Source organism: Uloborus diversus, chromosome 3, assembly GCF_026930045.1.
Source record: "Uloborus diversus isolate 005 chromosome 3, Udiv.v.3.1, whole genome shotgun sequence".
Classification (NCBI taxonomy): domain Eukaryota; kingdom Metazoa; phylum Arthropoda; class Arachnida; order Araneae; family Uloboridae; genus Uloborus; species Uloborus diversus.
The window spans coordinates 157,105,134-157,177,222 of NC_072733.1; the positions used below are offsets into that span (position 1 = coordinate 157,105,134).

General features: G+C 33.6%; 1 protein-coding gene and 1 long non-coding RNA gene across 5 annotated transcripts in view; both read right to left on the reverse strand.

Moving 5' to 3' along the window:
• LOC129219215 (uncharacterized) overlaps positions 1–8,696 on the reverse strand; it is an 11,268-nt gene extending 2,572 nt beyond the window's left edge. The window contains exons 1-3 of the mRNA XM_054853538.1: positions 8,628–8,696; positions 7,023–7,062; positions 1,678–1,836 (exon numbers count right to left, since the gene is read on the reverse strand). Coding sequence (XP_054709513.1) covers positions 1,678–1,809 — 132 coding nt within the window. The 5' untranslated portion in view covers positions 1,810–1,836; positions 7,023–7,062; positions 8,628–8,696. The remainder of the gene's footprint in view (positions 1–1,677; positions 1,837–7,022; positions 7,063–8,627) is intronic.
• Positions 8,697–22,908: 14,212 nt separating this feature from the next.
• Positions 22,909–49,071, reverse strand: LOC129219190 (uncharacterized). 4 transcript variants are annotated; one of them, XR_008580373.1, is made up of 5 exons: positions 48,891–49,071; positions 48,529–48,615; positions 37,654–37,719; positions 35,981–36,133; positions 22,909–23,113 (listed from the first exon to the last, which is right to left on the reverse strand). It is a non-coding gene; the product is annotated as an uncharacterized LOC129219190 (long non-coding RNA). The 4 variants fall into 4 exon arrangements; XR_008580371.1 differs by having other exon boundaries at positions 48,886–49,071; XR_008580372.1 differs by lacking the exon at positions 48,529–48,615 and having other exon boundaries at positions 48,891–49,066.
• Between the last annotated feature and the right edge of the window lie 23,018 nt (positions 49,072–72,089).

Genomic DNA, 72,089 nt, shown 5'->3' on the forward strand with positions numbered 1-72,089 from the left:
TTAAAGCAGAGGCTATGACTTTGTTCGACGTTTGTGCCTGCAAATGCGCAGATTTATATTCGTGTAATTGCAGAAAAAAAGCAAAAGTCACTGATAGAGAAAAACAATTTCTAATTGATCAAAGGACAGTAAGAAAAATGGCTATTGGAAAAGTGGATAAGGTAACAAATAATGCATATTTCGCTCATCCTGAACAGCTACTGTTGACAATGTTGTTTGACTCAAGAAAATACATTCGGGAATTAGCTGTTAGGTGCATTCTGAACTCTAGAAATAAGAAGACGAAGAGCTCGGATGGTTACGATTTTTTTAAGCGTCCTAAACTCAATTTTGAAGTCATTGATTATATTGATTTAGTTCATTGGGAAAACTGTGTTGCAACAGAGCCACCTCTTACAATGCATCTAAAAGACCAACAATTGAAAGAAATGTGCAAAGAACAGCCTACAGCTGTTTTGAGAAATTTCCCTGTCACACGGAAGTGTGAAACGTTGTGTGAAACTAATAACCGAAGCTGCAATATAAGTTCGTGGTGAAACTGCACAAGATGGATACGTTCGTGGCAAACTTCAAGCTAGGAAAGAACTTCCATCATTTGATAACAAGGGACAATATTATTCCAAAAAATAATATTCATTATGCATGAGGTATTATAAATCAAATTTGAAGATTTCTTTTTCAAAATTTTATTATCTTTATATGTAATTCTAGAAAATGTATGATATTATTGCGTGATAATAATTACTATGATTAATAGCGCTATTTAATTAATTGGTCTATGATTCACATGGATTTGGCTCTATTGATTCACAATGGTTTTTAAAAAAATTCAATATTTTTTCATTTTTCTCCAATTTTTTGATGTCCGAAAGGAGCGGTTAAATGCTCATTAAAATCAATGAAACATTTTATGGGCTCGAACTGGCTCATTATATAACATTTTCGGTGCATTCCAGCAAAATATTTGGAATTTAGTTTTTTAAAAAAAAATTTGACAAAAATTCATTTTTCTCATTTTTTTCGGTTTTTTAGTGTCAAATAGCGTCGGCTAGATATTTTTTAATATCCAAGAAATTTTTTGTGAGTGCTAATTAGCTCATTTACGCAACTTTTGCGCGCTATCCAAAAATTGATTTCGAAAAAAAAAAATTTTTCGGCTTATTTCGGCCCACCCTAATCCTCATGTTTTCCATTGTTTAATCTTCATGAAATTAATCATGTACTTAGTATGAAACTTAATCGCTAAAACTAAATGAAAAAGATAGTCTTGTTAATGATTTTTAATTTATATTTCTTCTAATTATAGCAGAGATGAAATCAAGTAAAATGCATTTCTAAAGTTCTTTTGCAAAGATTTTTTTTTTTTTTGATGTTTTTAATAGTGACTCCCAGCGCCGGTCGTTTGTCAGAACATAGTCGGACACATCAACAAACGTTTGTTTTCTCTTCGATCTTAATTGCGTTGAGTAGACTGTTTTTATTTAGATTAGTTAGATTGTAATGTATTAAAGAAAATATGAAACATGGATTCGCTTTTTTTTTGTTTAGCCATTAGTATAATAAATTGTTTTATGATTATTATTGAAAAAAAAAGTTCATTTGTTTCAATTTTTCTTTATTTAGCATAAAAACACAAATAACTTTTGAAGGAGGTATTTATTTAGAACGTAAACTTACTTGGCATCTCGCTTCTACATCGGCGTATAAGCCACCTTCATAAACTTGCTCACTGCAACGGAAGCTAGTAGTAGGAATAGTGTTTAAATCTGGATAATCTACTCCAGCAGTTCCGCGAAACATGTTGCTCATGTCTCCATTATTATCCCATCTTTTGTTCTGAAATACACATATACGTATATGTTTTGTATTAGTATGCTGTGCAAAGTTCCAAAGCTTACTAGTCATACATGCAGTATACCGACAGCCCGGTTATCTTACTCAGAGACGGTAGTTTCTTTTTGTTATGGACTCATTAGTCTAGAACAGGGAATAACCAAGCTGTGGTCGTTTATGGTATGAGCTGTACTTAAAAGCACATGGGGGATAATTTGACTAGACTTGTGAAACAAAAATAAAGTGTCTTATTTCGTACCGTCGCCGAAACAATCATAATATCATAAAAATATTTAAGATGAAATAGAAAACTTGTGTCAGAATCAAAGAAAAAAGGGGAAAATTAAAAAGTAAAATTTTTACAAGCAAATTACACTTCAAGGCTGTTTGAATCAAGCAATTGAAGAGAGGACTCCGTAGGCCCCGAAATAGTTGCTTGCTTTCATGCAAAACTTTATTACCACTTCACCCGCGTTGGTTTTCCAATGTATTTTCTGACAATAAAACTGTATTAAAATTTTTAAATTATTTTTCAAAGCATACTTCAGATGTAGAGTTTTTCTCTTGCTCAATTGGCATTTTGTTCATCAATAACTATGAACGGTCATTTGGTATTTTTTTCTTTTATTCCATGGATCAAAAGGGTGAAAAATAAATGAGAACCAAAAATTCATTGATCGGGATTTTGAGATTTCGGTACAAAAATTTTATTTTCAACTCGTATCGGTTTTTTGGACAAAAAGTTTGGAATTTCATCCGTAGTCACTATTGCTAACTATTTCTGAACCTTTTTGAAAATGTAATCTTTTAAATTATCCAACCAAAAAATCCAATTTTTGCCCCTACACATGTCAAACATAAATTTTTCTTTTAAAGTTGATCGAAAATCGTCTTATCTGATCTCAGGAGTGATGGGGGATTGACTGTTCTTCACAAAGCATGGTGTTACTTTTTTTTTCTTCTTGAAAACGGAACTTAAGGTAACTCAAATCAAAAATGAAACATGGGAATAAGGTGCTCTGGCAAAATATCTTGTAAAATAAATAATAATGATAGTAGTGCCTTTAGAGATAAATTCCGCCACAGCTGTTTGTAAGAAAGGAAAATTATTATTTTAAGGATTAAAAGACACACTCATTTTTCTTTTAACTTATCACACGAAGAGCAAAACTTTTGTAAATGCCCAGTGGCCACATGCCGTGTGGTTTCTAAACATTTTGTACCTGCGCAACCCTTTTTCACAAAGAAACTCTTATGCCCTCTCTTCAATTTTCGTAATAATCCAATTTCATAAATGTTTCCCTGAAAATACAATTGATTTAATGGGTTAGAAAACCAGTACCATATTTTATATAAAACAGTTTTTTTGTACCGAAACATATTTTATATCGTTATATTTTAATATGAGTATTGATAGTTTTACTACTCAAACAACTCGAACAAAATTACAGAAAAAGAGATGTTTAAAATACGACATTAGAGAAACGTTATTTCAATATTAATGTGTGATGGGTAGATATGTTTTGAGCACAAATTTTCTCAAAACGTAATTAAAAATTTATTGATGTTTTCTTAGTGTGGCTGCTCTAACTCGAATGCTATAGCGATGACATTTTGCAGATTTTCATTTTCTGACATCGATTTCACTTTCTTTTTTTTGTATTAAAAAGAGTATATGTTGGTTACAGCTCCAAACTTCCTTACAATTGAGGAGGTACTAATCAAAATCACACATGTCCGTTCTAAACGATTTTTGGGAGTTCACAAAAAACAAGTTTCAAAATAACTTTTTATGGAAAAATATATTTATGTACACTCTATAACAAAAAGATCGATGCACCAAGAAGGAATGATCCGATTGAGACGAAAACTGGTGGATTGGAAGACAATGCACAGAATAGGAAATGATTAAATTATCAGAACAATTGATGTGAGTTACAGTAACAAGTTCAATAAGGTAATAACCCGCCTCTAGCCTGGATATCAAGCTGAAGCACGGCGTGAGAAACGCCGATAAAGCTCCCGGAGGGTGTCCTGCGGTATTTTTGGCCAAATTCGCTCCAATTGTCGGACGAAGTTTTCAACATTCCTTGCCAGATGCAATCGCCATCCCATCATATCCCAGACATTCTCGATGGGAGAGAGATCTGACAGGACACGGAGGAGTTTGACAAGCTTGCAGACAGTTCATAGCAACACATGCCGTATGTTATCTGGCATTGTCCTGTTCAAAACCAGCCGAGGTTACTGCAAAAGGAACGGCAACGAAACAGGTCTTCGGATGTCGTCGACGTACCACTGTACAGTAAGTGTACCTCTAATTACGACCAAAGGGGTCCAGTTATCAAAGGAAATGGCACCCCAGACCGTAATGCCTTGCTGAGGGCCAGTGTGGCGTGCAAAAGTGAAACCAGGATCCCTGTTCAGACCTGGGTGTCTCCAAACACGTCTTCGATGATCGTCATGACACAGTTGGAAGCGGGATTCGTCGATAAAGACTATACATCTCCAGTCGGCACCATTCCAATCTGATTGAGTCATGCACCACTAATCTGGCTCGGCAATGTGTAGGCGTCAGCGGCAGGTGGCGTAACGGTCGGCACGAGCGTAGATTTCTTTGTCCCAACCGTCTGTAAATGGTCATGATGGACACTGGTGTTTAGTTTGAACGTCTGATGGTTCATAGAGATGAAGAAAGCGCTGTGACAGCTGATCGGACAATCACTCTGTCATCACGATCTGTTGTGACCCTAGTCGACCGCTACCATCCTGACGCTGAACTCTGCCATTTTCCACCCATCCTTGCCAGCATCTTCAAATCGCCGCATCGCTTCGGCTCGAATGACGAGCGATTCTCCGATTTGACCAACCGGCCTCTTTCAGTCCAATGATATGACCTCTTTTAAACTCTGACAGTTGCTCGTAATGAGCACGAACCATGCGGCGAGGCATTTTTAAATTGTTGAAAGGTAATCTGAATCGCAATCAAACTGAAAGTTTTAACAGCTGTTGAAGAACTGCTTTTTATATACATCTGCTGGATGCGCAGTTTCGATGCGCTGGAGATCAAACTATTCATTCATTTTACACCAAATTTTAATCATTTGCATATCTGGTCAAAACACTCATGCATACAAAATTTTCAAAACAATCGGATGATTTTGCTTCTTGGTGCGTCGATTTTTACTTCCTTTTACAAAAGGAAGTATTGTATTCGCGAAAAAATTTTCACTCAAAAATCGCCCTTAATTTCCATTTTGCTCACCCCAAATGAATGTTGAGTTTTTTTTTCGATTCGACCACATGCGGAAAAGTGCCTAAGAATGTATAGACACGCGAAATATCCATTTTGACCATCACCGAGGTAATTACAACGACTTTTCTCGTGACGTCTGTATGTGCGTATGTGCGTATGTATCTCGCATAACTCAAAAATGGTATGTCCTAGAAAGTTGAAATTTGGTACATAGACTCGTAGTGTGGTCTAGTTGTGCACCTCCTATTTTGGTTGCATTCGGGTGTTTCTAAAGGGGTCTTTTGCACCTTTTTGGGGGGAAATCATTGTTAATTTCGATGCAAACTCAAGTGGTGTTATAATTTGGCGGTCACTTGGCGATATATCGCCAGTCTTTTGGTTGCCAAGTTTTGTCGCCAACTTGGCGAAAAATTTGATTTTTTTTTTTAAATCTGCTTTCAATGTGGCCATTGCTAGTGATATTTAAAGAGTTAGAGAGAGAATCCCATTAAAATTGCAATAATAGGGAAATAGCATTAAATTGGTGTAAAGGAAGTCATGTGATGCACACATCAGCTCGTTTATTTATTTTTTGTTATAGAGTGTATTTATACATTATTGATTTAGTTTCGTTAATAATAATCTTAAGAGAAAGCTTTAAAATATAGGAATAGCAATAAACTTGTAATTAAATTTTTAAACTAGGACTTCTCATTTGATTGGATCTAATGGATATATTTTCCTGTTATTAAAATACAATGGAAATGTTTGTTTTTGAACGAATTAAGAACGTAAAAACATTCACAGACGTCCATCATAACCTCAACAGCAAGTAGCACAAAGCTTGAGAGCATAGATCAACTCCCGGTCACGTGACCAAACTGGGGGCCTCCTATTAGCTGCATAGACATATTGCTTTTTGATCGCAACAGGCCTATAGACACCTTCCTGTTTAATTTACGACTCTAAGTTTTAAAACAGAACTTAAATATGAAATGGTTTTTTGTTACTGAAACTAAAAATACAGTGTTGTAGGAACCATTCTGTATTATTTTGAATCAGCTACTAAAACTCAATTTTTGTCAATTTGTGTGTTTTTGATTGGCCCCTCCTCAGTTATTAAATGCCTTCCAAGGGAGACGCTCCCTTTGCAGATTTTCTACTAGATCATTAGTTCATTGCCTTTGATTAGTGTAAAAACTGAGACATACCTTTATCGTTAATATGATGAGATACACAGCTTTACTTGCAGTAATAATTATTATATGATTTAGAAGTACATAGCGTCCATAAAAAATAAGGTTATATATATAAATAAAAATCTAGTTAATTATGCAAGTTAGGTGGGGTCAGTTAATATTGAAAAAATTAACTGCTCATCAAATTTTATGAACATCAGTTTCAGTTTTATGTAATATTAGAATAATCACTTGTGTGGCAAATATTTCTCCTGACATGCTGGACAGGACATGAGGAGAGGTTGAATACTGTTTGAATGTGTGCCGTGCCACGATGTAGACACATTTTGAAAGCAACAAAATGGTAAAAATCTTGATAAATTTACCTGTAAATACCATGTATAGTATAACATTAACCTAATTTTATAATTGCATTCAAAATTTTGCTTTAAAATGTTTGTGTTCTTTTATATACTCTCTCTATATACACTCATACACCCGTTAGAAACATTTCGTCTTTGACGGCGATTCCTTCTGGGCTGGATCAGAAACTCATGCGCAAATTACACGAAATATTGGTCAGTTTAACGAAAAATTTATTTAATTAGACGAAAAGTTTCATTGCAGCATTTTTCACAATGCCATTTTGTCGAATACGATGAAAATTTCGGGAAGTTTGAAGATGCGTTTCTGAGAGCCGTAATACTATAACACGATTTAGTTTGACGAGTTAACAAAGTTATTTTAGTTATAATTATAAAAGAAGAAATACTCACTCTAATAAGTAGCGCATTTGTTCTTTACAAAAAAGACCATCTATAAAGGAAATAAAAAAAAACCAATTAACAATGCGAAAATCAAATCGTAATTTCATATTCATCACAGTGCCAGATTTCCAATGTAACAAATGCCGCAATTGCGAGGGACTCCATGAACATTTGAGCCTTAAGGGGTTACAAAAATTTAAAGGATTAAATTACATAGTTTTGTGATTAGACAAAAGGGTCCTCAAAAGTGCATTGCGACGGGCCCTCTAAACCTGCGTAACTTATTCTTTTGTAAAAAAAAAAAAAAAATAAGAAATAAAGGAAAAATTCGTATTCAATTTCTAGATAATATATTGTTTTTGAACGCGGCCGTTAAATTTGATAATAAAAAACGTTTGTAATCCTGATTAAGTCATAATATTCAAATTTATTATTCAAAAAAAAAATTACAGTATAAAATCAAAACTTGATGTGCAACAAAACATTTTGATACACTTTCCCGGAAGAAAATATTTATCAGCTATATGGTATAAAATTAATAAAAGCTTTGTTCAACATCTTATAATTGTAATTATACATCCAATCAGTCGTCTTATTTATGTTCAGCAGAGACTTAGGTTTCGTTTTTGTAACCCGCTGATTTGCTTCTTTACTTTTTCCTTAAAGTATGTCGTTATACAAAAAAATTCAGTTACACCCAAGTTGGTATTAAGGGACATCAACCTCCAAATTTTAAAATATTTCAAGTAACCGTTAGTAGAGTGTTAAAGTCATTTATTGCGATTACAGATCTAACGCTTAAGATTCGGTACCATATATCGTTGTTGTGCAAAAAATCCCTCGACCTTAATTAGAATTTTCAAGTTTTGCTTCAAAATTTTCTAATTTTTAGGTGTTATTGTTTAAGGTTAAAAGAGTCTAGGTACTACTACATTGACATGGATCAAATCATAGAGTGAATACTACTGTACTATGCGCGGATAAATGTCCACTGAGGCTTTCTAAAAAGCGATTTTGCGTCATTTTGACATTAGTGTCCATCCCCTAAGAGTAATGGATAACCCTCCCCCCCCAAATACCACGAAGCTCCTCAAGATTGAGAGCCACCACAAAAAGATATAAATGTCAATGAAAACACCCCTATAAATATCAGTGGCGCAAGCTGCGCCTTGACCCCCCACCTTCTCCTCAGTTGATGGGCACCCCTGATTTTGATATTAATTGCATAAGTAAGAAACTTTTAAAAGTTTAGCTTTAGTTTAAAGTGACGTATAACGTGCTGCATACGAGAAATTTTTTACGAAAAATATTGCTAACACTAAAGTTAACAGCTTCAGTTGTCACTAGATTTTTCATAAATCGCTTCGAAAATAGAGATTTAAATTCAAATGCTGTCAAAGTTAGATAGCAGTTAACGTTCATAAGGAATTTAAGAACAAAATAAATTTTTTTGATACTTTACAACAGATACTTTCATATAACTATAAACTAATTGATAGTTTTTTTAATAAATTGACTAATTGTGAACCTAAAGAATGTTATTCAGAAAATACTTCTTGTAAAATTCATACGATTAAATAAAATGAAAGAACAAAAAATTCAATCTTTACTCACTGAAAAAGACGAAGAAAGTAACGAATCTGAATTCTTTTTTTTCGCACCACATCGTAACTTTTTTGGTATCTAAAAAAGTAGAAAATTATGAAATTAGTTTTTTGAATGTTTATGGAATGTATTAAAAGAACGAGAAAAAATTTTATTGTATTCAGCTTTTTAAAAAGCAACTTTTAGAAATAAATAAACACTTTTGTGCTAAAAAGTAAAATAAGAAATAGGCAACGTCAAAAGCACCAAATTGCAGATTACTGTAGACACGTGTTTGTTCTTTGTAACGCCGAAACACGTGTCTGCAGTAATCTGCAATTTGTGCTTTTTGGCGTTGTTATTTCTTAATCAACTTTTAGAGGGTTTAGTGAAGCTGTTTTCCTGAAAGAATAAATAAATTGCAGCAATATAGTAACAAATGAAGCAGAATTAACTTATTTAGTACACTGAATTTACTTCACACAGTAATAAAATTTTAGTAAAATGATTTTATTCAATAGGTTTAATCTGAATGCAAGAGGACCATTTAAACTATAATAAACAAAGTAAAAGTAAAACTATAATGAGTAAAGTAAAGGTTCTCGTCACTTACTTGTCTCACAATGCAATAGTAATTCATCGTAGTTTTACATTCGATTCCTTTAGGTTGATGGAAGATTTCAGAATCCGGTCGTTTCTTGGGTTTTCTCTAAAGGTCACGGTCTTGACCATGACATGACCGCAAATCGTCATCACTCTTCTTAAGTATGAGTAAGGAAATGAAAGGGAAAGTTCAAATCCAAGGGAACGTAATTCACAATCTAAGCTATTTTCTCATCTAGTTCCACGACAAAACGGAAATTTTATTGATTTGATTGATTGATGTTTTTTTTTTTGTCCGTAAATAAGAAACAGAAAATACGGTAGAACCTCGATTATCCGAGTTAACTGGGAACGCTAGTGCATCGGATGTTGGAAATCTCGGTTAATAGAAACTTTCTATAAAAACTTGTCACGATTGTAAAACTTTTTAAAATGTGTTAATTAAAAATGCAATAGAATAATTTTACAAGATAAAACTGAACATATAAAAAATATTTTTAACAGTTAAAAACTAAAATGGGAAAATAATTGGAAGAAAATTTTGAAAAGTCAAGTGATTTTTTTTACAATGCCAAAGATCAATATTGAAAGATGTATTTAAAAAAGAAAACAAATTTCACAAATTTTTTTTATTTTCAAATTGAAAATTCATTTTTTAATATAATTTACAGTTAAATGAATCAATTAACCAACGTTTTGAAGCACAAAAATTGCAAATTACTGCAGATAAGTGTCTGCAGTAATTTGCAATTTTTGTGCTTCAAAACGTTGGTTAATTGATTCATTTAATTTTCAGCACAAAAGTATTTATTCGTTATTAATTTACAGTATTTTTGTTTTAAGTTTCAACCTTTCTTTGTAAAAGTCCCGAATTTCTGCCAGTACAATAGCTGTCTGATCACGCAAATTTTTAGGCAACACAATTAGTAATCACAGAGGAATCTGCCGCTGTCTGTGCAGCATATAGAAGAGACGGGGTTTATAAGAAACCCCCTGAAATCAGGGAAGCCTCCTCCCTCATGCCAGTTATCAAAGCAAAGCCAGTTTTCAAAACAAAGAAAACAAATGCCTTCTTAACTTTCACAAATCACTGAGGTTCTTACCTTCAAAAGGCTGAGTTAACTAAATTTAAACCGCCTTACGGCAAAAGCTGCAAAATTATTATTTTTTTTAAAATCACCTTTCATATTGTAGTTCAAGATCCAACTTAGGTTGACCTACCCTCTCTCCTAATTAGCTACGTATAAAAATGTAAATAAAAATAATTACAAACACGCGGGTATACGGTTGTCTAACTACCAAACGGGCCATGAACTTGAGGGTCACAGATCTGGACGAAATCCGGATTTAGAGTGATCCCACTAGATATGAACCTGGTAAAGCGGTTTGACTGCAGTGGCCCTAGTTCGGCTGCAACTAGGGTCCAAAGTTGTTATTTGAGTCCAGAAAACAATGGTTTTTCCTTTGAAATTAAACTTTCTTTTTACTCTTTTCTTGCATTTGCATTGCAGTATGAGTCAATTAAATGGATTCACAACACAAAGTAAATGCCCCTTCTCCTTTGTACTGACAAGAGACACCGAATGTCTTGGAAGAGTAGATATTGTCCCAAAGTTTCTAATTCCAGTGAAAACGCCATTGCAATCTGAAGTCCTGCATATCAGTGTAGTTCAGACGGCAAAAACTTGAAGATCACGAATCTGGATAAACTTCCGGATTTAGGTCAATTCGTATTAGATATGAGCCCAGGTAAAATAGATTGATTGCATAGATTCTAGTTCGGCACCAAGGAGGGTCTAAATTTGCTTGTTTGGCTTCGAAATTGCTATATAGCTTTTTTTTGGGGGGGGGGGGGATTGAAAACTTCGGCACAGTATTTCCTCTCCTAACTTCTGTCGCGTCTCTTATTAGTACAACGTAGGTGCAGTGAAATTTATTCTATACTCTGAATGCATTTAGTTGGCTGATACTGCAATGCAATATCAAGAAAAGAGTGAAAAAAGGTTTATTTCAAAGGAAAAACCATTGCATTCTGGAGCCAAACCAGAAACTTTGAACCCCCATTACGACCGAACTAGGGCCTATGCAGTCAAACCTCTTAACCTGGGCTCATATCTACTGGGAGGAATTCTCCTAAATTCAGGAATTTCGTCTGGATCCGTGACCCTCAAGGTCGGGGATCCAGACGAAAGGGGGGGGGGGGGGGGTGCCGTTTGGTAGTAAGCAAAAAAGGTCAAATCATATATAGGGTTGTCACGGTTTAAAATTTCAATAATTGAGCACTTCTGCAGATATCTTCAAATTAAAGAAGACATTTTTACAGAAATCTGCAAAATCTCTGTAGATTTCTTGCAGCATTTTTTTAAAGGCATAACATAATCTTTTTCTTGCAAGTGTCGAGTTTTGAGTCGAATAAGTGACTAATATAAATAGATAGATTGATAGGTCATATTTTACATGCTTAAATGCATGTGTGTATGAATGTACGATTGTAAAATTTTGATGCAGTAGAACGTCGGTTAATCGAGTTCTGATTAAGTCCCATTGAGCATTGAACGAGATTTATGTTTACCGAGCCGATGGTAGTTCGGAAAGTAATTTTGTTTCTTCTCCGACAGGATTTCATTGTATTTTTTGCACCAAACTTCACACTTACGCCGTATAATCGTTACCTATTTTGAAAGCTTATGCTGCAAGTCTTACTTGTGAAAAGTCCATTTGAATCTACGCAGTACTTTTTGATTGGTGACTTTTCAAATAGGAAGAATGAAAGCAGAATTTTCAGCGTATTTTACTTTTTGCTATCGAAAACTTCTGTTCAAGAAATAAAAAGAAAAAAAATCACCGATGTGCATGGAGAAGATATACTGACAGTACTTCAATACCAAATTTGCTTCGCAAAATTTTGATTCGGCAATTTTGATGTTGAAAAGACACCTCGTTCTGAAGGGCCAGTTGAAGCCGGTAAAGAAATGATTGTGATAAAATGGTGAAAAACAACGCCAGTGCTCGTTAAAAGATTAAATTTTACAATATGAACTGTTTATAACCATTTGAAAGGCCTAGGTTTAAAGTACTGTCGGGAAAGAAAAAAAGAAATTACATTCCGTGCAGCGCAATTCAAGCAGTCGATCCTTCATCAGACGCTAGTGATGTTGAGAATCAGACGCTGGTGATTCTCAACTGAGGATTCAAAGAATATAAGTTTCACCGAAGGAGTTCAGGCTTTAACAACTGCTCTCTGAAATATTTAGAGCAGAGAAGAGATACTACGCCAGTAGCAATTGACTTATGTTATTCTTTTTGCAGTTTGAATGTGACGGAAAATTCTAGACAGTTGGTTGAACTGTCATAATGATTGGCTAGGTTTACTATTGCTTCTAAGGTCATGGATTCACTAAAGCTCTCAGTCAGTGGATGCTGGGTAACATTTTCCATTTAAACAAAGTCGCATAATGTGAAGAATGGAAGTCAAAATCTGGTAAATTGTAAATGAGGATATTCACCTCATTGGTTGGAGTACAAGCAGAACGTTTGTCTTGACGCCCTTTCAGAATTCTTCGAAGTGTCTATTACGTTACGTAGTATCTGTCGACAGCTATAACATTGATATCAGGAAATTTATGAATGGCCAAAGATATCTATCTTTTAACTAACAGCGTCAATACCTTCCTTCAAATCATTTCAGAAATAACGGAATCAAATGATTGTTTGATGTAAATGCTGCGCACCCGAACATTTACGGACGGTTATGCTTTGATCTTGAACCTCATATGAGCATATATTTTAACGAAGCTCTATATGAGCGTAGTGTATCGTTAAGTCATTTAAGTCTCGAATGAATTTTCGTAAGCTGGTATTAAGTGAGAAGTCTGTTCGCGGTTATAAGCCATCCTTAGTACAGAACATTACCAGGAGGATTTCTCTTTCATGGACTTTCCACGGCTCAAATGTAGTTTGTTAGTCACTTCACATACTGTGCCTTCAATTGGCACGAATGTAACTATAGCAGGGGCGCCGTTATGATAGTTTGTTGGAGAGTCTAAGACCTAGGAGGATTTTTAATAGTTTGTAATTTATTCAACATACTGACCCCTGTATTTCGTATTTTGTTTCAAACGAAATTTCAAAAGCCATTTTTAACACAATTTCAATCTACCTTTAGATTTGCCGGATTGATAAAATTTTTCCGAGCCGAGTCAAATCTCAAAACTGCCGCCTTTACCCATCATTTTTCAATTTTGACATCAAATTTCCAACGAAGAAACACAGAAACAGGGCGAATTTGTCGCCCCTCAGAAGTTGCCGTCCGGGGCAAGGGCCCTGACTTGCTCCCCCTTCCAGCACTGACCTTTGAGAGTAATATTAGGGAGAGAGTGGGGGCTTGCGGACCTTTCTTTGAAAATTTTCGAAAATAAGATCATAAAACGCATTTGGGGTTGTTTCCAGAAATTTTTTGACATTGAAATCTTTAAAACACAATTTTATGCTACACGTTTGAAACTGGTCTTCGGATGTCGTCGACGTACCACTGTACAGTAAGTGTACCTCTAATTACGACCAAAGGGGTCCAGTATCAAAGGAAATGGCACCCCAGACCGTAATGCCTTGCTGAGGGCCAGTGTGGCGTGCAAAAGTGAAACCAGGATCCCTGTTCAGACCTGGGTGTCTCCAAACACGTCTTCGATAATCGTCATGACACAGTTGGAAGCGGGATTCGTCGATAAAGACTATACATCTCCAGTCGGCACCATTCCAATCTGATTGAGTCATGCACCACTAATCTGGCTCGGCAATGTGGTAGGCGTCAGTGGCAGGTGGCGTAACGGTCGGCACGAGCGTAGATTTCTTTGTCCCACCGTCTGTAAATGGTCATGATGGACACTGGTGTTTAGTTTGAACGTCCTGATGGTTCATAGAGATGAGAAAGCGCTGTGACAGCTGATCGGACAATCACTCTGTCATCACGATCTGTTGTGACCCTAGTCGACCGCTACCATCCTGACGCTGAACTCTGCCATTTTCCACCCATCCTTGCCAGCATCTTCGAATCGCCGCATCGCTTCGGCTCGAATGACGAGCGATTCTCCGATTTGACCAACCGGCCTCTTTCAGTCCAATGATATGACCTCTTTAAACTCTGACAGTTGCTCGTAATGAGCACGAACCATGCGGCGAGGCATTTTTAAATTGTTGAAAGGTATCTGAATCGCAATCAAACTGAAAGTTTTAACAGCTGTTGAAGAACTGCTTTTTATATACATCTGCTGGATGCGCAGTTTCGATGCGCTGGAGATCAAACTATTCATTCATTTTACACCAAATTTTAATCATTTGCATAATCTGGTCAAAACACTCATGCATACAAAATTTTCAAAACAATCGGATGATTTTGCTTCTTGGTGCGTCGATTTTTTTATTTATTTTTTGTTATAGAGTGTATTTATACATTATTGATTAGTTTCGTTAATAATAATCTTAAGAGAAAGCTTTAAAATATAGGAATAGCAATAAACTTGTAATTAAATTTTTAAACTAGGACTTCTCATTTGATTGGATCTAATGGATATATTTTCCTGTTATTAAAATACAATGGAAATGTTTGTTTTTGAACGAATTAAGAACGTAAAAACATTCACAGACGTCCATCATAACCTCAACAGCAAGTAGCACCAAAGCTTGAGAGCATAGATCAACTCCCGGTCACGTGACCAAACTGGGGGCCTCCTATTAGCTGCATAGACATATTGCTTTTTGATCGCAACAGGCCTATAGACACCTTCCTGTTTAATTTACGACTCTAAGTTTTAAAACAGAACTTAAATATGAAATGGTTTTTTTGTTACTGAAACTAAAATACAGTGTTGTAGGAACCATTCTGTATTATTTTGAATCAGCTACTAAAACTCAATTTTTGTGAAAAACAACGCCAGTGCTCGTTAAAAGATTAAATTTTCAATATGAACTGTTTATAACCATTTGAAAGGCCTAGGTTTTAAAGTACTGTCGGGGAAAGAAAAAAAGAAATTACATTCCGTGCAGCGCAATTCAAGCAGTCGATCCTTCATCAGACGCTAGTGATGTTGAGAATCAGACGCTGGTGATTCTCAACTGAGGATTCAAAGAATATAAGTTTCACCGAAGGAGTCCAAGCTTTAACAACTGCTCTCTGAAATATTTAGAGCAGAGAAGAGATACTACGCCAGTAGCAATTGACTTATGTTATTCTTTTTGCAGTTTGAATGTGACGGAAAATTCTAGACAGTTGGTTGAACTGTCATAATGATTGCTAGGTTTACTATTGCTTCTAAGGTCATGGATTCACTAAAGCTCTCAGTCAGTGGATGCTGGGTAACATTTTCCATTTAAACAAAGTCGCATAATGTGAAGAATGGAAGTCAAAATCTGGTAAATTGTAAATGAGGATATTCACCTCATTGGTTGGAGTACAAGCAGAACGTTTGTCTTGACGCCCTTTCAGAATTCTTCGAAGTGTCTATTACGTTACGTAGTATCTGTCGACAGCTATAACATTGATATCAGGAAATTTATGAATGGCCAAAAGATACCTATCTTTTAACTAACAGCGTCAATACCTTCCTTCAAATCATTTCAGAAATAACGGAATCAAATGATTGTTTGATGTAAATGCTGCGCACCGAACATTACGGACGGTTATGCTTTGATCTTGAACCTCATATGAGCATATATTTTTACGAAGCTCTATATGAGCATAGTGTATCGTTAAGTCATTTAAGTCTCGAATGAATTTTCGTAAACTGTATTAAGTGAGAAGTCTGTTCGCGGTTATAAGCCATCCTTAGTACAGAACATTACCAGGATTTCTCTTTCATGGACTTTCCACGGCTCAAATGTAGTTTGTTAGTCACTTCACATACTGTGCTTCCAATTGGCACGAATGTAACTATAGCAGGGGCGCCGTTATGATAGTTTGTTGGGAGGGTCTAAGACCTAGGAGGATTTTTAATAGTTTGTAATTTATCAACATACTGACCCTGTATTTCGTATTTTGTTTCAAACGAAATTTCAAAAGCCATTTTTAAACACAATTTCAATCTACCTTTAGATTTGCCGGATTGATAAAAATTTTCCGAGCCGAGTCAAATCTCAAAACTGCCGCCTTTACCCATCATTTTTCAAATTTTGACATCAAATTTCAACGAAGAAAACACAGAAACAGGGCGAATTTGTCGCCCCTCAGAAGTTGCCGTCCGGGGCAAGGGCCCTGACTTGCTCCCCCTTCCAGCACTGACCTTTGAGAGTAATATTAGGGAGAGAGTGGGGGCTTGCGGACCTTTCTTAGAAAATTTTCGAAAATAAGGTCATAAAACGCATTTGGGGTTGTTTCCAGAAATTTTTTGACATTGAAATCTTTAAAACACAATTTTATGCTACACGTTGAAACTGTCTCATAGTATCTGGTCTTGAGTCAGCGAATTATACCATAACTCATTGGAAGTGTTTTTTTTAAATTAAAAACGCTGCATAAAAATGTTTGGGAGTTTTTTTTAACCCATTTTAAATAATTTTCTAGAAAAAACCTGACTACACTATATATTTTTTCTTTCCTAGAGAGCTAGAGGGGGGCAGTGACCACCTTGCTCATAGGTTTTGGGCAGGAATTTGAACTTACAGGTAGCTTCTCGCAAGCGGCCAACAATTTTCTATTTCGCCCATGGAGCTACTATGCCCAGTCGTAGTTCCACCCTAATGAGTGAAAAGATGGCGAAGTGGAAAATCATTGACCGGTAACTGGCACACAAACCACAGTAGTAGACTTTTCCGAATTAATTCTATAATTCGACATTTGACACCTGTCTCTGTTGAACAATGGCGTATAAAAAGGGTTCTTTTTTTGGGAGGGGAGGGGGTATATATCACCCTCCGAGACTCAGAATGTCCCCTTTGTTTATTCTAGGAAAAGACCAAAACTACAACCCCTTCTGAAACCTAATTTCTGGCTGCACCACTTGAAAGATGTTTCGTCACAACATATTGCAACAAACTTTGCTACATTTCATTATTAACTTGGAAGACAAAAAAATAAAATGAAATAATATATGTTTTCCAATAGTTTGCACTTTTCCGAAATTGAAACTTACAGCCAGTGTGTCTTTTGAGCGTCTTTCTGCAGTGGCGTTCGGGCAAAATCTAGTTAACACCCGGAGTAAAGTTTTGTAGACAAATATAGTGTAGAAAAAAATGCGTTTGAAATTTAAATTATTAAAAAAACAATGTTTAAATTTTAGTTTTTGAATATAGTGTACGTTTTTACTTCATATATCGAAGTTATTTCGTGTTCAGTAGCTCATCTGATATGTTTATGCGTTTTGGAAAAAAATTCTAATATTAAAGTTAACGCCGCTCTAAATATCGCTCTAATCTATATTTGATGAATAATTAATCAAACTTTATGCCTGTCAAACCACGACAAAAGGTTACTAATTACCTTTCCAAATTGAAGCATAATAATATAGAGGATATTCCGCATTAAAACTGAAATTAAATTATTTTTTCCGAAAAATAAGTTATTCTGAAGTACGGAATCATTAAAAAGGCATTGAACTTAATACCTAAAGCAATTACCTTGTCCAAAGTTCTTTTTTTGATTTGATGCACAAATAGTTGAAGAAAAGGGCGGACGAGGGGGAGTGATACGAGTAATTATGGTCAAGTCGTTACCTTACAGAACTAAAAAGTTAACCCAAGTTATTGTCTACTATATATAAATATTACTCACTAGTAAATAATATGCAAATGTGCTTACCATATTTTTATGTATGGTAACATGAAGCAGTCGAATTACCATTAACAATAGTTAAAAATCACAAAAATACATTTTTTACAAATTATAATACAACGTATTCACCACAAGCAGTGGTGTGGTCAAGGGTGGATCCTGGAGTCGGAATCCTCCCTGAAATGAGTAAGAAACTTCAAAAATAGATAACATCTATTTTTTGCAAGTTTTCCTATATATTACTATATTTTTCTTATATATTTTTAAAGTTTTCTTATGTGATTTCCAGATGAGCAATTCTTCAGAATTTGTACTTTATTTACGTTGTTTTTTCACTTTAAACATATTGTAGCACAAAGCCTATATGATAATTTTTCATTTGTATTTATGATTATTGTAACGAAACAAGCCAAACTTCTTGGGCGTATACAGTAGCCTATGAGATTTTGATTTCTGAAATGGAAAAAGAAAAAAAAGTTGTGGGCGGGCGGGGGGGGGGGGGGGGGGGAGCGGGAATCAAAACGATCGCCAGGGGAATTTTCATTGAAAACTGGGGGAATCGTTGAAAACGTGTACTACTGTGAATATTAAAAAAATAAATGCCAACTGTGTGATAAAAATATGCATCAATTTTGTTTATAAGTTGATTTTTGTTCATAAATGATGGTCAGTGTGACCCACCGTGATGTTGCAAGAACTGCGTACGATACCCATTTCCCCCATATTCAAAATAATTTGCTCTAATTGTAAAGTTATTCGAGTTTTGAAATCATGGTTGCAATATCGAGAACATGTCCTTGATACGCAACACCTTTCAGAAATTCTCACCGACAAAAATCAGCAGGTGGAAGATTGGGTGACCACGGTGGCCATATCGCAAAAAAAAAAAAAAAAAAGAAAAAAAGAAAAAACAACGCGATCAATGACTCCTATTAAAGAAATGTTGCCACTATAAATTCTGTACCTAAATTCTAATGTGGTGTGGTGCAGCTTTCTGCATGGATATGGTCGAAAAAAACATTCTCGCTGCCGCGTCGAAATTTCTTCGTGGCAGTTGTGTGTATTCTTCTATTTTCGAAATTGAAATTCAATGGCGGTGTTATTGAACCTCTTTTGTAAGCAACAATCATTTGTAGTTAATAAAATTGATCTGTAGGTACTGCATTATTTGGCATCTAATTGTTCAACATTTACAGTAATACACTTTTTTAGCTCCAAAACTTCTCCTTGTGGTGACTTGTAGTAGGGTCATTCCATACGAAATGAGCAAAATTCGCAAAAAAGTGGTGACCACATGGTAACAGATTTTTATGAAATTTGGTATACAGGTTCCTTTTATGCCTATATAAAAATATCTAAAATATTTTTGCTTAAAATTTTTTATTTGAATAGTTATATGCGATTGAAAATTGGTCAAATTGAACAGCATTCTCATAAATGCTAAATGTTGCATTTTTGAAGGCTTTTATTTTATCAACTATTTAATGAAAACATAAAAGTTATATGTTGTTGCAGTCTATGAAGTAGGGTAATTAATCTGATGTCAGTCAAATTTTCAAAGTTATTATAGTTAACTTTTAACCGAGTTTCAAAACTGAAAATATTTCAATTTTCTCATAATTAAGCATTTTATTTTTTAATCTCAATCTTTAAGGAACGCATTAGCTTTGATGAAATTAATACCCAATAATGTGCTAAATATCATAAAAGAAATACCTTACTTTTGAAGTTGTGTTTTAACTCCTTTGTCTTCAAAATCAGTTTTAAACTTAGTGTCATTTTGTAAAATGCTGAATTTCCCCTTCACATAGACAGAAAAATTCAAATGAGGGAAAATTCAGACAACTTCAAAATTTTACAAGAATATAGAGCTGTGTTTCTACTATTTGCTTGAAGAAACTCGAAATTGGTTTTTGATTTCCAAACGTAAAATAAAATTCAGAAAAATAGCATTTTCTTTGTGTTTTATGGGTCAATCCATACAGGTTCGATGGATGGGTGCGCTCGACCATTTTTAATTTTTTTGAAATCCCTAAAAGCTGGATATGAAAGATGTTTAAAACCACTTTTATTTTTTCTCTCAACTGGACCTTTGATTTTTTAGAGGTCATCAAAAGTGATTTTCGTTGTCAAAAATGGTACTTTTAGATCTTTGCATTTTGGCCAAAATCTATTTGAATTACATTTATGACAATTACTTTAACTCTTTGATAATAAAGTACATAAATTGATAGTCTTACATGCTGAGTTACGTAGCTGTAAGTTAATAATTAAAATAACGGCAACAAGTTAAAGTTCAGGTTCAAATGTAAAAATTTTACTCATTTCAAAGTGGGATAACTCGCGTTAGAGGACGGAAACACAAGATGAAATACGGCAAAAACTAATCACTAGAACTATGCTAAAAAAAAAGTGCAACTGTTGCTGTGTGTTTGTGCACCCTTTATAGATTACAGCCCCTGAAAAATGACATTTTTAGACCCCTGTAAACCAAAAGGGGATGGAATTAAAAATAAAATTTCTTGGCCAATTGAATAGTCCATTCAAGTACTATACATGTTATACATATTGTTTATTGTATTTGGTTTGTAAAAAAGATACAGGTCTTTGAAATTGAGCAATTTTGCTAGTCAATTCACACACTAAAACAGAAATAAAAAGTGAAAACTTCCTCGCACCTTCTTAAATTTCGTATATTGTGCCCTATATAATACATTATACTGAAAAAAACATATTGTAATTTTCAAAATAATTATTTTAATTTTATAAATTAGAAATATTTGAACATGAATGAGTAGTTTATACTGTATGGAACCTGTATGGATTGACTCTTATGTGAAATTACGAGAATTCAAAACACTAGATAAACGACTCAATGATGCAAAAGCAAGTATATCTAACATTAATTTCGGTTTTTAAAAAACGTACATTTTACAAGTACTTCATAAACATGCTTTTGAGAAAATGAAATACGAAAGAAATGGTTAGTTTTGCTAAACTTACAATAAAAAGAACTAACTAATGAAATTTTGCCTAAGTTCAAGTTACTCTAGTAACAAAAATACGCTGATACCAATGATTAAAATTTAATAGCATCTAAAAGATACTTCAATATATTACGTAAATAAACTTGAGTAAATTTAGAGCATTCCCTCATTTTCAGAAAAACATCTGAAATAGAGGAAAAAATGAAATTTTCGGAAATTTTCGATTTTTTAAAGTACGATTTCGTCATCAAGAAATTCATAAAGAATAACTAAATTAGAGCAGATAGTTAGTTATAGATGGTTTTTCAATCTTAATCATTGTTACTCTTATATTTTAATTAAAAGAGCTAGAAGAGTGATTTGAAATCTGAAGTAAATTGGCAAAATTTTAATATTTGTTAATATCTCAGATTCAAAAAAAGATCCGAATAAATTTTACTTTGCTTTTTCCAAATAGAGATTTGTTTATAGAATGCGGAAATATTTATTTTTTAAGTGTACGTTTAAAACTTATGGAGTTATTGAGTCTTAAACAGGCAGCAATGAACTCTGAAAATTTAGAACTCTGAAAATTTAGGGTTAGCGTAAGCATCAACTTCTAATGTCAATAACAAAGCAACACACAGTTTTTAAACTTCCATACTTTGCATTCCCTCATAGATATGCATGGTTTACCTAAATAAAAATTTTCATTGAAATCTGTGAGATGTCAGCCACAGCTGATTTGCTCATTTCAAATGGAATGACCCAGTACTATTTTTTATTGCAGAAATCGAAATTCCATGGTCTGCTGTGTAAACCAATGAAATTTGGTAATGTTTCGTACAATACTTTATTCATTAGAGGGCTTTGAAAACCGCAAGTTATTTTAAAAGATTTTGTATGTTAACCGTTACAAGCCTGTATTCGTAAACAGTAAATTTAAATAATTTATTAGGATTAAAATGCTCAAATTTCACTTTTCATAAAAAAAATCAAATAATAAATTTTGCTATAGTAAAAATCTGCCAAGTGCAAGTATTTAACGTCAACGTAAGCATACAATTCACCTAAGTATCATCGATAACTTTTTGTGACAAGTAAATTACGTAGTATAATAAAAAAAATAAATATTTGTAATGATTTCTCTTTCAAATTATCTCCAAAGCTAAAAGTTCTAAAATTCATGAATTGATTTCCTTGTGCTCATTAGAGAGTTAAGTTTCAGGTTTTTAATGAGTGTCTGAAATCTTTTCTGCATTTACGTGTCACACATGTGACGCGCGAATAACTATTTCTGTCTGGGAAAACGATAATTTCTAAGACGTGAAGAAAAAAATCTAAAAAAAAAAAAAGAAAAAAGATCAATTGAAGGGCTCGGGGCAGAAATGTGACAAGCTACAAGAAGTGACTTTTCGATCAAACGTTTTGTTTCTCATAACTAAAATTGAAATAAACATGACAATGGGGATTATGTCATTTGGAGAAACACATATCTGGTTTTAGTATTGCAGAATATAGAATGTATAATACACATTTGAAAAATTCTTCAAATATATTTTATAAGTTGGAAATCGGTCTACTGAAAAATTCACATAATGTGGCATATCACATACTTGCCCCGAGCCCTTCAATTAAAAGAGCTAAGTTAGCAACATATTTCTGGATGGTAGAAATATCCAAGGAAGTCAAATCAAATGACAAGCTAATTATTTTTCTTCTGTAATCAATTAATTCTTAATTCATTTTAAAACAAGCTTCAGTAGAATCGTGGATTTCAAGATGGTGCTAAATTAAAGGAAAAAAGTTATTTTACCATCAAATCTTCGCAATTTTCTATTTATCTTTTGTTACAACAACATTTTGTTTGCTTTCCGTTCATGAGCAAAGAAAAAGTGTATACAGTGCATTCGAATTTTATAAACAAGTAAAACTTCTTAGGAATGATCCAAAAATAGGCACATTTTACAATTTCCAAATACTTTTTATTGAAGATGATGTGACAAATGACGACATTAAAATGCTTATGTTATATTTTTCATGGTTGATGCGGAAAGAAATACATGGTAAAAATGCTTATCAGAAGTATAATGTTAAAAATGCTTGGCTGAGAATACAATTCCAAATGCTTTCATAAAAAAATTCCATTCTTTTTCTTGGCAGAATGTTAGCTTTGATTACAGCAGCTGAAAAAGAAAAGCAACCTTTTATAAAGTATTATGCATCTTCAAAATATTTTCCCTACGTTCTAGGTGCATGTAAAATTTAAGGTCGATTAGGTTTAGGAGTATGTATCAAAACATTTGTGAAAAGGTCTCGTTGAAGCGTAGCATAACGAATTTATATTTGCTCCATCGGTAAAGTATCGCTTATAAAAATTCTGTTGATACGCCATTACAGGTTACTGTTGGAATTAGGCGAGCAGGAATATAATGAAGGTGAAGCATTACGGGATTAGAAATGAAGCATATAGCTGCAAAGGTAGGTATCTCCAATCCCAATATTTACGCAAATATGTTTTTATAAAAAAAAATTCTGTGAATTACTTAGGCATGCCAACAACATGAAACAGTTAGAAATTTGAAATGGTCCCATAAATGGCCTTAACAAAACAAGAAAAATTTTTGTAACTATTTCGTTTTCTTAGATAATATATGAATTTTTCCTTTTTTAAAAATTATTTTTATTTTTTAGCGATACTTACTTTTTCAACTATACGCTTCAAACGAAACCTGAAGTGTGTTGCCTCAGTAAATGAGCGGAAGACTTTCTTAGTCACTGTTACTACAAACGGATTTTTTGCATTAGAAAGGTGTTTTAGCCTGCTAGGATTTTTTCTCACCTTTTCACTGTAGTTTTTATTCTCGTTTAGACACTTAAAATTTTTTTTTGTTGTTGTTCACTTATTCTACCTAGCTTAGTCGCAGGCTAGACCACGAGCATAAGAATCCTCAAGAAATCATTAATTTAAAAAAAATGTTGGTAAAAAGACTTATGGATATCCTTTAGAGGGGATGGAAACCATGATTCTGTTTTATTATTATTTAGTTTTTGTGAAGTTTATTGCTCGGACAATGAATTTTATATTTAAGACCAGATAAAAAAAACTGCGCGTTATGAAAAAAAAAAAAAAAAAAAAACCCCTCAGAATTGAAGAGCTACGGAAGTTAGTTTGAAAGTAAACATTCAAATAATTTTGGGGCCTCTGAAGCTATGTATAAGAAACTTCGTGTCGTATGCAGGAGGTCGTGGGCTAGATTCTCACCTGTGCCCTGGGTGTTGATTCCCGTTTCATGGTCCCTCAAGTATGTGAAGCTGATTAGCTTCTGTATAAATAAGTTAAAAAAAATGAAGGAATCACCATGAATACTTAATATTGCGAGAAGTAATGAGGAGGGGAGGACGTTTTTCTACATTGAGAGAAAAAATGGCAGTGGAAGAAAAGCTAGTTCAGTACATCTTAATCTACATGAAAAGCTGGTTTAGACAAATCCGCAAAAATTGGGATATGTTACAAAGAGATCCAGAAAAAAATGTAACAAGCAACTGCCGGATTAAAAAAGCAATGTAGTGTGCAGGATTGAAGAGTAAAAACAAGAAAAAACTGCTATGAGTTTCGGAAAAGCAGGATGGAACAATCAAGACACGAGCTCTTGAAAACTATACCTCAGCAAAAACAACCCTGTTGTAAAAATTTCCCCGCCAAGAAAACCTTTAACTCTTCCCCACAAAAAAGAAAACCTTCATCCTAAACATAAAAACCCTCAGCCTTAAAAAGTCATGATATCTAGTTTGCCCACCAAGTATTTGCAAAACTATCATCCTCCCTGTTCTCCTCTTTCATCACACCTACTTCCGTTAGAACGTCCTCCCACCTTCAACTCCTCAGAAATATGGATAGATCCTTCAAATTGTTTATCTTGTTTGGCGGGAAGCTTTTCTAATTGAGGTGGTTGCTTGGTGAGCAAAAAGCTTCCCGCCAAACTAGATAACCAATTTTAAGGATCTATCCATTTTTCTGAGGAGTTGAAGGTGGGAGGAGGTTCTAACGGAAGTAGGTGTGATGAAAGAAGAGAACAGGAAGGATGATAGTTTGTCAGATATTTGGCGGGCAAACTAGATATCATGACGTTTTAAGGCTGAGAGTTTTTATGTTTAGGATGAAGGCATTCTTTTTTGTGGGGAAGAGTTAAAGGTTTTCTTGGCGGGGAAATTTTTACAACAGGGTTGTTTTTGCTGAGGTACGGTTTTCAAGAGCTCGTGTCTTGATGGTTCCATCCTACTTTTCCGAAACTCACGGCAGTTTTTTATTGTTTTTGCTCTTCAATCCTGCACACTACATTGCATTTTTAATCCGTCAGTTCCTTGTTACATTTTTTTCTGGATCTCTTTGTAACATATCCCAATTTTTGCATATTTGTCTAAACCAGCTTTTCGTGTAGATTAGGATGTACTGAACTAGCTTTTCTTCCACTGCCATTTTTTCTCTCAATATAGAAAAACGTCCTCCCCTCCTCATTACTTCTCGCAATATTAAGTATTCATGGTGATTCCTTCATTTTTTTAAACTTATTTATACAGAAGCTAATCAGCTTCACATACTTGAGGGACCATGAAACGGGAATCAACACTCAGGGCACAGGTGAGAATCTAGCCCACGACCTCCGGCATACGACACGAAGTTTCTTATACATAGCTTCAGAGGCCCCAAAATTATTTGAATGTTTAATTTCAAACTAACTTCCGTAGATCTTCAATTCTGAGGGTTTTTTTTTACAACAGGGTTGTTTTTGATGAGATTATCACATCTTTTTGCATTAATATTATTACTTTGTCTGTATTTTTAGAATTGAAAATTTCAAGTATAAATATTCAATTGAAACAATGTTGTTTTGTGTTTTTAAGGAACAATAATGGCAAGCTTAATTTTATGTCATGTTATTTTCTGACCAGTAAGATTCTATGTTCGTTTAGTGAGAATTGGGTCGTTAAAATTTTATTGCAATCCTTGTATCCTCTCTGTTGCAAAGAAAAGTGCTTGGATAATAAAATACAATCTTTTAAATCATATTGTTTTCAAGTATTTTACAACTTCGCAATAAATTCTATTACAGCTTCTTTATTTGACGGATTATTATTCAACATTTTCATGAAGTTATTTTTTTTTTAATGTTTTACAACTTGGGAGCCATTCATTAATTACGTAAGGGTCCCGATGGGGAGGGGGTTGGAAAAATCTCTACATACCCTTACTTTGGGGGGGGGGGGTCAACTATATTCTTACGTAATATTTTCCAAGTCGATATTTTATATTAGAAATTGTGCGGTCTAGTGGTTTCGCTGTGACCATATTTCATTTGCGTCTGAAAGGTAAAAAACGTATTAAGATGAGCTGATTTTTCTTTGTTTTACAAAGAATGATTAGTGTAAAATATAATAAAAGAATCGCGCTGGCATGTTTTATTCTTAATTAGTATCGCATCATAAACAAAAAATGTCGAAAAAACATTCAGTCTAGATTTCAACGTCTTAGTAAATTTTTCTGTACACGAAAAGGTTTAATTTAAAAATAGTGAATTTAATAACAATTCCAGTGATGTAAGATTCGTTATTTTATTATTTTGAAAAATGAAATGGAATCTTTCGTAAGAATGGGGGGGGGGGGGGGTGAAAAATCTTGCGTACCCTTACATGGGGGAGGGAGGTCAAAAATTGCCAAAATCATCCTTACGTTATTAATGAATGGTCCCTTGCGGGCTATATTAATCCAGCTTTTCAGTTTTTTTTTAATGACTTCTTTTCTTAAATCGTGGATTATTTTACGTTTTATGGGATAATTTTCATTGTTGGGTGATTTACCTTTCTTTTGATGGAACTCTTTGTCTTGCTTAATACCTAGTTTTGTTTAAAAGTTCACTAAAAAGACAAACTAACATATGTTATGACCAAAAAAAAAAAAAAAAGAAAAAAAAAAAAACGAGTCTTTATATATTTTAAATTTGAATGTGTCAGAAGATGTATGCAACTGCACTCTTCGTCAAATCGCGGATATCACAAATTTGCCACAGGGACTGCGTATGAGCGTGGACTTAGCTCATTTCAAATGTCTTGCTTAAATTAATTGCAAAAATTTTGTCTGTTAACAAATTACTGCAAAACACGGATATCCACACATATATTTCATATATTTCAATTTATTATGTGTTATGTTTGTGGAAAATGCATTGATTTAGAAAAAAGGCAAACCAATAAATAAGTGCTATTTTTCGCTTTCAATTATAAAGTTAGATGTATCATATTCATATGCGTATAGTTACATATAATATGTCACGCAAAATATTTTCATAGTTTAACCCCAGTTTCGCCGACATTTAAAATTTCTTCCCCCTTAAATATATCAAAACTGAAAAACAGGAAGGAAAGAAAATTCGTATAGGTGATACTGGGGGGGGGGGGGGGGCGACTGTATTCTAATCTCATTCATTAATGTTTCTCTGCTTAAATATAAACAAACAACATAGCTCATTGGGCTTTCTGTTTTATGATTCCAAGTCTGCGCGCATGCGCAGTCGCTGTGCCAAATTTGTGATATCCGCGATTTAACGTCTACTTGCAACTGTTGGATCTGTTTTATTAGTCTTGATTGGGTGTGGTGGGAATTTCATTTCCAAAGACAACTTTTCAATAATTGTTAGATCTTAGATCTGTTCTAGCCTCGCAATTGCAGTCAGAGATTAACAAACCCTATAAGCTGAGAGTACGTACACATGAATTTAGGGGAAATTAGTGATTTTCAAACTTTAATTAATCCGGCCAATGATGTCCCTGGGGTTTGAATTTTTGTATATGTGTTCAATGCCCCCCCCCTAGAATATGTATACAAAAAATCATTACCATTGCCGCTCGGGGAGCTACTGCAGAACCCCAGGAAGGTACGATTTGGGGGGTAAAAACAAGGGGGAGGGGGAGGGGTATCAAATGGCACAAAAGGCACATCAGTAGAGCACAAGGAATGTGTGTGCGAAATTTCAGCTTGATTCGTCTTTTCGTCTGAGCTATAGCCCTGTCAAAGAAAGCGAAAACGTTTTTGAAAAGCGATTTTATAACTTAAATTCCTCCTACCCCTGATGGTCCTGGGGATTGTATTTTGGTTTACGTCGTCAGGGGCCACTAGAGATTGAGTATACCAAAAATCAACACTAGGATTCTTCATGGGGCTGAGATACAGAGGGGTGAAAAACCCAGAAAACCTCAACTTGTTCTGTCGTGTAAACTGTTCTTGATCGCTTTTATTTTCTTTCGTCTTTCTTGGCGTTGGATTTGCTTTTGTTGGCTGCTGACGTTTGGTTTTCTTGATAACTTTCTTGTAAATGAAAAAGAGCACCTGATAATATACTCGATGACGAAACCTATCTCAAGACTGACTTTCAGACCCTTTTGGGCAGGACATTGATGTAAGGTGGGGCACTTGACTTACGCGCAGTAGCGTAACTAGGGGTTGGCAGGAGTGGTTCTTGCCAGGGGCGCAGCAGCTAGGGAGGCAGCATTTCGACTGATTTCAAAATAAATAAATAAATAAATAAAATGATCATATAAGTAGAAAAGATTTAAAAAAAATAAAATAAAAATATAACTAAAAAAAAGTCCCGCAATTAAAAGAGCTCAGAGGGGAAAATAAAACAGTCCTTTATTCTCAAAAAAAAAAAGGGGACGGGGGATTTTAACCGAGGTGTGAAATTCTATTCCGATTCAGTTCGCTAAAGACTTATATACACAATTTGCATACCAAGTAGCGGTGGTGGAAGACGTTCTATGCCGGATGATTCCAAGTGTATAGTTGTTCTTATGCTAATTATTTATTCTCATAATAATAAATAATGTAGGCATTAAAAGTCGTATTTGAACAAATTATTGGGATGCCTTAAATTAGCGAATATAGAGTAAGGGAATGTGGGGCAAAGTGAAATGGTTAAGATTACTTACTTTTTTCAAAATGAACAAATTGGAAATTTGTTTTGAAAATTACGGTACATAAAGAAAGAACACTATAGTTTATAATAAAACTTGCACTGAAACGTTTTCTTTTAAATTTTCAACAGTAAATTTGTACCTTTAAAAAAGGGGGAAAATCCCCCCCTTTTTTCATGGGGGGGGCAAAGTGAAAATTTAAATATTTTCCAATTGAAATAATTTCTGTTTGATTGTTAAAGGATATTATTGATCGAATAAATGAGTAAATAAAAGAATGAATGAAGAAATGAAAATAAAATGAAGCAATAAACGAATAAATACAGATATAAATATTGGGTGAGTGCAAAAGTTCGTGCGGAGTTGCAATAAATGGCGTTAGAACGGGCGTAACGTGTTGTCATTAATACCACTATCTACGTAAGTCAGATCGTTGGAACGGTGACGTGTGCAGCTTTCATTCCAATCAAAATAATTTGTGCAGATACAAACTGCTTCCAGAAAGATTACTTTTAAAATGAGTGTTGATAAAGTGCATTTACGGCATGTTATGCTTTACGAGTTTCGGAAAAGAATAAACGTTGCAGCAGCCGTAAAAAACATTCAAGACGTTTATCAAGATCAAGCACCAGCTAAACGAACTGTGGAAAAATGGTTTGCAAAATTTCGTTGCGGAGATTTTAAGCTGAAAGACGAGCCACGCTCAGGTCGACCTTTCGACATCGATGACGACGTTTTGCGTTCTTTAGTTCAGAATACTCCGCGAATTTCAACAGAGGAAGTTGCTACAGCACTCAACGTTGACCGATCAACCGCTTTTCGGCGTTTAAAAAAAATCGGATTTAATTTAAAGCTCGATATATGGGTGCCCCATTTGTTGACAGAGAGCAACAAAATCCAGCGAATTTCTGCTGCCGTACCTTTACTCGGGCGGCTCAAAAACGGGCCGTTTTTGGATCGATTAGTGACGGGCGATGAAAAATGGGTCCTGTACAACAACGTTCAGTGCAAACGCACATGGAAACAGGCAGGTGAACATGGTGACGCATTGGCAAAGGCCAGTTTGCACCCGATGAAGGTGATGCTCTGTGTTTGGTGGGATTGCAAGGGTATAATGTATTTTGAGTTTCTCCCCGCCGACCAAACGATTGATTCGAACAAGTACTGTCGTCAATTAACTAATCTGAACCGAGAAATCAAACAGAAACGTCCAAGTTTGTCAAATCGTAAAGGCGTAGTCTTTCACAGACCATACGTTTCAAGACAGACGCTACGCAAACTGAACAGCCTGAAATGGGATGTCCTAACTCATGCACCATATTCTCCTGATATCGCACCATCGGATTATCACTTATTCCGGTCATTGCAAAATCATTTAAATGGAAAAAAACTTGACTCTTTGAATGCCTTACAAAACGTCGTGTCTTCGTTCTTCGAATCTAAACCACGCAGTTTTTACGTTCGGGGCATCCGTATGCTGCCAGAACGTTGATTATAGACAACAATGGAGAATATATCATTGATTGAATAAAGAGTTTTACTTGCCTAATCACTGTATGACTTTCTTTCACAAACTCCGCACGAACTTTTGCACTCACCCGATAAGTTAATACATGAGAAAAATTAAATGAATGAATAAAATAGCCAATGAAGAAGAAAATAAGTGAATGAATGAACAAATAAAGGAATTTTTAAATGTAAGAATGTGAATGGAACAACTAATTAATTTATACGTAAATGATTTTATAAAAGATTGAATAAGTAAATGAAATGTACTATATTTCACTCTGCCCCATCCTCTTTGCCCCGCATGCACTTGACTAACTCTACGAAGCATTTGAAATACAATTAAGCTTAATATTAAGAAAATGAATACTGCACCATATATACTAGTAGGTCTCAATTAATATTTCAAATATTAATAGCAATAACTTTATCATTTAATAATAACAAAAATAATTTTTGACTTACAACAAAATATTACAATATGAGTCCATTTTTGAAAATTGCTTGTATTATCATATTCTTTGATTTTCAGAGGTATTTTTCTCTTGAATAGACTTCACGTGTTACTACATAGTTAAATTATTACTAGGCAGGTGGAGCAAAATGAGAGTAAATATTTGAACATTTCACGTTGCCCATTTTCCCCTACTTTTATTTTGCCTGTATGTAAACAGTCTTGCTTTTTAGTCAATTTCAGATTAGCAATGTTTTTTGCATTTGCTTTGCTTTCCTAACTATAATAGAATTTTTTAAACGCTTCAATTTTTATTTAAAAAAAAAGTTTATAGTTAGTTTGAATTCTGAAATTTTGAATTCAAATTATGTTTTTCGCAATCACGAGTTGCGTCAGAACCCTACTTATTGGTTACTACTATGCTCATTTGTTTCTAGAAACGGCTCCTGTTCACCTCTTGGGCGGTTACGTGTGTACAATTGTGTATGTGTATGTGTAGACCTGTGTGTACACACGTTGGCGTATGTGTATGTGTGTAAAGGTGCGTGTGTGTATGTGTGTGAGTGTGTATGTGCATGAGCGTGCGTGTGCCACCGACCAGGAGAAGCGGCTACCGTGAGGAGTCGCGTCTGCAGAGGACGGTGGGATTGAAAAAGGAACCAAACATCAAGGACGGTCAAGTAAGAACGATTAGCAATCGTGATTGCTCAAAAAAAAAAAAAAGGTTTTTTTTCTTTCTTTTAGTAAATATGTAAATTATGTTTATTGCATATTCTCCAAGTGGTTTGAAACAAATTCTATTAAAAGTTGAAGCTGTTTCAAAAAAAAAAAAAAAAAAAAACTTGTAATATATACATTGCTATAAAGAGAACTGAAAAATGTTTATTCTCATTTGGTTCACGAAAGTACATTATTGATATTTTTAAACGAATTGCAAATATTATTGGTTTTATTGAATTTATGTGAAATGGTGGGGGTAAACTGAAATTTTTGGGAAGTGGAAAATTTTCAATTTACCAAATGAAATCCCAATTTTACCGAATGATAAAATTCGAGCATACACACATATAATAACATCTACTGCGAAAGAAAATTGAGCATCATTGAAAATAATTTACAAATAGAAAATAAGAACATTAAAGTTGCGATACTGTCTTCTAATTTGTTGAATCAATTAGTCAAATGCTCCCCCAAAAAAACTTTTCGAGAGGTCACAGTGACCTCCGGTGACGACCCATCGGGACGACGCTGTGTGTGTGTGTGGGGGGGGGGGAGTCGCAATTTCTAAAGTCCGCCAGGGGCGCTAGAACCCCTAATTACGCTACTGCTTACGCGGCAGGGCAAAACACATACACACACAAAGAGAGAGAGAGAGAGAAAGGGGGAGGGGAGTGAGAATTTCATGCATCTTCTTCATGGCACAGGGTAACATGTGTGACTTTGACAACCCCTTCTTTTTTTCTTTTGTTTTTTCAAACGTATATATACAGAGAGAAAGAAGATAGTAGATTTTCCTTCTAATTTGGGATGAAGTTCTTCGTAGAATACGAGCACACAAATCAGGAGAATTGAATCCTATGTTTACGGACAAAGAGATTTAGCAATATAAACTTAGACGTAAAGTAATATTCGCGCAAAAACAGGGATATGGGGACTCTCCCTGCTAAAATTAACGAAATTGTAGCTCTACAAACCAATCTTTAGACTATCTTTGGTGATGTTTGAGGGAGGGGAAATTTAGAGGCCGTTCATAGTGAATATTTCGAAACTAAATTCTTAAACACGCGGTTGTAGACCATCTTTGCTAACGTTAGAGAAAACGTTGGGATTAAAAGAATCTGAAGAATCTGTATTAGAAAGTTTTAGAGAAAACGCAATTTAATATCATGTTATGGTTCATCCATGTCTGGTCTCATCATCTGTTTTAGACATCGTTGCAACATCTTTGTCAGAATGAATAAAACTGATACATGCATGCGATCTCTTAAGAAAATTTATCGAAAATTCATCTGCATGGCTCTTATTGACAACCAAATCTTTGTTTCTTTTTTTTTTGACCTTTTCCTTAATATTTTGTAATTTTTTAAAAATCTTTTCCATATTGTGTAGCTTTTCGATACTACCTTTAACAGGGGTACTATCAAAATATTTGATTTGTGACGTTTTTTACTACGCTTGCCTTTTCTAGGTACGTTTTATTATGCATATAAAATCAAAGGTACTTCAGTAACAATAAAATAAAGACTAGTCAATAATTTGAGGAAAGTAAAAGATGGGTCTTTATCAGTTTGCTAACGAACTAGAAAAACAAATTTCAGTTGTATTTAGTTTGGCCAGAATAATGCAAAAACAGGAATATTAAGTGACGTTGATTGCGAGTTAAGAGAAAAAACATTTCGCTTATTTAGATTGAAAATATATCTATTAAAAATTAAACAAATATTATACACTAATTAAAAAATTAACACCATCAAATGCAATTAAAATAGGAGGTTTGACCACGGCCGAAACTCCCAAACTTGATACTTGATGTTGGCAAAATCTCCCTCAGTATGGAGTCTTTTAGTATATTATTCTTCATACAAAAATAATTCAATTTTTTCTGTGTATGATGATGACAAATAGCACAAGACAAAAATAATTTGCAGCAAAAAAAAAAAAAAAAACCTCTTTGTTTCTACTTGAACATAACTAAAAAAAACAAATTAAAAAAAAAACGAAACAGATTTTGATTCTGTTTGATACCATGCCGTTACCTGCTGCGTATTCATTACATAAATGCTTACATATGAAAAAGATAGGGTTATACTCTCTTATGGTCAAACCACCCTTGTTTCTCCATTTATTTATTTATTTTTTACTCTGACCCACTTTGGTATTTCCCGATCAAAAGTGTATAATTTCACCGGAAACTTTTCGATTTTTATAATTTAACATTTATAATCTATATTAAACTATCTTTGATCATCTACTTTACAGTGCTTGCAGAATTCCTTTTCTAGCATAAATAATTCGGGTGCATAAGCTTCGAATTTGTTGAAACATTTCAAATATAAATATTTGCATTAAGTCAACCATATAGCAATTGATTTTATTTGTATGAGATGAACCACGATTTGTATGAGATACTCCAAGTCATATCAAATTTTTGTTCATTTTTATAATAACATGTTATGACAACATATAAAAATGTTTATAACATAAATTAATTAATTAAGACAAATGGCATGTAACGTATTCAACGTAGGGTTTCCAATCCCGAGCCGACTTCAGTCCCGCGGGATTGACTTTATTCTTCTAAAAAATTATTTTTTTATGTCAAATAGAAAAAATTGTGCTTTTTAGGAAGGATTGCTATTGTGACTTGTGTGTGTGTGAATTAATAGTCTTTTTGAATTCTGTACAGCAATTGTAAAGCACTACAAAATCAGATCCTAAATAGCAATTATGGTTTGATAAGCAAAAATGTCCTTCTCGTATGGGATGGTAAAGGATTTTTGCTCTAAAAATGATGATGAAAACTCGCTTGATGAAAACATGAGCTATGGCTCTACTGCAATTGGTTTTACTAAAAGTAAATAATTGTAAAATTTAGAAAAAGATCGGCATTAACTTCATTACCTTTTAAAATAGATTTTTATTTCTTCTACAGGGTTTTTCCTCAAGAACTGCAAATTTCGAACAAAAACGATGTCTGTTGAATATGTGTTTTGCTGTATACAGTTTAACTTGCATTGATAATACTCCCTTGTTGCTTCATTAACGTTGGTCACAGTATCAGTGAATTTGATTCATTACAGCAAGGGGTGAATACAGCATGAATTCAGCATTTCACCAAGTCCCAGTCTCAGTAAAAGTGTTTGAATAACTTCGCTAACTGTATCTGTCACTTTAAAGAGACAATAAAAAACTTGAGCAGCTTAACTTACTGCCCTGTCATGCAAGTCATCCTGTGTTTCATACAAGTTTCTGTAGCCCCTTTTAAAGTCATGCCGAAGGTATAAATAATGTCAGATTTTTCATTGCTTTCTTCTTTGGAGTGCACTTTTTGTAACTTAAAGGTTTTGAGTGTATTACTATATCTTACAGAAGTGCTCCAACATTGTATTTAGGCTACTCCAGCAGGTTTGGGAACATATAATACACTTTCTCTATTTTTTCTAAAGCGCAATTTACTGGATTTTAAATTTTGGTGATGGTTTTCGAAAGTGCTAATAAGTTTTACGCTTTTTCTCGATTGCTGAAAGTAGGAAAACTGAAACCTCCGAGGGAGAATAGCAATTCATTCTCAGAAAAATACATGAGACACAGTTTTTCTTACGCTTCTTGCAGATTTATTTTCTGCAGACAAGAAAGAAGATTCAAACTACAAATGGTGCTTGTGAAAACAGTCGTTTTATGAGCAGCAAAAGCTGGATAACGCTTGAATGGAAAAAAAAATTGCGGGATTGGGAATCCCGCAGGATTTAGAGAAAAATCCCGCGGGATCAATCCCGCTAAATATCTTGCGGGATCCCGGGGGTTTCGGGATCAGGATTTCGGGATTGGAAACCCTAATTCAACTGTTCTCTTTTGTTTGGCTCATAAAATCTATTACAACGAGTGTAATGGTTCCAGTCCCCCTCTGAAACAGAACGCAAGAAGTATAATGTTAAAAATTTAAAACTTCGAATAAAAGCAAAACTTTCATTGAAACATTTTAATATTGCAATGGTGTTTCACTATTGGATTATTTCAACAACTATTGTACGATTTTTCGGATCTCGCTCTAACCATTTTTTTAGCCGTTCATACTTAGTGTTAATACAGTGAAATCCCGTTACAGCAAATTCCAATGCAACGAAATATTCGTTTCAGCGTAATAAGTTTTCCGACCCAAAATAATTTCTCTCTATTACATTATTTAAACTCTATTACAACGTAATTCCCGTGACAAGGAACAAAATTGAAATGCCCTTAAAGTTCGTTGTAACGGGATTTCACTGTATATTCAAGTACGAGTAATTTTAACGCAAAATCAGATAATAGTTGTAATGTCTTTTTTTTTCAAGCAATTTTAAGCTACGTAATTAACTTATTTGACTATGAATACAACAAAAAACCTGTTTAAGTTCCAAATACATACCCTTTTATTAGCAGTAAAAGGCACATATAGAGCCGCAAAAGTCACCCGTGCATATTTTGTTGCACACATCAGAACATAAACCAGGCTTTGCTGTGCAAGTAGGTAGAATTGTACATACGAAAATCAAAATGACTGCAAAGAAAATTTGAAGGGCTGAAAAATAAATCAAAAGTATAATTATTTTCAACGTTATTTTTATTGAGTCATACATACTCAAAGCTAATTTTTGTCTAAGAATGGCGCGCAGTCAGAGATTTGGCCAGTATGACAATATAGGTAAATACGAGTTACTGTCAATGATTTTCACCAATATGCTATAAATATTCATCATTTTTTTCCCTATAAGTAAGTTTTGGCATCGCTGATGATGTCCGAAACAAAAATCAGTCAGAAAATTTATCAATAAGTTCATCCAGAGCTGAATCAGTCAACTTATCAGTATCGTTTTTCCAACATCCGCTTTTTTCTAACTCAAATGGTTTAGACTTCATATTATTTCATATTTGAAGATGAAAGCAATTATCTCAAAACAAAATAAATATATTTCATGCAAAAAAAAGAGAAAGGTATTAAATTCATACCTTCAAACTGTTAGGTGTTTTTGTTCAGTTTATTCTATTTATGAATTTTGTTTAATGAAAAAGTGTTACATTCCATCCCAATTCTTTCCGTGTGTAAACGTAAAAGAATAGAAGAAACAAATTCTGAATCGTAACAAAACTTTTCCAGTATGACTGTTAGGAAACTCCTCGGTAGCACCCTGACCATATTGTTAGGCATGATATAGACCAAATAGATAAGAGACTAATTCAAATCACTAGATACGAACTTGATTACAATGCTCGCCGTCCAACACAGCAAGGCACAGCGCTACGTTCACACAAAACAAAAAACCGACTACTATGGCAACGCAAGATGGTATTTATAAATTTACTCTGGCGCCACCTGCCAGACTAATTGACTCAAAACAAAATTTATATAAATTACAACAAAATAAAGAACTAAATAATTAAAAATAAGAAAACAGTTCAAAGTTCTTTTTTGATCCGTTTCACAACAATGACATTTCGAATCTTTTGATGCAATACTTTTCAGAGGCTTTAAACAGATAATATTGAAATTTCATTTGTTTAACCCACAGAAAAATTCTTTTTCTTTTGGACCGTTGCAAAAAAAAAAAAAAAAAAAAATAATTTTTTAAAAATGAAACTAAGAGTTGCAACTCAATAATCATTTTTATCATAGATAAAATCATTAGCCGTTCATTTTTCTAGCTGAAAAAATAGAGAGCTTCAAATCATAGAACTCTAATTGAATTAGACACTCCAATGAATCAATCTATTACTTACGGCGAACTTAAAATTTCATCTCAATTTTATTCATAACTTTTTTCCATTTGTCGAAATGAAAACTAAAAATATATTAGAACCTCTGAAACTTTTTTTGATTTTTTCAGAAAAAAAAAATTGTGTGAATTTTTTTAGATGAACACTTAACAACTAGGTCTAGAATAAGAGAGCCGAACGTAGATGAACAACGAACACAACAGGTAAAGAAGTCACTTATTAAATGTTATCATGGAAATAGTAGCAATTATTGTTTGTAGCTTGTTGAAAAATAGATTCTCGATAGCGTTTGAAGGTAGGTTTTATTTTCTTGAAAATTTTTCTTACCTGAGAAAGTCAATGAATTTCCTCTTTGTCTCGAGTTTTTGTTCATTGTTTCAATGTATATTCTCTCTGAAAATAATAAAATTTAAATACAAAACCACGAACAAGCTTTTCCCCCAAATCCAGAGCTTAATTTTTAAAAAAATTTATATCCGATTCAAGTCATGCTGATACTTATTGCTTTTGTTTTCCGTTATTTACTTAACAGTAGCATGCTATTACATAAAAACATGAAGATAATATCATGGTGGTTATTTTCAATTATTTTTGAAGAAGAACATGAATTCCACTCTTTTCTTATAATAAGGCTTTGTTTCTTTTACTGAAAATTTAAATTTAACGAAAAAACGTATTAAAAACAAATTAAAATGAGTAAATAAATAGATAAATAAGCAAATAAAAAATAAATAAAAAAACAATTAAAATTACAATTAAAATGGAAAATAAAAACTAAATACAGCAAAATAAAAATCAATAAATGAATAAAATAAAGAGAAAAAAATGAATAAATCTTGTCATCATCAATGCAATATTATTTTTTATATGACAGGTATTTATTTCATCGCCCAGTCTGCATTTGAATTTTACAGTTGACTTGTACTGCAAGGTATTATGTTTTTAAATGATACTACAAAGCAATCCAGCGTGATACACAGCTGAGTAAAGGTTTGAAAATAAAAATTGGTAGAAATAATATTCAGTTTGCTAATGCTTCGTCATGAACCAATTCACTATTTTTCCGCGTTCGTAGGATTTAAAAAAAATCAGTACCTATTTGATCCTTCAACTTCAATTATAGGAACACAATATGTAGCAGAAAACGCTTACATAGAGTAGTTATTTTCTCAATGACATCTATCCTTATATTAAACCACCTGGTAGATGTTTTCCTGGTTTTTTCTTATTTGATTCGGAAAAGAGAGGCAGCAACAGTTAAGCCTAGAATTCCTCCCCGAAGACGGAAAAACTTCAAGCATGGAAGTAATGCTTTAATACAGCGCTTTTTGATTTTTTTTAATCAGTGGAACCCTTTTTAAGGTCCACTTTTTCACGGAACACATGGTTTTTCTTTGATAGTATGAAAAGCAGCATTCAAAAATGGCATATTAATAATGAGAAGGAAAATGATTTTAAATAAATTTCAAAGCTACATAAAATTTCTCGAATTAATTGTTTCACTAAAATTTCGTATTTTTATACTGAAATAATCGCAGATCGTGCATTGACAACAAAAGGGTTTTTAATTCATTATTCGTTTTGATGTTTTCTCTGCTGTTTATTCAGAAAATGCTGATTGAAAGCTTCATTCAAACTCTATTTTAATCATTTTTTAAGTGACTAATTTGAATTGAAAGAAAGAACACAAGTTTTGTGGAACCCTTGAATGATCTCCGTGGAACCCTGAGGTTCCGCGGGACGCAGTTTAGGAAACGTTGCTTTAGTAGAACATTTGAAATGCCGGATTTAAAAAATTAGGAGTGATTTTAAAAAACGTAGAGTGCTTCAATTGATATCTACGAGTCTTAGCAAATCAACAAATTATAGAAAAATCATTTTCATAACAAAAAAGAGAAAAGTCTTTTGAAGAAAATTAGTATTATGTGTTTTTTTTCCACAGTTAATATGTTTTTAGAAGTTCTTCGCAGACTTCACGCATAAAATTCTTTATTTTACCGAGAAAAAATTTATTTATGTCTTGAAACGTCTATTGTGCTTCTTGACCTTTTCCGCTTGCGCATTTATAATAAAAGTTTGATGTTTGTGTCAGATGGCATAGTATACATTCTCACTACATTGTTAGTTTTAAAAATAAAATATAAAAGGGAAAAGGAGCCCAAAGTTTTATGAAGCAATTTTTTCCCCAGCAATGTTCAACCTTGTCAATCAAAGTAAAACTCCCCTGCACGTTTTTCCATTTTACAGCTTTTATGACTTCAGGAGCTTTTCTATTGAAGTCATAAACCATTATTTTCTTTCAATAAAAGATTTTCAGAATATTTTACTCCTTGTATTATTGAATAAAAGTAACCAAGCATATAAGTTATTGATAGTTTCAGTTATTGCTGTTAAAAAATTTTCAAACTGTTCAGATGTACATTTATTTTAATTCATAAATTATTTTTCCAATGTTTTCTATTTATTTATTTATTTGGATGTGTAAAACAAATGTATGCTTACATAAAACTTTCGATTGCGTTCTTTTGTGGGAAAAATATTCACTTAATATTTGATTTAAGTATTTTTGTATAAATATAGTTAGAAATAAGGTCGATCAGCTTGCCGAATCGTATAAACTATTTTTAAAGTAATTAATAAAAGCTCAATTTAAAATACATAAAACAACTATGGCTTGAATATCTTATTTAAGTTTTTCAATTCATGATTTCTAAAAAAAAAAGTTTTTTGAAAATAGTTACGATAGTGTAATCTGATTAGAAAGTAACTTGAAGCTGAATAAAATTCTCAGCAATAAAAATGATAAAGAAAACAAAATGAAAAAAATAAAAATTCGAAGGTATAAAAACTTTCGGACTTTTTTTTTTTTGCAGTTACACACACTATAGATCCAATTATAGAATGAAATAATTAATTAAAAAAGAGAACATTTTAAAATCCTGTATAGATTTCAAACATCTTCTGATGACGTTCGGTTAGTTAAAAATGATATGGCACAGAAATATACAGTAATTTTTTCTTGAATAATCAACAAGAAAGCATACTCTTTTCTTGTTCCCTATTCCCCACGCCAAATATAGCCCATTAATTCGCTTATATACTTTTATTTACTGGTTATAAAGCCGAAAGCATGAGTGGGATAGTGTGTCTATACGTGTGGGTGTATGTGACTCGAATCGAGTCAAAACAGCACGGTGGAATTATATGAAATTCGACACAAAATTTCTGTGCACTGGAGTGTGCTCTGTGCGCTTTGAAGCGTCTTTCATAAACTTTCTCATTGCTTTTTTTTTCATTCCATTTTTAAGTTTTCTTCTCACGAAAAGTCATAAATACGGAGTGGAATATTTCCTGCACATTTTTAATTTTTATATCATTCAAAAGCCTGAATTTTTCTGAAAGCGAGGAAGTATTTTCGAATCTTCTATGTTACAAAGATGAGGAGTTACATATGTTTTTAACCAAACTAAACAAAAGGCTCAACTTAATCCAAGAATTTCAGACGATAAAACATATCTCCAAAACAAATACCAAAAACACAACTTTAATGATTTAATTTTTGCAGGTAAAAATATTGTTTTGTTTTCTTGACTATTCCCCCCCCCTCACTTTCTTCTTCTTCTTCTTTTTTCTTGAGAACGTATGATTGAGATTTAATATGAATTTTATCTTAAAGGAATATGGACCGCGCTCTTTTGGTTTTTAAGAATTGTTTATTCATTCTATATCATGCGACACTTTGCTCTTTAAACTGGGATAGCTTTTTTGTCCGCTTTCAAATTTTTGCTGCTGCTGCTGCTGTTTCTGTAAGCAACACAGTTAGATCTTTTCTCCTTCTAACCTTAATTAATTGTAGCTAAATTATAGCTAAAATTTAAGGTGAGTAAATATCTCTCAAATAGCAAAAAAAAAAAAAAAAAGTCAAATTTTGAAATTTTTGCTTAAATTGTAAACGTACATTTTAGTAGAGCTCAGAAATTTTTTAAAACTAGTTGATCGATATCAATGTAGTAAAATGGTTTTTAAAAACTTTAGCTGCTCTGTGTTTCCAATGGTTTGCGTCATACAAACGGCATTTTTTCTCGTCGACCTTTTTCATAAAAGCATACTTTTGGTTTAAATACTTTTTGCGTGAATTTGGATTTGGAAGATAAAACGGCACGTTTTTTCCCACTTTTTTTTGTGACGTTCTTAAATTATGCTCATAGGTCGCCCCAGAAGACATTCGAATAGACAATATAAATAAACAACTAATCCAGAAAAAGGCAAACCAACATTTACAACCTAGTGTGCATAAAACATAAGTTCAATTTTTTAGTTCTAAATTATACTCTAATGAAAAGGGTAACATAGATTTTCTCAAAGAAAAAAAAAGAAAAAAAATCGACGTACCAAGAAGGAGTTGTCAGAATGAAATGAAATTCTACATACACAAGGACAACATTGATAGCAGAAAATGATTACAAAATGAAAGCATAATGATCACTTATTACAAGAAAAATATCAAAAGAATGGAGATTTTTGTGCCTTGTTGATCCAACTTTAGCATAAATGTACGAGACATAGCAGTCTCGTATGATGTCTTACTCCATCTCGTTCCACAATTGCTGTAAACGCGCCACTAATTCGAACAAACTCATAGGCAGTTCAACTTACCGTCTCCAATTAAACCCATATATATGCTTCATTTGTGAGGAATCAGGGGATTTCGCTGATCAGAGAAGGTGATAATTTGGAAGAGGAAGTCCTCTGATACCCTCTCCTCTTATTGTTTGACCATTATTAAAAAAATGGCTCGCTCCTGGGAGGCCATGAGTGCCAACACATGCGACTGAAGTATGACACAAACCTACCGTGAGACCGTCATTTTGATGTGAATCAATATTAGGGTTGACCATGTTTCGTATACTATAGTCAGTGCTTCTCAACCGGTGTGCCGCGACAAGGTCCTTAGTGTGCCACGATATTTTCGTAGCTGTAGAAAAAGGAAGAATAGAGAAGCATTTCACCTGCGCGAGAGATCAAATATAATTTTATTAGTTAAATTAATTGCCAAATTGCTTTGAAAACTGCATACTAAAGGTGAAGCATTTATTTTACTACCCTGTAAAGAAATCATACGGGGAACGATAGGTTTGGATGCAATGAATGAGGTGGTCAGAGTGAAAATTCCAGACGATTTTATAGGGCAACGAATTAATGACAAGATGGGTTACATTAAAAGAAACATTTGATTGATAAACTACAAATCGCTGGAAAAATTTCATTTCAAGTTGATGATTCAACATATATAAAAGTTTCACTACTCTTACTATAATGAAGATGGATCAAGATCAATATATTTTTTGCAAAGAACTTTGTCAGCTTGAAACTCGTGATGAAATATTCCGCGTTACAGCTAAATAAATAAAATCAGCGAAGTTTAGTGTCACAGCTGCACAAGCGCTCGCACTGATGGAGCAGTTGCAACGACGAGAAATATCGAATGTTTCATGTTGAATGAGAAAATAAAAATCCATGTGTTCAAAGCAGTTACCTCCATCGTGAAACTCTACTGGCAACAGTATGCCAGATGAGCTGAAGTCGGCCATGATGGAAGCCATTATAATCATACAATCAAGACCACTTAATTCTCATATTTTTATTGTACTTTCTGAAGAGATGCGGGTAAATCACCTATCCCACGGAGGTTCTCTGGCATTTGAGAAGCATGGTCCAGCCGAGAATTTTTAATGTTTGACAAGAAACGAAACATACCAGTTTTTAAAAATATTTTCTGAGAAAGCGTGGATGATATTTTTTAGACTCCAAACGAACTAAATCGAAAAATTCAAGGAGGTGGTGTGATTGTATTTATGTGTATGGACAGGGGGCTAATTTTGTTCAAAGAAAAAAAAAAGTTTAAGTCTGGAGAGAGGAATCTGGAGAGAGAGTCTGGAGAGATCGTGGCTCACTTAACATATTCAAATGAACCAGCTTCACACATTCTGAAAACAAAAGCTTAATAGGATGGTAGAACATTTGGCCATAATTCAAAACAAAGCTTGAACACCACTTAAAACTGACTGTCATAGGACAATATGACTGGGTTCGTGTTCCGTTGTCACTTCAGCAAGGAACTTTCTTTGATGGCAAGAGAAAAATTTAGACCTCAGGAGCGACTGCTTCTTAAAACTAGAGTTCAGCGAATTGCCCTTGTACGCATAGTGGCTGTTAGTAAAAATAATACAATTAAAAATCTCTGATCACGCTATTCATGAGCTGTTACTGTTACCCGCTTTAAAAATCATAAATTTGTACCGCTGGAGTCTTAGCATTGAGAATTTTCAAGAATAACAAAATATTATATCTAGATCCTTGATTTAAAATCTTCTTGTAGCTCTTCCTAACATAGAGCTGAATAAAAAGCACCGTTGTCCTTCAAGAAAGGTACAAGTGCCTCAGTCGTGTTAAGTGAAAGTTTGGAACTTGCTATCCGTAATAAACACTAAAATTCACATTGAACTTTAATTCAATTTCTAGAAAACTGAAATATTTAAAGATTAATTGTTATATCCTTATTGAAACGTTGTCTTTTTCTCTTCCCTGTTTTGACGATTGAATGATGAAAACATTGTCTATATTCACATATAAAATTTGGTTCAGTGGGGCCACAAGGATCAAGCAAACTATTAAGCGTGCCGCAAAATAAAAAAGGTTGAGAAGCACTGTACTATAGCACTCCATAACATAACCCCAGCTGTGCGAATGCAATAGCATTGCATAGCAATGGTATGAGCATAGCAATGGCATTGTTAGGGAGTTCACAACTGATTCTCCACAAAGTGAACACAAATGTCATCATCGCGTACGCAAATGTCATCATCGTCCAAATTTGACCTGTATTCAACTCTCAAAATGATCTGGAGTCATTCAGTTGCAGTCCAATCCCGTCGAACTCGACAGTACTCTTAGTGGAGGCGAAAGCGTGAATGCCCTAATGTACCCTTTGCTTTTCAACGGCACACTGTACCCACAGTTGAGGTGATGTTATGCCTTGCTATCATATAAGAAACATGGCTTTCCTTGATATTGATCCACAACACCATGACAGCCTAACATCATGACAGCCCTACATGTGTTGGCACTCATGATGGGGCTCCAGGAGCCATTCTTGAACAAGACAATGATCCGGTCACACATCGTAAGGATGACAGGGGACTTCCTCTTCCATATTATCATCTTCGCTGGTCTGCGGGATCCTTTGATTTTACACAAATCGAGCATACCTCGGATCACTTGATAATTTGGAGTCTTCCAGTTTAAAGGAGTTAGCGGCGAGTTTACTGTACCTGTGGCACGAGATGATGCAGAACATTGTACGAGACTGTTGTGCTTCAATACTCACCTGTATTGCTTCGTAATTCCACGCTAAGAGGTGTCTCAAAAAAGTACTAAAACCTCCAATCATTTTGGATTGTTCCCGTAGTAAATGAACATTTTTCTTTCATTTTGTAATCACTTTCATCCATCAATGTTGTCCTTACGTATGTGAAATTTCGTTTCCCTCTGACAACTCCTCCTAGTTGAGTCGTTTTTTTTTTTTTGGATAGAGTTATATTTAACCTATGAAAGAGTATTGATAGTTTTTAGATCAGATGAAAAGTTTAGGCATCTTATCGCGGTTCCAGTAATGAATTTTCATTCTATGTTGAACCATTTCTTGAAGCAATGTAATGTAAAGCGAGTAGAAATTGTTTAAGCGGAGATATTGCGCACATGGATGGGGATTGAATACGCGTGCAAGAGACTTCAGTAGTTGTACAAGAGCAGTATTCGAGTTAGCAGATGAAGTGCATGCTAGTTGTTCTGACCCTTTGTGATGAAACCCCGCTACTTTGCATTGTTTTACCAAGCTAAGTGCGTGAATGTTCACATTTGTCCTATTTTATAGACTGGCAATGAGGTAAAATATTTTTGATTTAAGCGGTTCCCCGTAAGGCTACTTCCCTAGATGAACATTGTTAGCATCAGTAGTTTTTTTTAACAGTGAGTGGTCTTGTTTGACTAAAAGACCTCACAATCTCTCCTAGCGAAATAGGAGTGTTCGCACATCTGCTACTTCAGCGAGATGGTGCATTCTTCTCATTGGCTTACACAGTGGGAGAGATTACGCGGCTTATTGGTTACAATGCATTGTAAAACATTAACAAATTTTAAGTTAAACGAGTAACAAAGTAACTAATTGTAATTTTTTAAAAACTTTTCTGACGTTTCTTGCTCTCTTCTTTATCTTTTCCCCTAAATTAAAATTTCTGCGTCCTTTCTGCAAGTTGTGTAATTTTTGATTCATTATTAAAAAGTAAAATATTTACTTCCACTATAATAATAGTTGTATATGAAAACCTTACAATAATGTCATTTTAAATTTAATTATTGCTTGCAATCAAATTGTATAATAATCATAAGGAGCAATCTCTCCTTACCCATGCGCGCAATCTCTCCGATCCTATAAAGACAGATTGCACCAAAACATCCTGTTTTTTTTTGTTATAACTGTTGCATTACATTAAAGCGTAACGGCAAAATTACAATAAAAATGCATAACCAACAAATGATGTTGCAATTATACATGAATGGTTTTGCAAAACATTGATAACTAGAGCGTTTTTCACTATTTTGTTGAATTGTGTGCAAACTCTCCTAGCTTTACCTCAGACTATTGGCGAAAGAAAGAACTGAGACAACTATGATGAAAAGAGGATTTTTAGATAAAGCGTGGATTGTAGCATTATGCTCTTGAGTGAAATTTGAACAAAAACTGAATCTGTTAAATGTTTATGCATTTGTCAAATGCTGAATATAACTATGAATGTAATAGGTATTTTTTTTTTTCGAAGACTCGAATTGTGCGAAAACGTTCTAATGGACCAAATGCACATCAAAAACTTTCTTTAAATTATCCTCTACTTATTGTGTCCAAAACGAACAAAAAATTTTTTAACGAAAAATTGCATAACTGTTACAGTGATTTTTCGTCTTTTTGTTGCGACGAACAATGCAAACCTTTCACTTCCAACCTTTGAACTTAGATTATCAAACAATTTTCTTGCTTCAATATTAGTAACATTTTTTGCAATTATATTTGACTTTCAATGCAATGTTTCTGTCCGCAATTTTTCTGAACCAGGTACAAGCTATAAACGTATTGCTTTCCTAACAGCGGTGGCGTTTCGGGGGGGGGGGGGGGGGGGGGAGGCACTTTTATGATTTATTTATTTATTTTATTTTCTAATTTAGAAACCAAAACTAGAAATTATAAAAAAAAAAAGCAGAAATGACAAAATTTTCAGACCATAATTATTTACTTTACTTTGCATAGCTGTTTACGGAACATTATTTAGCACAAGCAGTAACTTTTAGTTTATGTATTCATTGTTTAGATATTAGTAAATCAATTGTTTTACCAAAACAAGTCATACTTGCTTTATTAAATTATTACCAAGTGTTTGTGACATCTCAAAATACTTTGGGGTAAATAATGTTAAGTCTAATTCATGTCTAAGTGTTTCTTCGGGGAGAGTTATTGTATGCATAATTCATCAAAATTTTAAGAAAAACATGAGTTAAGCTGTTAGATTTACATCAATTACCACTCATGTACTCTCAGAACCAGCTTTAGCAAAATTTGGTACCTTTTCTTTCTTTTTTTTCTTTTTGCTGCCACTAAACATACTATGGCTTTTAGCTGTCGTTTTTTTTGCCCCCCCCCCCCCCACTTTTCAGTCCCAATCGCCGACTCTCTTCCCTAATAATATGATTCAATTTGGCTTAAGTTTTCTTGGAATAAATATAAAAAGGTACCTTCATTCATTAAAAAAAAAAACCGTGTATGCAAAAGTTCCTCCGCAAATCCCGTTTCCGACTGCTAGCACTTTTCAAGTGAAAATTATGAATTTATTTTAGTTTAAATATTTAAAATATTTTAAAAATTAAATCAAAGACATAAACTTGCTCATTTTAAAATAAAAAATAGTCATAAGGTTCAATATATTCGATTATATTATTTAATTTCATTCTCATTTCTATGCGTCGGACTTTTCACTGACCTTTGTTGCATGTAAAAACAAACTATATTAAATAAGTGTAAATTCTTAAGATATTTTGTAATGCAACTAATTAGATTAACTAATGTAGCAATCCATTTGAATTTATAACCGTCATTAATTTGTCTCAAAGCAATTGAAATCCTATGCGCCAAATATCAATATCATAACGTTTCATTTTAATTAAACCAAAGGTTTCAATAATGAACAATTTATATTGATAATAACTAAACTGTTCTGATAATGTGTCTACATCAGCATTGCATTTCGTATTCATTTAGATCACTTATAGGGTGTTTGCGATTTGAAGAATTTTTTAAATACTGCAGATAGATACATGATGAATGATTAAGTGCTTTTTCCCACAAAGAGTTAAATAAAGAAAGTCATAAAATATTGCACTTCCCTAATTTAAAATTGAAAGATTTAACTAAATATTGTTGCAATTAGTTTTGGTTAACCGAGAAGAGTCCAAAATAAAAAGGACGTAAAATTTGTCTGGTTGTTTTATAGCTAAATTAATTCAATTTCTAACACATCATCTTTGAAATATTTATTTCAGCTACAATTCAGCTAGCTTCGTCACGGTTTTTGAACCGTCTATTGGTATACTGTCGTACTATTCAGTCCTAGCACTGATTTAAATTGATGCTTTCAGACCGCTAATTTAGACTTGAATTTTTATTCAAACTTTTTTGTAGTCTTAAATTAAAATTTAGTAACCGTTCATTAAAAAACCTTTAAACTATCTTTAAAAAATCTTCATATCTCATCTAACTCAGAGAATCTCCGTTTTCTTTAGTATTCCGAAAAAAAAGAACACTCTCACTAAGTAAAAAGTCAAAAAATATCCTAATTAGGTATAAAATGAGAATTAGAACTTCCAGAAATTTAGCCCTAACTAAATATTGTTTTAGTTGGATAATTCATTTTTTAAAACTTTAAATTCTACTTTAAACATGTAAATACACTCTATAAAAAAGGCACATATATTTTTGATTTCAAATAAAAAAAAATAAAAAGTATTAATGCTTTCAGTCCTATGATTTAGTCGTTTAATTTTACTTAAACACTTTATTAAACTAAATTTGAACAATCTAAAAATAAAGCTACATACCTCACCTAACGCAGAATCTCCGTTTTCTTTAGTATTCCGAATGCGAACGAAAGAGCACTTGCACTGAGTAAAAGATTTAAGAATGTCCTAGATAGGCATAAATTGAGAATTAGATTTGCCAGAAATTGTAACCCTAATTAAATATTGTTCTCTGAAATTCATTTTTGAAGACTTTTAATTACTCTTTAATCATATGAGGGGTCTCTATAAAGAAAGCAAATAAATTTTAATTGCAGGATAAAAAACATGATATTAATGCTTTCAGCCCTATAATTTAGTCGTGAGTTTTTATTTAAACTTTTTCGTAACCTACTTTATTGAAATATCTTTGAACTATCTAAAAATAAAGCTTCATACCTCACCTAACTCAGAATCTCCGTTTTCTTTAGTATTCCGAATGCGAAAGAAAGAGTACTTTCACTGAGTAAAAGATTTAAGAATGTCCTAGATAGGCATAAATTGAGAATTAGAACTTCCAGAAACTGAGCCCAGAGCACGTTCATCTCTTGCTTTTTGTTTCCTCCTCCACACGTCAGGTTTTGCTTACACAATATCGAGAAGTTCCATTGTTTCAACTGATTTTGTTGCTATAAAACTCAATAATCTCAAAGTAACAATCGACGTCCACGGTTGATCGCAATTTATTGCCATCACTGCATCCCATTTCTCTAGGTCTTTTTTGGGGCTGAATTTCCTTCGTAATAAATAAGCCCTCTCTGAGCATTAGCATCCCTGACAACCAGGAAAAAGCTCAATGAGCCGTATTTTTTAGTATTCTGTCCCAATGCCACACTCGGCTCTATTGTTATTTTTCTCTTCCACTTTTGCGTTCATGTTCTAGACTTCCATCTCTTTAAAACGGAATTTTATCTCTCCTTGAAGGCGGGGCAGTCTACTGAAATGGGAATGTTTTGGATTTATGGTTCAACTTATCTGCATATTTCCGATTCCTTTCCAAGTAACATGGCACTGGTGAAGACAATTCCATTAAATTATGAGTCCTTATTTAAATATTACCCAGTTATCATATTTGTTTTTCTATTACGCATTTGTCCAAACATTTAACATCAGACACAATAGGATAAACGCACATTTAGCAGCGTTTCTTGCAAAACATTGCATACTCAAAATATTTTTATTTTAACCCTTTAAAAACCATGGCATATATGTGCCGTCTAAGCTGAAAATCTATTGTATTAATCACGGTAATTAATCACGGAATATAAATTATTTTTCAATGACGTAGTTTCAATGTTATCAGGATTTCAGGATTTAATATCAGCAAAAAAAAAAAAAAAAATTTCACTTTTATTGAAGGCACAAATTTATAGACAAAATTAAAAAGAAAAGTTTCAATGCAAGATTCATTGTAAAATACGTAGTTCTTTCTTTATGCACTGTAATTTTCAAATCAAATTTCTAATTTTTTCACTTTGGAAAAGCTAAATCATCTTGACTGTTTCAATTTGCCCCGCATTCGCCTACCCGTAATCATATCCTCACATTCTTTACTGACAAATATTGTTTGAGGTTAAGATGCCCGTAGTTTTCCAACACGTCCTAGAGATGGAAATGATCCTACTGCAAACAATGTCCTGAGGAAAAACTTAATTGAATAGATTACATTGTATGCATTAATTGTTGCTAAGAATTGTTCTCAACCTGAAAACAAATGTGCATTCTGTGGAAAGGCGGAAATATTACTTAAATGGAAAATGGAACATTAAAAGGAACTAAAAAGCAATTTTGTTTTGACGTACAGGCAATATGTTCACTAATGTGTTTCACTTTAATAATTTGCAATTGATTTTATAATACTGTGCATTAATTTTCCATACGACATCTTACCCCAAAGGTATGTGTCATCTTCCCCCAAGGGTAAGATGCTGAACTGCAAGCGTTTACAAAAAATTAAATTTTTTTAGGTAAAAAATGGTATTTCATGAAGAAATATATTTTTTAACTAATCACAAAAGTAGGGGAATATGGAGCAAAGTGAAATAGCGAGGCAAAGTTAAATGGCCAAATATTTACTCTTCTTTTAGCACCTATCTGGTAAAATTTTAACTATATAGTAGCACATGTAAACTATTTCAGTCAGTAAAAAAATACCACCAAAGATTAAAGCAAATGATAATACGTAATTGCAATTTTCAAAAATTGATACTCATATTGTAATATTTTGTTGCAACTCAAAAATTATTTTTGTTAGAATAAAATAATGAAGTTTTTGTGCTACTAGCATTTTAAATTTTAATTGAGATCTTATAAAAGTCTGTGAAATATTTATTTAGTTAATATTAAGCTTATTTGTATTTTAAATATTTTCCACATTCAGCGAAGTACATACGGGGCAAAGTGAAATTGTTTATTTTGCTTACTTGCTCATTCATTTACTAAATCACTTGCGTATTCATTTATTCATTCGTTCATTTACATTCCTCCATTTAGTAGTTTACTGATTTATTCATGCATTCACTTATTTTTCTTATTCATTTATTCTTTTACTTGTGCATTATTTTTTTCATATATGTATTAATCAATTAACTAATTTAATTTTCAGTTTATTGTTTAAATATCATTTCATTTACTCATTAAACTTTTTATTTACTAATACATTTGATCGAAAATATTTTCTGTAATTGAATAGAAAATATTTCATTAAAAAAATATTCCATTTTTTTACCCAACCCCACGGAATAAACGAGCTGATGTGTGCATCACATGACTTCCTTTTACTCCAAATTAATGTGATTTTCCCATTACTGGCAATTTCAATGTGATTCAATAGTTTCTTTTCTGAATTGCAAAACCAGTCATATAAAACTTATTTCATTTAACAGGTATTTAAAGGGGTTGCTGAAATTGTGTGCACTGTTACTTCCTGTAACAAAAAGGAAGTATCGCATTCGCGAAAAAATTTTCACTCAAAAATCGACCTTAATTTCCATTTTACTCACCCCCGAATGAATGTTTTTTTTTTTTTTTTTTCGACTCGACCCCACGTGGATAAGTGCCTAAGAACGTATAGACACGCGAAATATCCATTTTGACGATTCCCGAGTTAATTACAACGAGTTTTCTCCTGACGTCTGTATGTGCGTATGTATGTCGCATAACTGAAGAACGGTATGGCCTAGAAAGTTGAAATTTGGTACGTAAACTCCTAGTGGGGTCTAGTTGTGTACCTCCTTTTTTGGCTGCATTCGGGTGTTTCTAAAGGGGTATTTTGCCCGTTTTCGGGGGGAAATCATTGTTAATTTCGATGTAAATTCAAGTGGTGTTATAATTTGCCTGACACTTGGCGATATATCGCCAGTCTTCTGGTCGCCAAGTTTTGTCGCCAACTTGGCAACAAATTTGGCGATTTTTTATTTATTAATTTATTTTTTAAAATTTGGTTTCGAATTGGCCAATGTTGGTGGTATTTAGAGAATAAATTATTGAATCACATTAAAATTGCCAGTAATGGGGAAATGACATTAAATTGGAGTAAAAGGAAGTCATGTGATGCACATCAGCTCGTTTTTGAATAAATTTTAATCACCTTAAAGAAAATAGGCGAAAAGCTGACCCCATAAAATGTGAAAGAAAGAATGAGATGAAATATCAAGCGATGTAATGCAACAATTTTCAAGAGCATAAAGTTAGCTAAATTACTGTTCATTTGGTGATTAGGGTAATTTGGGGGAAGACGCCGTAGTTTTTAAATTTATTTTATACAAAATACTACGTTGGTTTTATTTTTAATAAACAATATATGTCGGGGAATGTGGTGCAAAATGAAATGGTTAAGTTGACTCAGTTTATTCAAAATGAAAAAATCGGAAATTTGTTTTGAAGATTACAGTACATAAAAAGAACATTGTATTAAAACTTGCGTTAAACAATATTTTTTATTTTTGGCAATAAATGTGAGTCTTTAAAAAAAAAATCACTTATTTTTTTTTATGGAGCAAAGTGAAAAATAAAATATTTTTCTGATGAAACATTTTATATTCGATTATAAAACATATTTTTGATCAAAAGAATGAGTAAATAAAACGGTAAATGAGTAAATGGAAAGATAATGAAACAATAAATGAATAATTAAATGAATAAATCAATTATAATATATAAGGAAAAATAAATGAGCGAGTAAAATAATAAATGAATACGAAAATAAGTGAGTAAATGAATAAATAAGTTAATTACTAAATGAAGGAATGTAAATGAATTAATTAGTACATGAAAACGTAAGTGATTTATATCAAATGATTGCATGAGTAAATGAAACAAACTATTTCTCTTTGACCCGCATGTACTTGACTAATTGTACAATTTATTTAAAATACAAATAAGCTAAATATTAACTCAATTAATACTGCATTGAATATTAGGAGGCCTCAATTAATATTTAATAGCAGAAACTTTATCATTTTATAGTAACAAAAATAATTTTTGACTTACGACAAAATATTAGATTATGAGTATCAATTTTTGAAAATTGCCTGTATTATCATATGCTTTAATCTTCGGTGGTATTTTTTTCCTACCTGAAATAGACTACATATGGTACAACATGCTTAAAATAATATCAGATAGGTGGAGCTAAAAGCAGATTAAATATTTCACCATATCACTTTGCCCCGTTATTTCACTTTGTCCCCTCACTTCTGACTTTTATTTATGCCATATTCTGCCCCATGTTAAATTTCAATTTCTAGAAGAATTCTTTAAACAGTTCTGTAATACGCGTTATCTGATGTGTAAACAAGCAAACTAAATGAAGGCGGTTTATCGCTATCTCTTGAATGAAGCCCAGGCGATACACTGATAAGCTAATAAATATTATCTACACTCCTGTTTGTGAAAATTGCAACACCACGAAGGACTTACGCGAGTGAACTGAAAATTGCAAGAAATGTAAAGTTCGTCATGATATGCAAATGATTGCATATCATGACCAACTTTACTTTACAACTTTTTAGAATTGCAGACCGGTAGCGTATGCGTATGCTGAGCAGCGCCCTCTGAACGGCGGATCGAACCGAATATAAATAGACGGCTGTAGCGAGACGTGTATGATTATCGGTGATTATATGTTAGAGTAAACGTTAAACGAATCTTTACTATGCCTCTTCGACGAAAGAAAGCGAAATTTGAGCAAATTCGGAGTTTGAACGGAGCAGAATCGTCGGTCTTCTTGAAGCTGGATTGTCTTATCGTGCAGTAGCCGCTCGTCTGCAGCGTAACAGCAGCACAATCATGCATGTTTGGAAGCAGTGGACGGACGAGGGTCAGACAGCTCGGAAATCCGGAAGTGGACCCTGAAATGTGACGTCAGCTCGCGATGACAGACACCTGGTGCGTATGGCGCTGACGGACCGCACAGCTTCTTCTAGACAATTGGCAGCACAGTGGTCAACAGCTACAGGTGTTTCATTGTTTGCTTCATCAATTCGAAGACGTTTTCTGCAGCGTGGGCTGCGCGCAAGGATTCCATTATACAGGATTCCTCTCACGAAAAACCATCGCCGCCTGGGGCTACAATGGGCCAATGGGCATAGGAGCTAGCATGCTGATTGGCAGCAGGTCGTCTTTTCTGACGAATCCCGCTTCAGTTTGTGGCACCATGATGGCCGAATTCGTGTCAGGGGCTATGCCGGTGAACGGCACATTTCGGAGTGCATTGTCGAACGCCACAGTGGACGAACACGCGGAGTTATGGTCTGGGGTGCCATAGCATATCATGGACAGTCACAATTGCTACGAATTGTCGGCAATTTGAACAGTACCCAATACATAAACGAAGTTTTACAGCCCCAAGCTATTCCTTTCCTGCAAGGATTGCCAGGGACTGTATTCCAGCAGGATAATGCCCGGCCACATGTCGCCGGGACTGTCAAATCCTACCTTGATTCGCAGCAAGTACAGCTTCTTCCTTGGCCTGCATATTCCCCGGATATTTCACCGACTGAACATGTGTGGGATTTCATTGGATGGCGTCTCGCTCGTGATCCTTGTCCTATTGCTTCGACAGACTAACTTTGGTTGCGCATACAAACAATATGGAATACTCTTCCGGAGGCAGATATTCAAACTTTGTTTCACTCCATGCCAAGTCGTATAGCAGCTCTTTTTGCGGCCCGTGGTGGTCACACAAAATACTAATTTCTATCTCTTTTTTATTGTTTGTTTGGTTTGAAAATGTAATCATTTATTTGTACAATTACCACTCAACTGTGTATTAAATTTCATTCAATTATGATGCTTCCTTTATGGTGTTGCAATTTTCACAAACAGGAGTGTAGTTATAAATCGGAAACCATACTCCATTGCAGGAAAAATAATTCTCGCATTTTCCGCATAACAGAGAACGAATGAATCTTGCATAAAAAATAAGCTAATAAATGAAACGTGCTAATATTCATTTTGATTATACGTCACATTTACTGTGGTTTAGTCTTTAATACTGCCGTGTGCAGTTAAAGGGCAGTAACTGCAAATTTTTCATTTTTCATTTTTTTGCATTTTTGTCATCTATTGTACGATAGGTTTTTTTGTACAAGCGATAAAAACACCGTAATTTCAAAATCATTCGGTTCACTTACTTTTTTTTTCCAATATTCAAACGCATATATTAAAACTATCAAATTGTGGCGCTTTAAAGTGTAATCCTTTCGTAAATAAACAACACAAATTAAAAATTAAAAAAAATATTTTGATTCGTTCTACAAATTAGTGGTTTCTACAAATAAATGGACAAAACAGTATTTAAGTTTTTCCGAAAGGAGTAGATTTTAACTAACCTACTGAGCGAAGCAATGATCCCAAATCACTTTCCAATTCTTTAAACATTCAAGTAATGTTTCGTGATGAACACTTCTAATGGTATAAAGGAATAAAATGCTCTTTTTAAACTCAGGAGATAATGGTCACTCAGCCCTTCCAGTGCTGCACATAGTCTTTTTAAGAGAAACTAGATGTTATGTCTGTTTTAGGGGCCGTGGTAGCCCGATCGGTAGAGTGTCGGATTCGGGGTCGGAGGGTCCTGGGTTCGAACCTCGATGATCGAAGACCCACCGTCGTCATTAAAGGGGACTGGGCGACGTTAAATATGCTCGTGGTCTCAATGTCCTCCAAGTGAAACGATACCTCTGGGGGTGCTAGTACTAGGTAGCTATTAGCTCCTGGACTAGTTCTAAATTCTCATTAACTCTTCGATCCGGTGATGGTGCTGCCATCTATCGGTATATAAAATAATGGAGGCAAGGCACTTAGTATGCAGTCCTCGACATAAATACAGTTGTAGTCAGTTGTGACTCTGAATAGAAATAGAAATGTCTGTTTTACATGAGGCTCTATTCTTGATGCGCTCCGGGAGGACCTTCTTTGAGTTAAGGGAAAGAAATTCTTGGAAGGTATAGATCAAAGTGCATGTTTTCTACAGAAGATGTACTCCGTCCCTGCCGCAAACTAAAACTGAAACTGATTACCTGTTACCGGAAGTCTGTCACATCGCATTTTCTGTGGTTTCGACAATTACGGTCAAGTCCTCTGACAAGTTAGGGTCGATTATGTCGCTGTTTTGCGGAAAATTGAAAAAGAACTGATTTTTTATTTTCAAGAATAATAATTTAAAAAATGAGATTGAAGCAAAATTTGCCGCCCCTAAAAAATTCGCCGCCCTAAGCAACTGCCTACTCTGCCTATTGGGAAATTGCGCTCTGCAGAACAGCATCTATGTTTTAACACACATAAATTCTACGCCATTTTCTCGCAGTTGTTTTGCGGAGTTTCGAGGATTTAAAGATGTTTTGCCACAAAACATCTATGAGACAATGGTGCAGAATTCAGTTGTTGTGAGGTAGGTGGTGTTCTTCCGATATTTATAATTCTCAAGACTTCAAAATAACTATGTATAACAAACATAAAGCCATGACTGACATCATGCTGATAATAAAGAAGAGGGGAAAGGGGTGCGCCCACTTTCGGACATCTCTGTAGAATCATGGATAACTTAGTGTACTAACATACTTTCTTCAATTTGAATTCTGAAATGCCTCTTTTTGTCAGATGTAATTTTACAAAGGAAAAGTAAATTCTCGGTTAAAACAGAGGTATTCGGGTTATCGAGCTGTTTCTGCAATCATAAATTCCATAAAAGTAATTCAAAAACTATTTGAAAATTGGATTTTTATAAAGAATGTTTCAGATATGTTTTGTTTGAAAAGAAAAGCGAGACATTTGTGTGGAGGTTTCCTAGTTTGCTTCTGAGTATCAGGATCGAAAAGGAGCTTTAACTGACGAACGAGTAACTGCAAATTTTTCTTTTTTCTTTTTTTTTTTTTTTTTTGCATTTTTGTCATCTATTGTATGTTATCTTTATTGTACAAACTCGTCTATTTGGTTTCCGCTGAAAAAAAAGGCATGAAAAGAACGTCTAATTCCTAAATTTCCTATGATTAATATTAAATCAGATACACATTTCTTCAAATACCTTGAAAACTCATTTCTGCTGATACTGCTGTTTACCTGCACATGGCAGAATACTATGCAATAAGAGCTTGAATAAAAGTATTGTTTTTTTTTTTTTTTGAAAGTTCAGAAGATTTGTTTTATCGTGAAGATTTTCCTAATTGCGATAATGTATGAATTTTGTAAAAACGAATTGCCTATCGTAAATAACTATCACGATATGGATTTATAGGGTGTGTAAAAGACAAGTATAAATTAGTTCTGAGATCAGGAACAGAAACGCACGATTCATAATTAGAATTGTTTTCAGATTACAAAAAAAAAATAAAAATAAAAACTGCTCTGGAAGCGAAACTTGATAGTAGTACGCAGCAAAATTTGGGGAAAAGGTAGCGCAAAGTTTTGTTGAAAATTGTAAAAAAGTTGAGAGATAAAATTCCGGAAAGTTAGGTGCTTAAAATAACAGTTCAAAGTCTTTAACCCGGCGATGGGGTGGTCTCGGGCTCGAATCCTGGCTCGGGCATGGATGTACTTTTTCTCTCCTGTCCTTGTCCTCCTTTTGTGTGAATGTGTTGTGAATGGTTGCCTACTCTATAAACGGGTTCTTATGATAAGTGTGTACCGTGGAAGTCGGATTTCATACCAAATTCCGGTACAGTTTGAAAAGGGAGGCAGGGCACCCAGAATTTCCAGTCTAGCTGGCACAAAAACCACAGTTCCAAGACTACCCTTGGAAGAAAAACCTGTAAACACTTAAGTTGTAATGGCGGAAGGAAAGTTTTAGACTACAGTTGCGTTGAGAATTTCAAATACTCGCAAAGCTGTTGCAATGTTGCTAAAATTGAGAAAAAGTATTTTGAACCCGTTAAAAAAAATAATAGTATGAATTAGAGAGAGAGTTTGATTTTAATAGAGTAAATAGAAGTGATTGGGTTAAGAGCGAAGATTTTGAAATGAATTAAATCGAACGGAATCCGAAAGTGAGACAGCTGAGTTCCTTCAAGGGTGAATCTGTTCCAAGTCAAAGTAGTCTTTTCGTTAAGGGGAGATATAAAAGAAAAACACTGTCGTTTAAGAAAAACCACAGGAAGAATTTGGAAGAAACTAGAAATTGTTCGCGTAACCAGAGCGCATGCGTGTAAATCTGACCCTGAGGGAAATGGGTGAATATACGCTGTTTGAATTTCAACCGCGCATCAAAATGTTATAGGTAAAACAAAGTATATTATTGTTATCGGTATACTGAATTTAGAATATTGTCTTTTATTTGGCCCACACAGTCCATTCTCAATAACTATTTCATTTTAACATTAAAAGCTGAAAATAGTTATAAATGTATACTTCCCTGGTTTGTCTTTTTTTTCTACTTTTTATTCGCACACGTTCAGCGTTCTTTTTTAAATAACCTGTTATAATGTATTTTTCTATAATCATACACCTGAACAAACATTCAAACATGTTTTATCAAAACCCATTAAAAAAATATTTATTAATATGCAAAACAATAGTGATTTTTTACGTCACAGAAGAATAATGTCACTCTCACCTGGCGAAATTGAAAGACTGAAATTCAACATTTAAACAACTACAGGAGCTCCTTAACCACAAATAGCCCGCGTTATACAGACAAAAGTTAAAAACAAGCTAACTGTTCCCAAGGGCAGCATTTCCCAAGGCAAGCGGTGACTCTCCTTAGTCCAGTCAAATTAGGTCGAAAAAGGGCCGAACCCGGACATTAAAAAAAAAAAGAATATGCACCTATAACAAATTGTTCAGTATCATGAGGAGATAACGCACCAAAATGTCCCAAAAGTTTGAGCGTCGGGTTTGGGAGTTATGGGGGGTGGGGGCAAAGAGGGTGCTCAAAATACAGATCATTGCTTTATTTCAGCTGTATTTCCAACACAATTCGTTTTTATGCAAGGGAAATTGAATAAAAGTTGAATATGGAACAAATTACAAACTATTACAAGTACTATTTTTACACACATCCGTCATTAAGGGAGTTGGGGCAATTGACCCCCCCTTAGGATCTTGAGATATATACAATTGTACAAATGCAAAAGTTTCATTGCAGGTATTTTATTGTTTTTTTAAGACATTTTCGAGTGTATTCCCTTTGCCCCCCCCCCCCATGAGTAAATGAAATGACGGGTCTAATCATACGTTTCTCAATCCAAAATAACGTTGACACTTATTTGTTCTATCGAATAAGAAATAAATTCCGGAGTGCATTCTCTTTGGATTTTTTAGAGCTGTGCTATAGAATATAAATTGTCATAGATTCATTTTTGTCGACGGATATTATGCTAAGAAACTTGTTAGTAATCCTATATTTGAAGTGTTTTTTTTTTTTCGGTTTTAATTTAAAATGGCGTAGAGATTGTATTGAGATTTAATTCTCCTGTACGCAGGCTCGAATCTATGTACCCGCAGACCCAGCAATGCGGGGGTCTGTTGGACGTGGGGGGGGGGGGGGGAGTTCAGACCACTTCGGTGGTTCCACGGCCTAAGAAACCAAAAAACTTTAAGAAACTAAATAAAAACCAATACTTCAAATTTAAAAGCTGAAAATGTGTTTGTAATCTTTTAGTAAAAATTTGAGGAATTATAGAAACTCAACACATAGTATTACATATGAACTTTAGCGAATCTTAATTGATAAAAATAGCTTAACAGGAGTCACAAAAATGTGAATTTGAAACAAATTCTTTTTAATAATAAAATAATATACTATGCACAGAAATATAATCATTAGGAACCCTCAAAGTTTTAAAATATAGAAACGAAAGCACACACACACACACATCGGTTCTAAAAGTTTGAAGGACAAAAACAGAAGGAAAATTTGGTGGTCTAGCGATTGCAGTTTTGCATTGTACTGCTCTGTACGTCTGTTTTTGGGTCTCAGTGTGAATCGGATGTTGAAGTGAATATTGAATGTATAGAAAAGGGGTAGTTTCTGAAATCTGAAAGGTAAGACGTTGTGCCTTAAGCGCAGGGCTTGATTACCCAAAGGCTCGGGAAGCTAGAGCTTCCCCTCAGAATTTTCAGGAAGCCCAAAAATTACTGAAAAACTGCTTAAAATTTCCAGATTCAGCTTTTAAAGGTACTGCAAACATTAGAACTGGATCGATCAAATTTGGCCGAACTATTAATATGCACTTTTATAACAATTTTGTAACAGGACAAATCTGTTTCAGCAACTAACCACCCTTTATTGTTTAGAATTTCAGTGAAAACGTATGTAATTTACAAAAATTCTATCTGTTGGGTAGGAGGAGAGGTTAATCATTGATCTGAATTTTGGTGTGTCACTTTTAAAACTAACACCTGTAACAACAGTGAATTTTATTTAAATGTGCGTTGAATTTTTAGAAAAATTTCCAACACAGAATTTGTGAGGCCCTGAAATGAGAAGGAGCTTTCCCACTTCAGAGGTTAATCGGGATTGCTTAAAGTCTTCTATAAAAATAATTTGTGTTTTCTCTTCACTTTGCAGATTTGCCGCTTCTATTTCTATAACCTCTGTTGAGTGTAGAAAAAAAGTAAATGCACCATAGGAAAGAACTCATTTAAACGATGTTTGTTTTGATTTTCAAGCGTAATTTTTGGCATTTTTCAAGTTTGAATTGCTTTTTTCCTTGGTACATTTTCAAAAATGAAAACTAAGACTTTTTCTTCCAAATGTATAATGTGTTATGTTTCTGAAAAGGATTAAGAAAAAGTTACAAACATTTTACTTTCATTTAAAAAATTTCATTTTGCTACTTTTAAACAGAAAAAATGTTTTAAATCCCAAAAATTACTGAATTCTGCTCTGTTGTGAGTTGTCCTTACAAAATCATTTTCGACTCTTTTAGAATCTTTTAGAAACTCATCTACAGTTACTCCCAACTTTTGGCGATCGGATTATCCGCGAGTCTTTTCATCGCTTTTAGATTTTACATATATTTCTTACATTCAATGTTAATAGATGCAATGTAGCAATGTTTTTAGTTATAATTTAAATGTATGTGTGAGTGGGTTTTTTGAAGCTATTGTATACAGTAAATATCGTTTTTTACCTTATTATTCGAATTATCCGCGGTTAACCTGGTGTTTACTGTATATTTTTCATTTTAATCCTCCGACCATGAAAAGAGATCCTCATCATTTCTTTACCTTTCTGATTAAGATTAATATATTCTACATTCGAAGGATAAATTCAACCTAGAACATGGAATTGATTTTGAAAAATCTGTAAAACATTTTTCTGAAGTTTAAATAGTTTGAAGAAAATTAAATGCATAAATCGGAAAAATATAAAAACTTCTTCATAAATAGAGTAAGTGCTCCAGTAGTCAACCAAAAGGATATAAAACTGCATATAAATAAAATATGTATAACTCAAAATCGGATATGATGCATTCCCACATTCCTTCACGTGTCCCCAACTATCATCCAACAACAGTGAAGTTGTAAGTACGTTTTATTAAGTAGCAATGAGTCATTTTGTTTTAAATGGTGTGCCCATCATCCTAGTTTGTGATTCTGCTTATTTTTTTTCTTAAGAAGACACTTCCTCTTTGAATGTTAAATACCCTTGTTCTTTTCGTTCTGATGTAAATTTGCTTTTACTTATGTTTTAATGGATAGTGTAACATTACGTTTCATTTAAAAAATAAACTCCTTCTTCGACTCAATTATTTTTAGAGGGGTGGCCAACCATTGGGTACTGAATTCTTATGCATTTCCAATAGTCGGCCATGGTAGATTGACCACTGGTTCTATACTGTTTTGTTGATCCACCTAGCAGTCAACTGCGCACCTAATATGGATTTTCAAATCTTCATCAATACTAATTGAAATAAAGTATTGACACAGCGGCAATTTAGCTGTTTTGAGAAAAAATTCCCTTTCTAACGTTATTTCTTCTAAAGAAAATGTTTAAACTTTCTGCCTAAACTTTTTTTTGACAAAAGGGGCTATTTCGTCATTTTATTGCTTCTATTGTTGATTTTAATTTAGAATTCTTAAAAACTGGTGTTGTAAATTTAGTCCATCGTTGCGTTTAGAATAAATGTTCTATTACTTTTAATATATTATTACCAAATGGCGATTTATCGTATTTCTTATCAAACCATCTTACGTTTATGGTTTGATTTTTACTAAGGCTAATTATTTTAAATGTTGGTAACACTTTTTATTACTGCTTCCATAAGAAAATATTTATTTCCTTGGACTTTCTTCTTTAGGAAATCAAAATTTATTTCGTGTTTAAAATAATGTTGACTTAGCTTCAAAATTGTTTTACGTAGCTACTAATTCCATTTTAGTTTATTCATCGTTCACTAATATTCTTGTTGAAGGATGCATGATTATCTTCATGACACAACAAATGTCTGAATTTTCAATTTACCTACATACAGGCTCGTCACTTGGGCAATCAATGGGGGGGGGGGGGGGCAATTGACCCCTCGAGTTTACAGAAGATTCTTAGGCAAAGGAATCATTTTTTGTTCAGTAAGATACTGATGTTGGAAAATCGGCTGTAGTTGTTTAAAGCAAAGCTGGTATTTATGGCAGTATCTACATTACTTTTATTCAGAATTTTTTTTTGGAACAAACTGCAATACTTAGCATATTATTGCATGCACTTAATGCAGCTCTTTTAAATGTTCATCAAGGTGCTAAATTAAAATTTTTTTACAGTTTACAGAAACAAGTAACTAATACACTTTTTCTCCTTTCAAATAGAAACCTGTTCCAGAAAGTTACTATAGTGTCTTTGTGAATTCTTCGCCGAGGAGAGCTTCTTTAAAATCATTTCTTCAGAAAGGTCAACCGGATTATCGTCCCGAAGGATTGTGCCGTCTAAAACATTGAACTTGTTCTCAGTGGACCTCAACTTCAAATATGAAGACGGTTTGTTTGACAGATTACTCGAGGCGGGCGATTTTTTTTTCTATTATAAAATTTAATGTGGTGGTGGTTACTTCATAATTAGCTCTTTCTGAGGTAATAATGCTCACTGTTATACGTGGATATATATTTTTGTTTTAGTTTAGGACTGGAAGCTAAAAGGCACGTTCTCAAAAAAGGTACATCGTTGGAAGTTGAAATTCCCGAGTCCTATGAGCGGGAAATCGTAGACTACATCCTGTTGGATTGTGAATAGATACCTATTTGTCGGAAATTCTGGCACAGTAATTTTTTATGGAAGCAGAGATGGATAGCTAGTCACGTGATGAAACTTGGTTAGACAACGCAATTTCGTGTCTGAGCAAGTTATTTGATCCCTTTATGCACCTTAAAATTACGGTACACCGAATTAACTTTAAATGTCTTAGCATCGGTAATTAGAATGATTCATATTTAAGTCATATCTTAATTTCTTTTGCCCAGAAATATTTAAATGAGTTCTTCAGAAAAAACTTAAATTTCATTTTACTTTTTGTTTTGCTTTAAAGTTGATACTGTAGTGACACGATTTGTTTAGCAGCGCCGCTAATTTAATTTTACAATCGTGCACATATCTCAATATTTTTTTGATTGCTGCACGTATATATTGGCATGATGTATAAAATATTAAGATTTACTAGTATTCTTTAAGCAAAATAAAGACTGAAATTTCTGTCGGGTTAACTTTTAGAAAACTACTGTCTAATCAACTGTAGAGCGCAGAAATTCGAAAAGAAAAAAAAAGTTTAAACTGGCTGCAATTCCTACTATTAAAGCTTCAATTTGTTTTTTTTTCTTTAGACTTTTTCATCTCATCGCGGATTGCCTTTTATGTATGGCTCAATATCTAGTTGGTTTCAAGTTAGGTATTTTTCTTATTGGTGTTTATTGGTTTTTCTTATTGGCGCTATTACAGTATCGGTGTCAATGCTCTTTCCCCCCTCCCCAGCAACCTGCTCTGAGAGCAGCTGGTAGATTCTAATGCTGTTTTGAAGATCGAACTTATTTCGACAGAAGGTTACCTGATTGTTTTCCCTCAACAACAGAATTTGTGTCTTAGGACGACTTTTCCCGAGGGTTCGAAGTTCTTCCTAGGAAGTTTCGAAAGAAGGAATTCTTAATTTGATTATTGTATTTGGTAAACTTTTCTCTTAACAGTAAATCTCGAGTGTGTAAATTTTAATATAAAGTATATTTTAATGTTCTATACGTATATGGTTGCACAAGATGGCAAAACGTTATTGGGAGACGGAAAACGTTGAAATAAGCAAGAATATATGTGGTTATAGGGGTCACTAACGCAATGCTTACATTGTACATGCACACAGTTGGATACTGACTGGTTCAAAACAAGTAGTTTGTTACAAAATTTTTTTTCCCACGGCACGTAAGTTTTAAGAAAAGTATAAAACGGGTTGCAAAGTTGAGATAACGCTGCGACGGATGAAGACTGAGTGTGTTGTCATCGCGACGCGTGCAAAGCATGACCATGAAAAGATGGCGAGTGAACTAGAAACGAAAACGGACCATTTCATTTTGTAATAGGTAGAACGAACCAGCAGTAAAATCTCACGTTCTCGTCGATTCTGCCTATTACAAAATCAAGTGGCCCATTTCCGCTTCGAATTCACGCTTCATCTCTCTGTAATCAAGCTTTGATACAGCTGCAGGTTTCAAATCCCAACAACTGCCCCAAACATTTCTCAAAAGCTAAAATATCTGCCTAAATTTTATTTTGATTTGTTTCGCATTCGTCAGTTTTCGGCTTTGTGTGCATGTAGCGCGTCAGCTTGGAGTTTGCGATCATATCGCACCCCCCCCCCAGGTAAGTGACAAGACTCAAAAAAAGCAATGAAGAAAGTTTTTACGCAATAGTTTTAAGACTGTCTCAAATATTACAATACTCGCAAACACTTTATAATGTGATGTTTACTGGTTAGTTTTAGTTTTCTGAATTAATTTCGCAAACTTAAAAATTGAAATACTTTTCTTCTAAATTTAGGAACTTTAATGTATTATTGATTACTAGCTGTACTCACACGGCTTTGCCTGTAGTAGAAAATTAGGTCATTTGATTCGCTTGTGTATTTACAGTTAACGTCTACTATGTGCTAAGTTTTTTTTAAAAAGATTTCTTAGTGTTTTTGGCAGATTTGAAAACTTATGTAGCTGAATAGAAACCAGAAAAAGCCTTAGAAATATTTTAAGAGGAAGAAAATTTTTCTCTTCCTTGCTTAAAACTCGAAATAAAATATTTTCCCAAAATTAAACACTCTAGAAAGGTTATAATTCAATATTTTAATAATTTACTGAACGTAATTCCATAAAAACTAGGAAAATAGAAGCAGACGATTTTTTCTTATTAGTTAAAATATTTCAATTTATTTGATTTGGATTGCAAAAACAAGCATGTTTTTGAAATGTTTCAAACAACAAAACAAAAAAAAAAAAAAAATAAATAAATTAAAAGAAAATAAACAATCGACGTGAATAAAAGACGTAACTACTGTAACAAAATTTCAATGAGATTTTCTTTCAAAACAGAAATTCTTTAATTTTTGATTTTATTCTCGAGCTTAATAATTTAGAATCGTTTGGCTTATTTAAGGTAAGCCTTGGAAATTGGTTTCTTTAAACGGTTCCTATAGCTCTCCGAATGCTCATAGAAACTTTGAACAAACTGCATCTGATGCAAAAAATTTAAGCTTTCGAATGACTTAAAAATCTGAGTGAATATTTCTCCTCCATTCAGATTAATCTGAAAAATGGGCTTAAAATTGGAATTCAAAAAAATCGAATTTTCGAAAAATCGCTTCGAAGTGCACACCCCCATGCTGCTAATTTTGTGCCAGATTTCATGTAAATCGGCCCAACGATCTGGGTTCGCTGTTCGCGTCACAGAAATCCAGACAGACTTTCAGCTTTATTAGTAGAGATAGAGAAAAGATTGTTTTTACGCCACCACGCACCAGTTATGTAAGCCAACTTTGTGAGTTTTGTGGCAATGAAAGACATTAAATTTATATTTTAAATCAGTAGTTAGTACGTTTAATCCCCAAATTTTGAGTTACGTCGCTTTTCTTCCCGGGGTATGATATGTAGTACACTATTTTTACTTGTTTCAAGTTTTCTCCCATTAAAATTTTGCCGCCTTGTTCATCGCCTATTGTTATCTTCCGCGCGCATTCATATAATTACATATATATTCAAAATTTAGTTATGAAGTTTCATAGTTTTCATTATTTACTTAACATTACTGTTTCAGAAATTCTGTTTAATGATAAATATACGCATCAACTTTGTTGTCTTGTTTGAAAGAGGCTTGACATTTATGGATACATGCTGAACTTTTATGTATTCTAATTTAGTATTTCTAGGCTTTTCTCACAGTGCAACCGAGCAAGATTCGGTGTTAAAGAAACAGAAGCAAAGGGCAAGTTTGATTTTTTTATATTTTTTGGAGTTGTTCATAAAACTTTATCAAGATTTTAGTTTCTAAATGCTTAAATATTTTATAGTCATCGTATAGATTGCAGACTTTCAGTATGTGATTTTTTAGTACAGAAATGTCACTTAGTAATGACAAAATTTTATTTTCTCCTTTTGGAGAAATTTCAATTCAATTTGGATTTCGTATATTTTTCTGTGCCATTAATAAAACTTTGATTCAGAATTTGTATTTTATTGCGATATTTTGATCAGGAATTTAAATAATTTATGTAACTAACTTTTCTCTGCAGGATTATTAAACAAAAAACTTTTTAAAAATTATCTGATCTTAGTTATTTCAGTTTTCTGTCTTGACATGTCTTCCCAACCCAGGATGCCAATATGATTCAGTATCAAGTTCTGTTAACTTGCATCAAAGACGAAATAGTGATCCCTCTTTCAGAAGTGTCATATTTGTAGGAAACTCTATTGATGCAAACTATATCCCTTGAGTTTAATTTTATTTTTCATTAGTACTCCTTGTAATATAACTATAATTTTTTGCAGTGATTATGCATGAAATTCCAATGAAGTGTGTAATGAACTTTTTATGGAGATTAATGAATTCATAAACATGTTGATGATATAATTCCTTTATGAAACTTGTTATAATATTACGGTATATGCAGCACAATAATTTATTCATACTTGCCCATCGTCTTCGATAGGTATAAGATACCTTAGGTGTTTAAGTGCGCAGTACATAAATTGGTTGGATCCAAAGAAACTGCTGGTGTTTTAATATGCATTGCACATTTTGTTTTGAAATAAGAATATTCTCTTTGAAGGCACCATGAAGATTATGGATGAAAAGTAGTTCCTGGTTGAATTTGCAGTTTTTGCTACAGACGTGTACAGATGACATTACAAATTAACTGCATGGTAGTGTGTTGAACTAAAATTGCCGATAGACGTGACTTATTCAATTTGAGTTTTGCCAATTCATTGAAGTAGGAGTTAAGTATTAGCTTATATAGGCAGTAATGGTTCTTGTGTACTGTTGTGACGAAAATATCAGTGTTATATATTTTTAAGTAATTTATTGGCTTTCTTTGCTTCCAAATTGTTTTTGAATGTATCTTTTTTCCTACGTCAACTTTGGTTGGTTTTAAATTTTTTCCGGATGCAATGCTACTTGATGAATAGAAGGTATGTATTCAGTATTCAAACAAATGAGTATTAAAGTCGTTGAAGGTTGATAGAAATATTGAAGATTTTCTCGTAAAGATGTGCTATGCGATATATTAATGTTTTGAAAATTCTTTTAGCTGCAAAAAAAAAAAAAAAAAAAAAAATCAGATTTCTTTCAAAAGGAGATGCAAATGCTTCAGATTAGCAGAGAAGCAAAGGTATGAGAAGTTAAATAAATTAGAAATTTATTTCCGCGCATTTAAAAACGCTACTGGGAGAATGAAGTAAGGAAAATTTGCTCATAATTTTTATGCAAGTTGGTTGGGCCGGCCCTTTTCTACTCTTACTTTCTACTTTATATGCAACAACTTTATCAATTAACTGAAATACCTTTTCTTTGAGAATTCTCGAAATTTTTCATAACCAATTAAATGTAACATTCTTTCCTTCAAAATATCTTTATTTGATGTCTTTCGAACGAGAGCCATGTCGCTGAATAATTGTGTAGCATAACAGTTAAATTTCCTAACTGTGATGCGAAGGTGTGATGTAATGCTTATAATTGCTTCTCAGTGAGAATTGCTCGTAGAAAATGTTTTTTGGAGTTCATTCGACTTGTAACTTTTTTTCTTGTATTTAACTGTACGAAATGTTAAGTTTGCTTATGTAATTGTTGTCTCCTAAAAGACTTGTAACTTAATATTTGAATTGTTAAATTCTTCCTTTGATTTTGTAAACGTTTACATGTATAAATATTGTAAATGTACCGAGTTTGCCAGCTTTTTGTAATAAATGTTTTATTTTACAAGTGTGTTTTTATTTACAGACTTAAGTATTTGAAAGTGATCAGAACTGATGGTGTTAAAGTTGTGTTGAAAGAAATATTAACTGAAACTAAATTAAAATTATGACGACTCGTGGTAAAACTTGATTTTAGTTATCATTTTATAGGGAGAGTTACAAACTTTAAATGTATTCATTGCTTAGAACATTCACTAAGTTGAGTTGCTTGATTCATATTCAAAAACTAACTTCAATTTTATTTCTGCTTACAATTGCCAAAAGTATTACGTAACGTAAATTTTCGTTTAAATAATCTTGGTAAAATAATGAATGTAATATCTGTTGATTTGTACAAAAAAACTAAAACAGAATACAAACTGAAATTTCAAAGAGTGAAACTTTGATTATATTCGTTTTATTTTAGTATCGAAATTTCAGTTGATGTAGTATGTAATTTAACTTAAGCATAAAGTGAAAAAAAAAGATAACTAAATATTAAAATAGGCTCTCATTTCTTATGCGCTCAAATATTAGAAGCTGGAAATAAAAAGAAATAAAGCAGCTTTAATGATATTTACTTTCTACTGATAAATAACTTTTGATGAAATAACTTCTAAAGCAACTCAAAACATATTATTTAAAATGCTGAATTTGAAATCTGCTTTTTAACACTCCGTCGGGCGCAACTGATCTATTAGGCACACCTCGAATACGTTAGTTAGCCACGCGCCCTCAATAGCTTATGGAAAAATGTATATTCATTTTCTCAAATAAACTTGTTACATTCGAAAATCATGAAAAAGTGTTTTATTTCTCTTCTTTGGTGTTTGTAGTTGACAATTTTTTTGTAAGAAAATGTGAACATGCGTAGAAAAGATCAGTAGATCAAAGTGTGCCTCCCAGGCTCAATGCGCCCGATCGTGTTCTACAACATATTGCGCCCGACGGAGTGTTAAAAGTAGCTATCCCGTGGAAAAGTAAAGTTTTGCAAGTCAGATTTTCAAAATAGTTAGGTCTTCACGATAGAAACCTGTTTCAAATCCTAATCAGTTAGGAGTATGAAAAATTAGAAAACTTAAAATATTTGAAAAATTAAATACTTTGTATAATCTTTGAAAAAATCTTCAAAGGGTAGGATTACCAAAAATGTTTTCAAATTTACAATCTTTTTTAAACACATGGAAAAAAATCAAACCTTTGGTTTAGTTTGGATAAAAGAAAATATGGTGGGGGAAGTGGGTCACCCCTTCCCCCCAAAAAAATGAAATAGGGATCAAGTTTTCAAACTTTTTGCACGTGGAAGGTTACTAAAAGTATTAAATTATGAAGTTAATCTCTCCTATTTGTGATGAGCAATTTATTTCAGTTAACCTCATACGTACTGTACTCTGGAGTAAGTGGAAACAACTTTTTTTTTAATTTGAAGATTAAATTTTAATGTTAATCAAACTACTGTTTTGCAGAAATTTAGCGCAATTTGTTTTGCATTTTCAAATGATTTCAGATTGCATTTCGAGAATTCAACGCATCGCATACGACCTTTGGCCGTAGACTATCGTTGGTGCTGAACTGAAGCTTCTAAACTGTGTTTTTTACGGTTATTTGCCTTTATAATTCTCCAGGTGAAGGAAACCAATTTCCATTTACCCTCTAGTCTGAAGGATAAATGGATACCTGCAAAAGTAAATGTAAACACAATATCATTCACTGGCAAAATAGTCATAAAGTCGAATTTTCATACCGTAGAAGCGGGTGGCTGTACTACAATTTTAGACTCCTGACTGTAATCAATCGACATTCTTTCGAAAAAAAGTGAAGTTGCATTATTCTAGTTTAGGACCTTGGCTTTCGATTCCAACCGTGAAATAATTTGAAACTTTACCCACACTCCCTCCAGAGCAGTTTTTCTTCGTACTATTCTCACCCTCTCGGTCCAATCGTACAAAGTACAATCTCAGTACAATCGTACAGCACATGTTTCAACGTTTTTATATAGGTTTTGGTTCTGACCTTACTCTCCCTTTGTTATATTCTAACGGAAGAGTAGTAGATGTAAGTTATGCTGCAAATTGAACTTTGGAGAATCAGGTACATCATAAAGTCGATGTAAAACAAAGGCTTTATTTTGTTCGTAATTTTTGAAGATGGATACCAAATCTTATCTTTTTCAGGCCATTCCCAAAACTTACCGCGCTTCAACACTGTTGAAACTTCAAACTCGCATTTACACCGTGATTTTTCCCGAGTACTTTTCCCCTGATAATCCAAAGCATCCTCCAAAATTTCAACTAATTACTGTACCACACTCACCTTCCAAATTGTAAACTTGACACATTTGTAACTATAGCAACATCAAAATATTTTATTTTTGAATGAAAATTGGAGGTTACTTTATGTATTATGAAAGCAAAAGGTAATTACGAAATTGTGATACCTTCTGCACTAAAAAATCACCAACATGAATTTCCGAGCTACCTAAAAACAGGTAGCATCAGTTGCTCACAACAAATAAATTCACAATCGCCAGGTTATTCGTCTGGCGGGCCGTTTTGACAGCAAAAACAACTCTCCCATCACCAGAGATGGGCAGATTCGTATTCGTAAATCCGAATCCGAATTTGATTCACAGTACCTTAACGTGTCAATCCGAATACGAATACTTTCGTATTCATAAGTGTGAATCCGAATACGAAATTCGGATTCATACCTATGAATCCGAATCTATTCAGATTCAGACCTATGAATCCAAATCATTTCTGATTTACATCTGTGAATACGAATCCATTTGGATTCACACTTGGATTCACTGAAAAATTCAATTCAAAAGCCCAATATAAATAAATGTCTGTCTGTACTTCGCTACAGGTCGAGTTTTTGGTGTTAGTGAATTTCTGAAGAAAAGGGACGATATTGTTATGGGCAGAGATGGACATATTCGTATTCGTAAATCCGAATCCGAATTTGATTCACAGCACCTTAACGTGCCAATCCGAATACGAATACATTCGTATTCACAAGTGTGAATCCGAATACGAAATTCGGATTCATACCTATGAATCCGAATCTATTCGGATTCAGACCTATGAATCCAAATCCTTTCTGATTTACATCTATGAATACGAATCCATTTGGATTCACACTTGGATTCACTGAAAAATTCAATTTAAAAGGCCAATATAAATAATTAAATGTTTGTACCTTGCTACAGTTCGAGTTTTGGGTGTTAGCGAGTTTTTGGATGTATATTTATTGGCGTCAAACTAAGTAATGGACTCGAAAATGAACTTCCTACTATTTGGAGCCGCAAGTCGAATACGACTGGACCCAGGTTTTAGAAGTCCATAAAAAGTTAAAAATCATGATTTTATGGTCATAAACGCTAAAAATTTCCGCTAATTTTTCGCACAATCAAGTGCCCATACTTGAGACAGTTTTGAACTTTTACCTCTAGTAGCATATTAATCATACGTTTTCCATTCGAACGAAGTATTCTATTTTTCAGGATGCGCCTTACTACGTCCGTTCAAGACAAGGTATAAGTGTAGATTTGTCCCTTTAAAAAAAAAATGTTCATTGTCCCAAGTTAGGGACCTCCCATCCTAACTTAGGATACTTTTTATTTTGATCTTTGATTCGTGTATTCAGCAAAAGATAATAGTTTGGGACACCGACTGTCGTTTTAAAGAAGTTTATTTTACAACCCAATAATGAAAAAAATATCATTAGATAGAAATAACATGATCTTGTTAACTTTC